This window comes from Emydura macquarii, unplaced genomic scaffold, assembly GCF_026122565.2.
Source record: "Emydura macquarii macquarii isolate MOO-44397 ecotype Brisbane River unplaced genomic scaffold, CSIRO-AGI_Emac_v2 contig_1451, whole genome shotgun sequence".
Lineage (NCBI taxonomy): Eukaryota > Metazoa > Chordata > Testudines > Chelidae > Emydura > Emydura macquarii.
In genome coordinates this window covers 18,534,812-18,606,900 of record NW_027131588.1, presented here as the reverse complement: position 1 = coordinate 18,606,900, position 72,089 = coordinate 18,534,812, and the positions used below count along the sequence as shown (strand labels likewise).

The following is a 72,089-nucleotide window of genomic DNA, read 5'->3' as shown; positions in this document are numbered from 1 at the left end:
CACCTAGCACAATGGAACCCTAATCTTGGTTGAGGCCTCTAGCTGCTATGATCATACAAATAGCAAACACTAATAAATGTTGGGAAAGAGAGCGAATGAAAAGCACTGTGGAAAATACAACAGTGTAGCATGTTTCCTGCAATGAAGTTTAACTATTATAATTACACCAGAAGGTAGTGCTAATGCTAAAACTTTGTCTTCAGTGTCAGAGTTCAGGGCAACGGTACCTGTGCTTCCCCTCAGAGATCCAGCACGGGCAGCTGCTGTCAGGCTTCCAGCTCTCCTGGCCAACACCTCTCTTGGGTGGAAACATGCATCTTGCACCCTTCTGACTGGGTATTTCCCAGCTGCACCACTTGCTGCCTTCACTGCGTTATTCCCCAGCAGAGGCGGGCTACCAAATGGAACTTGCTTGATTTCTCTGCAGAGATGGTTAGCAGGTGTAATTGCTACAGTTACAAGGTACCACACAGCACTTCCTGAGCAAGTCTATTTCTTCTTAAGGTAAAGCATAGAGAAAACATTAAAATAAATAAGAGTAAAAGAACTTACATGCCTGCTAATAAGCTTACGCCAACCCTAACATGGGTTCTGGCAGGAGCGGGTCCTTCAAACCATCCACCCAAGGGGGATTCCTTGTAGTTAAAAGCTCATCATTACTTCAGCTCAGCATAAGCACGCAGTCTTACGAGCCCTGAGTAGGCCCCATCCTTCCAACCCAAAGCTCAGAACGGGGTGCCCACCATGCACCAGAGGTCCTGTGTGTTTGCTGGATCAGGAAGAAGGCCCTGAACCAGTTTAAAACCAGGCTATTTATTCAAAAGCCCTTTCTTTGACTTGTGGCTCCTGGAGATACCAGTTTGGGCTAGTGTATGTAAACGTCTGGAGTGGTGGGGTGGCTTGAGGGCTGATTACAGAACAACTACATTAGCATCTCCCTCCCTACTAGAAAAGGTACCTGCAATGCCACAACAACACATACACAATTGCACTGTTAATATAATGTCCCATAAAGGTATTATCTCTAACTCAGTAGGAGTTTGGAATGATCTTAATGCCATAAGGTTTGTTCAGGATATTGCCAGTCTGTCACATTCAGGTTTTTGCCTGAAAGCGTTTTTCTCCTAAACTTTCTCTTAAATTGGATTGCTAGCCTGTCAACGTGCCTCGCTCTGTATTTATTCAGTGCCTAGCACCACAGAGCCCTATGCTGATTGGGGTCTTCAGGCATATCTGGAATATGAAGAATAATAATTAACAATCAGTCCATAACAAACAAAATCCATCCTTTTAGAAGTCAGAAAAACAATATACTGCAGAATATAGTTCTGATACTCATTTATTTATGTGTGTTTCACTGTAATTTTTACGTGATTTGAGACCAATGCTACCAAGATAATCTAATAAATAATAAGAATACCTATGTCTTATAACTAGTGTTGTCTATCCTTAGATCTCACAGCATTTTACAAAGGAGCAATGTATCATTATTCCCATTTTACAGATGGAGAAACTGAGGCACAAGGCAGTGAAGTGACTTACCCAAGGCGGAGCAGTATTAAACTATAGTTGCCAGGCACTTGGGGTCAGATTCAGCGATGAAGGAGGGTATACTACAGCAGGTGAAATGTAAGCTGAAAATTCAGTGAGCTGAGAGGGGATATGGCCCACTGAAGGCAGGTCTGCTAGACCACCACAGAGTACAAGGAGTTTGTAATGGGGTTGGCACCTGCCTCTCACAAGCACCCCCCTTTGGCCAACTGCATGTCTGCACACTCTTTGCTTTAGAATAGGATGGCACCCACATCTCATGAGCACCCCCTGCTGGTCAGGTGTGAGCCTGCTGTTTTTTCTGTTTGGAAGGGGGGTGGGCACACTCACCTCTCATAGGCACTCCCCATTCTCAGCTGATGGTTTCACTGGTGGGTCTTCAGCAACTCAGCCCTCTGTCCAAGTCACGCTGTTTGCAGGTAGAACAAAACCAAACCCCCTTCTGGGGTACACAGTCTCTAGTTCTGTCTCACAGCCCTGGTATGGGGCCATAGCACCAAGGCTTCCTTCCCGAAGGCAAGGGCCCATCTCAGTAAACTTAGCTGCTCTATCATTTCAGTAGCCCTCCCTACTACACCTCCAGGCCATCAGTTCTCCCTCTTCAAGCTCCAGATAGCAATTGAGTGCTCTGCCTCTGCTACTTCCTTTTATATGGCTCTTCTAGCCCCTGATTGGTCACTCCAGCAGCTCCTCTGATTCGCTGCTCCCCTGCAGCCACTCTAGGCTGCTTGGAGGACAGCTCCTCTGTCCTTTTCTGGGGCAGGATGACTTAGAGCCACAAGGCCTCCAGCAGGGGGCCTCCAGACCTAGTCCACCCCATCACAGAGCTATTAAGGTGGCTAAAGGCTGTTGCTGAGAGCTAAGTGGTTTTTTGGCGTCGCTTTCTTTATTCTGTTCAAGACAGTAAAGATCAGGCAATGTTCTCCAGACAGGCAGTGCTGGACCAAAGTGATAAATGAAAGATCACTACATCCCTTAGATGGTTGGTGCCCCTTACAGCCAAGTGCTATAGAGTCCAATGAAAATGTTTCCATCAGAAAATGTCCGCTCTCTCTTTCCCCTGACCCCTCTCCATTTAGTTCTGTTTTCTGGCCCCCTCAGCTATAAAGTTCATGTGAGGCCTGGATGAGAACTGAGGCTGGACCAACCCCATCCCACAAAAATCCTATGGGTTGGGGCTCAGGAGAAGGAATGGTCCTTGAGGATTTTCTCACAGAATTCATTCCTCTAGAAGGTGTGGTGTGTTCTCCCACCTCTTGAAACAGGCCGTGGGCCCTGCCCTCCCAAACCCCATATGTTTCCAGAGATTCCTGGGACACCAGGCCTAGATGGAGGCTCGGTGTCTTGGCAGTGGCCTTGCTCTTTGTGTTCCCCTCAGTCCAGCACATCCCCACTGGCGGCAGCAGCTCCTGGAATCTGCTGGGAGAAATGAGCACAGTGGAAAAGATAATAAAGGCCCAGGCCTGCACTTCATGGGGACAGAGGAGGAACAATATGCATCCTCCTTTCTCCCCCTGGCCCTTCAAATCGCCTCCACCCACATGGCCTCTGGATCTGCAGAGCATCCTCCATGGAGCTTGGAGAGGGTTTCCCTCCACATGTGAACCTGGGGGTGGGAGGTGGATGGATGAGCCCAGCCTGCAGACCTCAGGATTTGATCCAATTAAACAAAACAAAAAAAAAAAACCCCAGTAGTAAAGAATACAATTAATGGTTCCTCTCCTCAAGCTGCCTTATTCAAACATGGTTCAGAGGCAAAGTGGGGTCTGATTAGTAAAAAGATTAAAGCAATTAATAGAATTTCAATACAGTTTATTGCCTTATATTTAAAATTCTGTGCACAGTGATTTATACAGGCTAGTAATTAATCAGTATGTGAATTGTAATAGACTAGAGACAAATAAAGGATAGCAAATTTGCACTGCTCATTGTTTACTACTTGATATTCATCTGCCTGTGTTTAGTTATATCCATACACACACACACACACACACACACACACACACACACACACACACAGTTGTGTCTGGATGTCTATTATCCTCCACCTCATGCTGATTAAACAACAGTCTGTCAGCCTCTACATTATTATGATAATAATAGTAGACCAAGCTCTCATGAATGTGTGCAGTATTTAATCACGGATCACAGCAGTTTTTCACATTTATACATGCTAATTACCAAGTTCAGCTAAGTGTTAGACGACACCTTATCTGTGTTTTTTCATATATTAAATACCATATTGAGCTCTGTTATGACTCAGCTGCCTACGCTAAATGAACCAAGGGGAAGGGATTTGGAGCCAACTCAAATATGGACCCTGTCTGAGTTAAAAATGAGGCAATCTGATTTATAACGGATCCCCGAAGGCAGTTTGGATCCATTTTAGATCCAAAGACTGACTCAAAATCTTGCAGAATAGATGGCTAACAAATACAAAAGGGTAATGACTGAAGCAAATTCATTTATGAATGCAAGAGCATATTCAGAGCGCGTGTTTTGCTTGATTTCTCTGGTTCTAGGAAGTCAGCATGGTCTAGAGAAGAAGGTACTGGACTGGGCTCTGGTGAGCAGGCTTCACTGCAACAGACCTGCTGTGTGACCTCAGGCACGTCACTTAACCTCTGTTTGTCCTCCCACCCTCTGGCTGCCTTGTCTATTTAATTTGGAAGCTGTCTGAAGCGGGGATTTCCAGCTGTGGCTAGCACACGGGAGCCCCACTCTAAGTTGAGGCTTCTAGGTGCTACTGTAACTATTATAAGTGTGCCGCACTAAACCAAGCTAATATTCCTGGATGTAACACTAGTGCACCAATTCTGCGTACCAACTGGTATGCAACGACTCCAGCATCCAGACAGTGAATGTATCCACGGGTAACGTCCAACGTTCTGTGAACATGCCGGTTGGCCTGTATGCCCAGTTTGTGTCTACTCTTGTGGACCTACCTTCTTAAAACACCAACTAGCAGGACCGAGGAGGGAACCCGCAGAACACTGGGATTTCAATCCTGAGCTCAGACCACAACCAATCCAGCTGTTTAATACCGAAGCAACCAAGCGGCTCCCTCCTGGCACTGAACGACTTTCTGACAGCCCAGTCGACACTGTTCTGAAGCACTTACCTCTGCTTGCCAAGGCCCAGATTTGGGACACAGCATACTCAAAGGTCTCTCAAGCAGGGACTGTTGCAGATGCACAGGCTCTGTGCTATGCCCCGTCTTTTAACAGGCCTTTGGAGATATCCCTTCAGTGTCCCACACCCGCCAACGGATCCTCCTGTTCCACAAGCTCAAGCTACACAACCTCGGCGCCTCCAAGACTGGGCTGCAGCATTCCGATTTCTCACCATGAGCGCTGCCAGGCGACGCTGACCGAGGCTGACTCCTGTTCAAACGTTCACCCTCGCCAGGGATCAACGCACCTCAGCAAGTAGCTGCAGTGACACCAACCAACTTCTTCAAATCAGAGTAGGATTTCTGAGTCAAGCGAAACACAGCTTCGGGACATCTTTACCCTCTGCTTCTCCATGTTAACTGAAGACATAGTCCATAGGGGCCACGCCTGGGCTCCCTTGAGCCATGCCGCTGTGGGAACCAGCTTGTTTTTTCTGCCTCTGTCCCTTTGTCCGTCTCAGGTGAGAGCTTCCTGTGAGCTCAGCTCTTAACACAGACACCGGACAGCTTCTGGTCCATTTTCCTCCTCCTGCAGTGCCCTGCTGAGTTCACATGTTCTGCCTGCTGGAGCTTCCCCCTGTTAGCTGTCAGTCATTGGGGTGCCCAGTGTCTTGCTGGATCTGCCATTGATATGGGTTGGTTCTACTCAGTCCTGAACGACCCATTGATATGGCCCCAGGCACTTATTGGCACAAATCCCTCATGTCTCCTGCACTGTCCCAAGAGCATTTTAACCCTTCTGCACCCACTGGGCAGTAACCACATCAAATAAGTCACTGGCATGCATATCAGTCATAAATAATTACAGAACATTCCCATTTTTGTCCCACAGGGAGGTTAAAATGCAGTGGGATCCTCCCCAGTGTAACCAGCTTTTCTTCTAGCCTCTATTGACATCAAAAATAAAGAATCATTAGACAGTAAAAACACCAAGTTTGTGTGGAGCAGAGGGAACTTTGACCCAGAAGCTCAAAGGTATTTAGACACCTAACTCCCATTGATTTCAATGGGAATTATGCGCTTATATCCCTATGAGGAGCCGGGCTTTTGGGATTAAATCAGGTGACATCCCTTGCCAGGCGCTACAGTGGAGAGGGGTGATCTGAAATGTAGCGCCCATGTCAGACGTGCTCAGAGACATTCAATCGTCCTCTCTGCTTCTTAAGCAGAGCACAGCTGTGACCCAGCCAGCCCTTAACACGCCCGATCATAACTGTTTTTTAATGGACTGCATTTGTTTTGGCATCGGAGGCCATATGGGCTGAGCAGCGCCCCATTAAACACACATTGACTTGCTTTCATCAGCTTGTGTCACAGCTTCAGCAGTGGTTTAATGTCTGTTTCTGTGTGTGACCAAAGGTTTACAACGTGCATTAAAATATGTTACGTACAGCACAAGACAAAAATTTCATCATAAATTTGGGGGACATAAAAGCTAATGATACCTTTAGTCAGGGCAGTAACGCTGCTCTTTGTTCTCTGTTTGGCTGCAGTCTAGAGAGACTGAATTCTCTTTCAACTTTAAGTGGTGTGTTCTGCACATTTCCAAGAGGAAAATGTATTTCATTTTAAGAAGTGTGTGGGGTGGGGGGAGGCAGACTTTCCAGTCAGGGGCTAGTCTGTGGATGCATGTGTGTGAGAGAGAACAAGGGAAAGCAAACGCAGCAGGGACCACTTGTTGCAAGGAATGCTGCAAGAATAGGAGCTGATGTGCAGTAGTAATTGCTTGCTGCAGGCTTGCTTCTCATCTCCCCAGAGCATGGACATAGGGAACGGGCAGACCGTAGGCCCCACCTCTACTTGCTGGTCCAAATGACTGCCCATGAGGGGCAAGCAGGGAGGGAACTGCACCTCGGCAGGGCTGCTCCAAAACTAACATTTCTGTTTATTGAGATATACAGGAACTTTTTGCGGCATGTCTTTGAGGTCAAGTTGGGTTTGCGGTGACAGCCCATAGGCTGGACCAAGGTGAATGGTGGAAAGCCACAGGGTCTCTCTCCAGGGTCTCTGATTGATTGGCTCTAGCCCACGTGACCAGGCAGGTTAGCTCAGCTGCTCTATTTTGATTTCATTCCTCAGAGACATTGCTGAGCCTGCTTGGGGGAAAAGTCATTTTCTCCTAGCTTATGTCTCTGCCTAATTCTGCCAGGCAGTGGTCTAGTCCTTTACATTACTGCCATCTCTGATCCCCCCGTGAATAGGCACTGGGATATTATTCTTTTATGATAAGTTCTTCCTATTTTCCAAGGAGGACTGTTTTGTTTAGATCCAAGTTCTGCTTGAGCCCTAGTCCCAGATCTGGTTCTGGAGACCCCTTGGGCATGTGCAAGCCCCTGTCAATAGACATGGCCCCATTCAGAGTGACTCTTGCCTGGGCATTCACAATGGCGTTAGACCAGCTGACGCTAGACAGGAGACACAATGGCGTTCGACCAGGGGACAAACAGCTTCACTGAACTGAAATCTTTTAAAATCTGCCAGGCCTGTAAACCAGCTGGCATGTAGATGACTAAAGCAGAGGAGTGACCCACATTCTGGAAGGCAAAGCAGAGTAGTTTAATGACAGGGGAATGCCAAATCTCATAACTATTGCAACAGGGCTCAGAGACAGCCGGTATGTGCCCATACACGGCTCCAGCCAGCATCATTCTGAAACTATCATCTTATTCTCCGCTTTCTTAAAAAAAAAAAAAAAAAAAAAAAAAAAGGAAATCACTCGCTGTTACTGGCGTGAAGAAAGCCTCTGACATCGGAAGGTGTGTAACTGAATGCAGGAGAGGAGAACAATAGCTCAGAGAGTGGGAACTGCCCCATTCATCTGAGGGCGAGGCCAGTGCAGAGGCCCAGCAATGTAAACATCAACTATTTCATCCTTCCTGGGAGAAAAAAGGGGGACGCTCTCGGAGCTGCACAGGTCACCACGAGCAATGCCTCAGGTTGGTGCCACAAGGTGTCAATGTGTAGGACTGACCAGCATTTATAGCTTTCCCCCAAGCAAGAAAGAGCCAGACCCTAGGAGTGCAAAATCCCCAGGGAATGTCCAAAGCCCGGCGAGGGGGAGCCCAGAGGCACCATGCGCAGACTTTGAACATCTGCACAACATCCTGTGAGCAGTATCTCGTTTTGGCAACTCAAGTGGGTCGAGCTCATGTTGTGGGTGGGGGCAGGAAAAGTAGCACCACTTGCCACCCCACCTCCCCCCCCAACATCTGTACTGCAATGTACTTCAAGTTAAGTGACTCTTGATAAGAGTAGCGGAGCTGATCTGCCTTTCATTCTTAACATGTTATTTTCAATGACTTTGGCATCAGTGCATCCTGAGATCCGAAAGCACTGTCCTTCAGGACTCCCGAGCACAGCATTATTTAGCTCTGATGTTACCTTGGGGACAAATATGTTACCCATCCCAGGTCTATTACTCTTCTAATCTTTAATACGTTTTTTGAGGCTTGTATCTTAATAAGTGCTCAGAGAATTTAATAGATTTTTAAGACCATTATGATAATCTAATGTGACCTCCTGCATAACAGTAAAATGAGGGGTGCAGTAGAAAAACCTGGATAAATAAATAGTGTTCTTTAAGCCACCAGGAAAGGACAGAAAAGCAGAATTGGGATTTATCTTTACTATACTGACACTAAGACCCAGAGCCTCAAAGGTATTTAGGCTCCTAAATTCTACTGAAATCAATGGAAGTTAGGTGCCTCAATACCTTTGAAGATCTGGCCCTAAATAGTAGATAATATGAAGATTATGTTCTTGGACTGACCAGAACAATAATCTAAATCATGGAAGTTTTTTCCAGCTGTGATTTCAAAGAATATGAGAATCTGTTATTTCACAGGGCCCCTCCCCTCAGTTTTACTGACTAAGCAATGCTTTATTTGGCTTTAAACCCACTGCTGGCCCCTTATGTTTTATTAAGAAGAATCTCTCTGAGAAGAGTCCTATATACCATATGGGTTAATATTAATCAGTTTTTTAAAACTTCACCTATCTTTGATTTTTCAGTGAAAAAAACCCTCTCTCTTTAAGTCCCACAGAGATAATACATGTGTTACTATGTACCTTACTATAATTCTTTCTACCACATGTTTCATGTGGATCAATGACTAAACAACAAAAATAACACACGGTTAGCTCAGCTTTACCAGCAGAATTCTTATTCCTCTAGGGGGCATTGCAGTACAGATTTTAAAGTAATCGAAATAAATGATCCACTTTATTTACTTACATGTGAGTGCTAGACGTTTTCTATATTAACATACAATTAGGCTGGAAAAGCAAAGACATTTGGCAATACTGCATCACTACATGTCCTTTACTGGCCTACAGACATTAAGTTCTAGAAGGCTGAGAGAGGTAGTCATTGGAGAGGGAGGGGGGGGAAGTAGGTGGCTCCCAAAACGTCTCACTGTTGGTGCTCACATGGGCACTATCAGCATAGCCTGATTAACACAATTTGGTAGGTGCCTAATGGGGCAACTGGCTGTAAATCAACAGCTATCTTTTCAGGATACACCGATTGAAAAAAGTAGGACATCTAATTCTGCTTCCACCTGAACCGATTATGAAATGATTTTTTTTCAATTCTTGGATGCTAGTCTTGAGACCCGGGACGCGGGGGGAGGGCCAATTTTCAGAAAGTGCCAAGCGCCTACCCTTTGAAAATCAGGTTCCTTGAAAGTCTCTCAAGTTGAGCAGCAAATATTGAAGCTCCGCAAAACCATTAGTCACTTTTGAAAATCTTGGCCGACGATAAATTGAAATTTGGTATCTAATTTGCAAAGATGTTCATTAATATTTTACTAGTATTTTCCAAGCACTCAAAAGGCATCAATACATGGATAACTTAATATCTGTTTGTCAAAGTGATAAAAGAAAAACACACACAACCCAGCACCCACACAATAGGAAAAAAAGTTTGTTAAGCTAAGCTTTCCAGACACACTGGAAATAAAACTTACTAGCACCAACATGTTGGCAAGCTAATACATTGATACAATATGAAAACAAATCTGATGTTGACATAGCCAGATCCTCAAAGGTATTTAGACGCTGCGCTCCCATAGAAATCAATAGGCGTTAGACATCTCAGTGCATTTTAGGATGTAACATAGCCAGATTTTATAACTAAGGAGAACTGGGGGTGGTGATGAGTCACTGGAGGTGGTGATGAGTCACTGGTGGCTACTTTTCATTGAAAAATATGCTTAAAAATGTGTCATACATATATTTAAAAGTCACTGGGAGCACGCCACCTCTGCCCCCCTATTGGCTTCACTGCTGCTGGCTCATTAAGTGTCCACCAAAGAAATAGATTCAGCGGGAGACAACAGTGACATTTAATCACATTCAAGAAGCAAAGAATTGGAAATATCATCAGTGCCATTTCAATGATCACTGGTGAGATCGGCCTTCCCAGAGTCTTAATAAGAGACGGATAAACTGGTTCCAAAAACCTGTGAAACTACCACACCCAAACTTTTGCCCATTCCTCCTAGAGCTGATCTCAAATTACATGTTTTCAAGGGCTCTGAAATGGTTGGTTTTTATTTCTGTTATGATAGTGCTTAGAGGCACCAACCAAGATCTGGGCCCTCCTCGTGCCCTGTACAAACACCACAGTAAGAGACAGTCTTTTCCCTGAAGAACTTACAACCTAAGTAGTTAGTGGCCTGATTTTTCAAACGTACGGAGCACTCAGTAGTTGCCTTTATAAAGGGAGTTGATGGTGCACTGCATTTCTGGAAACCAGGCCACTAATTTAGAAGGTTCAAGCTGGATCTAGGAGCCTAACTTTAGACATCCGGTGTGCGCTCCTAACCCTCTCTCCATCCCATTTATGTTGCCTCATATGTTAACGGGACCCTAAAGACCCCACATCCTGCCAGGCAAGGATTCCCTTGATACAGCCATGGCAGATGCCCGTTGTAAGGCTGTTTCCTGAGGACCCCCTCACAGTCCCAACATTGGGCAAGTCCAGGGGGTCTGGCAGCACCCATAGGGCAGCCTAGGGAGGCTGCTGTAGTTTAGACAGGCCCCTGGAACTATCTATGTTAGGGCCTCTCTAGCCCCTACAACAGTGCAGGGTTGTGTTGGTGTAAGGATGGCTTATACCAGTTTAGCCCCCTCCTTCCTCTGGGATGCAAGTTCTGTGTTCTGCCCCTTAGCAATCCAGCACAGTCTCACGCCTTGTCAGCTTACGTCTAAATTGGAGTGGGCTAATATTGCAAACTATTATTTGAAAATGAATTTCAGTTCACACGTAGCTGTGATCCATTTGCGTACGTTGTACACTAACATTTGAGCTTTCGTGCTTTACTAGCACAAATACTTGTGAAAAATTATTTTTTTCCCCCCACTTCCGCGCTTGAACATTAGCCAGTGAAATTTCAAATTGCACAACTAACCAAAAACTATGCAAATGTCGATTTGCAATTTTCAGATTTTACTCTCAGATATGCAATTCAAAAGCCGCAATCTTCTTGGTTAGTTACATAAGGTCTCCAATCAGGGAACAGAAGCAGTATTATGTGATTAATGTAACTCAGCAATACATCACACATTTCAAATCTGGATTCTCTGCAATTCACAAATGAGCTCCAGACCAAGGCTTTTTCAATGAAGAAATTCACAAAAAAATTTTAAATCATCAATACATACGAGAATTTGGCAGACAGTTTCTAGACATTTCATCAACAGACAAAGAGGTAAATTTGTTAAATAAATGATTAGTTTCAAATTATTCTCCCGGCTCCAGTTTTGGCCTGAAGTTACTTTACCACAGCTATTTATACTGTATGCGCTGTTACTTACAATTCAGTTTGCAGGATCTCATCATGTAAGTGAAACCAATTTGTTCTAATTGCCTAGAAATCCAACAATAATCACTTTACCAGTCAAACATCCAGAAATCTATGAACTGCTGACATCTCACTTGCCTTTCTAGTAAACATTCCCATCATGGAGGCTCGCTTAACTGAACTAGCTACTTGCTTGCTGCTTCCCCTGTGGGCATTTTCACTTCCTCCTCAGAAGAGCTACACAAACAGCTTCGAGTATTTAATGATGAAATGAGTAAGTTTCCTTGTTATGGTTTCCTTAGTACTGAGCGGTAACCAAACGGGCTGGCTAATGCCTATAGTTTTAATGTTTTTAAGGGCTGGTCTACAGTAGGTCTTTACACTGGTTTAGCTATGTTTCTCAGGGGGGCTGAAAAATTCACACCCTTGAGAGACATCGCTATACCAGTGTAGACAGAGATTAGGTTGATGGAAGACCTCTTCTGTCGACCTAGCTACTGCCATGCAGGGTGGTGGACTACCGATGTCAATGGGAGACCCTCTTCCATCAGTGTAGGTAGTGTCTACACTGAATCGCTACAGAAGTGCAGCAGGACAGCGGTAGCATTTTAAGTGTAGACATACACTTAGTGTAAGTGCATACACACTTTAGATTTAAAGGGTCTGATTTTCACTTACACTTTGGCTCCTTTGCCTTCGACTCTAAGCGTCAAGAGGACTTTAAATGTCATCGCCAGAGTGGTGTATGCAGGCTTAAGTATATATGAGAAACAGGCCATAATGTCAATCAGTTCAAACAATTCTCAAAAACTTGAAAGACAATTAAACGAAAAAGACAGAAAAATAGAGAGTGAAAATTTCTCATTGTGACAGATGGAAAGTAACTGATTGTGTTATAAATAAAACTGAGACAGAGTATTACAGACTTCTGGTTGTGTTGAAAAACAAGCGCATAATGCAACCAATCAAGACCTTGAAATATTGAAACATGCTTTTGTACAATGTATATAACTCAGAGATATCTGTGTAAATGCCAAGGTCTATCCTCCATATTTCCTATGAGATATAGATTCCCCACCTCCACCACTTCAGTTATCAGCATGTTTCCTTGTTTGTACTTGTCAAGGGTTGCAGAAACATACAACTGTTGTGTTAAGTAAATATGGCGTCTCTTTGCCAACAGGAATATCCTGTTTAGGAGAGCTTTCTTTCACAAGGTGCCAACTATATAAACACTGTGTTGCCATATCAGGAGATTCTACAGATAATCAAAAACTATTTCTAGTAATACCACATTTTAATACCAAAAGAGGCCCGTTTTCTAAACACACTTACGGGCCCAAATTCTCTAAACCTGGTTCTGATTTTTGTATTCCCTCTCTTAATGGCAGGGGCAAATTATTTTTTCTCTGTTTAGCACTGACAATATTAGATTTTCCAAATGCAAACAGCATTTGTGTACCACAGCAATGTGACCCCTTGCAAGTTCAAATGAGTGCAATATGAGTGGCTGCACTGCGAGATCTCTGAGAAGCTGGACTTCTGTTTATAAACCTGGGATGGTTTTGCAGGAAATCAGATCAGCTCACTCCCTAGAAAACGCAGTAGGGCCCTGATCCTTACACACAGTCCCTAGATGAAAGCTAACTGTCTAAATAGAGAAGTCAGACAAAGGCTGGGAAAATGGCAGGATCATTGTGCCCAGTTTACAGGTAGGGAACTGAGACTCAGAGAGATTATGGAGTGGATTCTGCAAGGTGCTTAGACATGTTTAACTTTCAGAATGTTAGTAGTCCCACTGAAATCAGTGGATGGAATCCTGGCCCCACTGAAGTCAATGGCAAAACTCCCATGGGCCATATGTGGCAGGTGAGTAGGGCTAGAGTGTGGCTGTGGTGGGCTTCCCCCAAGCAGTGACAGCCGACGGGCTGGTCCAGGGAGTTGGGCACAGGCCAATGCCCCAAGACAGTTGCCACAGCTGCTGGGAACGAGTGCTGGTCTGGTTGGGCTCACGGTGCAGCCCCTTGGCCCATCCCTCTGCCTGCAGGACAGGAGCCAGGGCCGCTCGGGATGAGTGCGGGGCCAGGCAGGCTCACCTCCCCTCTCCACTGGGCTGGGATGGAGCTGGGACCAGCCCTGAGGGACAGGAGTTGCTGCGGGTCCAACATGCCTTCTCCTTGAGCTCGGGGTGACAGCCTGTATCATGAGCCACGCAGTCTTTGGCCTCTCTGCTAAGAATGCCACTTAGTGCCTTTGAAATGCCCCTTCGCTCCTGCCGTGGAGTGGCAGGGCTTTGGAATAAAACTAAACATTGGTCTACGGCATGGACGTTGGCCCAGTAGGAAGGGAACTGAGCCCACCAAACTCATCACGCAGGCCTCCCTGGGAGAGGCGCTCTAACAATGCCATCGAGCGATTTGGCAGCCATCCGATAAGGCCACTATGTCGTGGGGCGCCCCATGGCTCCGCCCTGTAACCATGCCCCGGCCTACACTCTGACTCCACCATCCTTTTGGGGTGTTGGTGGGAAGGGCCCTCCGCCCCTCGAGGCTGGGAGAGTGGCATAGGGGCTCCTCATCCTCCCAGGGTGGTAGCAGGCGATCCGCTCTCCTCAAGCACAGAAGGGGGCCCCTCTCCAATGCTTACACTCTCCAAACCTCCCCCGGTTGATAGCCACGCCAAACAACATTTTCGCCTGCTGCCTGTGCCTGTCCCAGGATTTCACCCACCGTGATGTCCCATGTGCTTCGCCGGACAGGAGTCAAAAAATCACCAGTACGTTCACCCTCAGCAAGCAGGAGGCTCGGAGTCTGCCCCCCTCGTCTCTTTGGCGTTCTCTGTGCCTCGCCTCCGTTGATTTAGGGCAGAAACGAAAATGTGAAGCAATCATCCAGCCATCCTTGGTTGAGCTGAACGGTCCCGTGCATGGGTGACGCTCACTCGCTTCCCAAAGCTCGTGCCTGGCCAGTTACTTTGGTTTGCTTCAGAAAGCAAATTGTTGGCCTTCCATGTGCAGTGCGTGCAGGGAGTACATCGTCCTCCTGGGGGCACTACAAACCAATTAATCACTGGCTTGACAGGCTGTGCTACGCCTTTCAGACTGCAGCTGCCTACACACAGCCTGCTTCTCCTTTACACAAGGGGCACCGTTTAGTGCTGTCACGGCCTGAGACCTTAAAATGCAAGTGACACCCACTTTTTAAGTTCCCTTACACTGCCTTAGGCTGGGTCTGCAACTCAAACTTAGGTCGACCTAGCTACATTGCTCGGGGCGGTGAAAAATTTTGCACTTCTTAGCAAGGTGGATAAACGAGATTAATGGAACCCCCCCACCCCCAAAAACCCAGCCAAACCCCACTTCTATCCATGTAGAAGTATCTCCAGCACAGTGCTACAGTGGCATAGCTGCAGTTCCAGCCCTGTAACGCTGTAGCCGCTGTCGTGTGTATGCTTAGGAAAGGCGAGGAGTCAGGCGCAGTATCGTTCACACTGCTTTAATCAGAGAGCAGAACCCTGACAAGGATGGCCCCATTAGTGGAAGCGTCAACGTGGTTGTGCATAGATTTATCTGAGGGCAAAGATGTTAGCACATGTATGGATGGTAATCAATTGAAGTTAATGAAATGTGTGCTGCCAAAGAACATTCAAACACCCTGCTGACAAATATTGGTTCATATGCCTTCTAAACACAGGCAGATGTGAACACACGGGGCTCTCGACTCCGTTAATGTTTATTAAAGAGATTTGATGCAGTTCTGTTTAAAAGGGTGCCTCACGATAGTACCTTTTCGCCCATTCAAACAGCAATACTGAATATTCTTTTCCTTTAAGGCTGATGTAAAAAGGAGGGGAACCACCCCTCTCAAAACTCCATCATTTCTCACATTCAGTTCCTGTTTTGGTAGGTTGTGCTTATAAATCAACCAGCTGCTGTCCACACCTAGCGGGACGACAGAATGTTGTGTAGTCAGTTCAGACCAGTGCTCCTCAGACCTTGGTGATGCTGGAGCGAAATTAGTGAACAACGTGCCTGTGAATTCATTGTTTCATTTACTATTTATATCTATTATTCTCACTGCAAAATGACTGACCAAGTATTCTTTTATCAGCTACAATTGGTTAATAACATATTAAAAGCCTCCTGATGGGTCAATCCCTAGCTTGGTTTATAATCGACTCACACCGCTTTTTAATAACATGTGCTGCAAAAAGCCAGAGGAGACACATTGAAGAGCCACTTGCAGCTCACGAGACTCAGTCTGAGTAGCCCTGGTTTAGATGCTGGACCTTATACTAAGCCAAATTCTCTTCCCGGTGTCTTTGGAAAACAGTGGGAGTGGTGTGCATGCTGGCCCTGATTCAGCAAGATATCTAAATACGTGACAAGCCCGCTGGCTTCATGAAGGTTTGTATGAACAACGCTTTGGTCACACAGACGCATGCCAAAAAAAGAATGCAAACATGAGTCGAGATTTTTTTTTTCCAAAGTGATTGATGATTTTGGCTGCTTCCATTTTTGGGGGCGCAGCTTAAGCCACTAAAAGGGGCCTGATTTTCAGAGGGGCCCTGATAAGGCAGGTCAAGCTGGGCGCCCGCACATCACAAAAAGCCTTAGCCTTCGCATCTGCAAGCATTTAGATATTGCAGGATTTCTTCTTTCTCCAATGCACATAACACACCGCCACTGAAAAATCAGGAGTTTGATTTGCCTCAGCATATGGGAGCATATAACACTTCTCGACTGCTTTAAATTCACCCCATGGCCTACACAGCACGGCACTGCTCACCCCTAAACCCCCACTGATGTGGTGCATAAGTCCTTGGCAAGCCAGCTGCACTAGGGTGAATTTCACCCAGGAATCTCTCTCTCACTTATTAAAAGGATTTCTGTTTTGTCTGTGTAACAACACAGTCACCTAGAAGTTCCCATACACCACTGGTCCACTTGTCCTGTGTCTGAGAGTGACCCGCTGCAGGATTGGCCCCCGCCACTGATACAAACCAAACGGAAGAGGAGGGGGGGGCCCACAAGGAAGCACAGTGGAACACTCTTACAGTGAGGTTGGGTGGAATTTTCAAAAATACCTCAGTGATTTAGGAGCGCAAGCCCCACCACCTTTCAAAGTGGAATTGTGCTCCTAAGTCACTTAGGCACTTTTGAAAATTCCACCCAGCAGCTTTCCCCCCCCCCCCCCACAGAACAACCTCACGCCAAGCAGACATTCATTATGAGCCTGAACATGCGTCACGGATGTCAATGGGTGTTTTGCAATGGATTTCAGGGAGTGCAGGATCTAGCCCAAGAAACTTGCAAAACCGCACGTGGAAGATGGGTTGAAACAACTGGGGCGTCTGTGTCTACACAGTGTTTCACAAGGTCAGTGGGAGTAAAAATCAGCGAGGGCTGAGCAAGAACAAGACGTAACCACCACGCAGCTCATTGCATTTCGAAGTGCGTCACTGCAGGCTGGCGATACGGCCCAGCAGGGGCATCACGACCCTTCCTCGGGCCCAGGCTCTGAGGAAGGCCACAGTGCCTTGCTATATGGGAAAAAGCTAGTGGTTTATGAGTCTTTAGCCCCAGCCCCCAGGCGGGGCGGGCTGGCCACACAGTCTGTAGCCCCCGGCTCACAGGTGGGCAGGGCAGGCAAAGTAGTCTATAGCCTCCAGCCTGGGTGGAGCTATGAAGGCAGTCTGTAGCCCCCAGCCCCAAAGCAGTCTATAGCCCCCAGCTCTCAGGCAGGCAGGGCTGTTAAAGCTGAGTATCCTCTGGCGGGCGGGTTCACAGGAGCCCAGCACTCCCAGGGTGGCTAGGGGGACACAAGCCTACCTGACTCCCCTGCATCCCAGCCCAGGGCCCTGTCAAAGAGACTCTGCCACTGGGTCGGGGGGCTCCGGCTGCAACCCGCTGACTGGTGCGACCACAGACTCAGCCAAACTATAGTCAGCTGCCCCTGGGCTACTTCCTCCCACCCTGAACCCGGGTACCTGGAGCCAGGGGCCTTCCTCCAAGTTGCTGAAGTAGACAGCGAGAGGCAGTCCCACGAGTCCCGCGCTGTCAGCCAGTGGCAGGTCCGGGAACTCCTCGGGGCCATCAGCGGATGGCAGCTCCTCCAGGTCCCAGGATCCCAGTGGGTCCTCCAGCACACAGGGCTCAGGCAGCTCCTCCAGGTCAGGGCTGGCCTCAGGGGGTTTCTCCCAGTCAGCCCCTTCCCAGATCCTATGGCCCAGTGGCCCTCTCCAGTCACAAGGGCCCAGCGGTCCGGGCAGGCCTCGGAGGCTCCGGTCAGTGGGGTGTTTGCTCTGCACAGCTGCAGGGCCTGGGTCAGGCCCAGACCACAGCCTCAGACCCAAACTACAGTCCTTCTCTGGCAGCAGCTTCCTCCTGACTGAGCTGCTAGGCCGGCCTTTTATACTTCCCCTTCTTGTCCTGGCCCCGCCCCTCTGCTCCGGGGGTATTTGGCCTGCAGGGCCCAGATCTGCCCAGCAGGGGCATCATGACCCTTCCTTGCGCTCAGGCTCTGAGGAAAGCCACAGCGCCTTGCTACGGTCACAAAGGAGACGAGTAGCATTAACTTCATTTTCCAGGTGACGAAGGGGCACGGCGAGCTGAGGTGACAACCAGGGCCATGCAGCCAGTAACACCAGGCCCTTGAAATCACAGCACTTAATCAGCACCAGTTAAATCACACGGATGGGCCCTTGTTAACAGTTTAGGGCTCAATCCCGCTGCCGCTGCAAACAGGGTGGGGGGCAAACTTCCATTGACTTCAATGATGGCAGGATTTCACCAGGAGAGGTTTGCCTTTGAGTTGAATGAGAGCAGGAGCAGGCTTCCTACGTTGGGGTTAATTGCTAAGTCAGCCTTACATGGCCCTTTGCACTGGGGGCAGGGACATCTGGTTCGAACCAGGCACGTGCAAACAGAGAACCCGCTTCAGGGGTCTACACACATTTGGGAGCTTCAGGGGGAGTTTTACCTGACTTGGGAGTTCAGTGATGATCATGATGGTCCCTTCTGGCTTTAAACTCTGTGAGATTAGACCCGTAAATAGCTACTGCAGATATGGTTTCACACAGCCCACCAGAATACAGAATTATGCATTTTTAAATAGCCATGGATCTAGCCTAGGGTCTGTGCACGTCCCTGTTTCACTTTTTGTTAACCTTTCAGTATGGGCAAATTAAAGTAGGATGCAGAATTTGGGAGGGCAATGAAGGCGGAGGAACTATTCATGGCACAAAACTCAGGGCCAAATCCCACAGCCACTGAAGTCAATTGAAAAACGCCCGTTGACCTCAGTAGCAGCAGAATTGGGCCACAAATCATAGGGGGAGGGGGAAGAGAGGGAAGTGTGCATGTGTGAGTGTGGGTGGGAAGGGAGAAATACTATCTAGACTAAAAGCTTTAAAAATATTTTCTCTCTCAAATTAACGTGAACTGAGCTGTGGTGTCATGATACAGCACAAGAAAGAAACACCAGTAAACAGTTAATTGCAGGACACAAATTCCTTGCAAAAGGAGCACTTGATTTTCTCTCTGCCAAGAATGTATGTATTTTACATAGATTTAATTACATGATATGAGGCAGGAAAAGGAGAGTTGCCCAGACACTATGGTGATGAGTGCCATAGAAATGCTGTTATATAAATAAATACACAGAACAAAACCAGACATTTTAAATGGAGTATGAAAAGCACTAATACTTGCTGCCTGGAGTTTTCTTCAGTGTCTCTCAACTTAGAGAAACACAAAAGCTCAGCACAGCCTTGTTTGTCCTGGAGTTTTAACCACTGGTAGAGTGTAGAATTGTCAACCTCACAGTTTACAAACCACACATCAGCCACTCTCTCTCCCCCGCCCCAATAACAAGATTGGTTTAAAAAAAATAATACATTTTCATCCTTTTTGTCAGCTGTCTGGTTTCTGAGCCTTTAGGGTGTGCTCACTAATGTTGTCAAGCTTCTTGCTACAGTCATGGAGGCTAGAAATGTACTTTTATAGTAAATGCAAGCTGAGAACTATCAGCTAATGACATGATCACAGGAGCTGGGATTTAAGAAAAACACTAACTGGCATGAGACTCGTGATAAAATTGTGAGTTGGTCGACAGTCCAGTGCAAAGCGATAGTGCAGACATTATTTACACCAGTGCATCGTATCATGATTTCACATTGTGCTGCACCTCTGTAAACTACAGCTGATTAGAGATTTGCACGGTGCCGCTACACCGGTGGCTGAAACCCCAGTTTAGCCAAGGCCAGATCAGAGAGTTTTTACTGATGCAAACTGCTTAACGCTGCACTGGTGTGGATTTGCATCAATGTGGCTTACCCCAGGATAAATATCTTGGTGTAAACAACGAGAGTTCTGTAGCACGTTAAAGACCAACAAATTTAATTTCTGCAGGCATAAGCTTTCGTGGGCTGTAACCCACAGCCCACAGCCCATGAAAGCTTATGCCTGCAGAAATTAAATTTGTTAGTCTTTAACGTGCTACAGAACTCTCGTTGTTTTTGCTGTATACAGACTAACACGGCTACCCCTCTGGAACTTTTTATCTTGGTGTAGTTACACTGATACAAACCCCTAGTCTAGACATACTCCACAAGTGCAAGAACAGGGGGTTGTTCCTGTGTAATTTACCTGGGCATATCGATGTAGTTACACCTCTGCAACTTTGCATAGTAGACAAAATAGACAAGCCTTTAGTTACGGTAAATACTTTGGGATGTCTCTCCTTTCCCCATACTGCAAGGAACAGCAGAAAACAAACGTTTTCCAGCATGTCTTCGAGTCAGTGCATGGTCCACACAATGCAGAGGAAAAAGGCTGGCATGGAAACAAAGGAACAAATACATGGAAAGATTCTATAATCTGATTTCACTCAGACCTACATAGTTTTGATTTCTTTATTTATTAAGAGGGATAAAATCAGAACAACTGTCACGGTGTTATTCCTCTCTAACATTTTTAATCAACTTTGACTGTGTGCAACCTTTGCTAAAGACATCTTCCCAGCTTTTTCAACCCCTGCCTTTGAAAAAGTTCACATTAACGTCATCCGAATGCCTCCACCATTCCTGCTAACTTGACAAAGTTGAATACACTATTTCAAATGTCTCTGGCAAGTAATCGTTCATTGTTACGCCTGTCTTGGAAAAGAAAGATGGCAGCCCACATGTAACTTCACTGCATTCAGCCTAGTAGACTTGACTTTTTAATGCCATTTGTTTAGTTCACAAAGCCAGACAAGGCACAAATGGATTAATGGTCTGTACCATCATTAAAGTGACGTTCTTGGCTTAGAACAGATATAGCTATCAAGTTATATAATTCACACCTCTGAAAACCAGAGATTTTTGTTTTCTGTTTCCTGTTGCTATTCTCCTCAAGGAGTTGCGTCCTTGGACAGTCACTAATTATTTTTAATAACTAACTATGGCAGAAAATTAAATGTAAACTCTAGCATCTTGTGTTTAGTAAAGGGAAAAATGTTGGGGAAAGCCAGTAAGAGAAAATTTCAGCTATGCCCAGTATTCCAGAGTTATAATAGTAAGCATTATCAAATAAACAAGCGTTTTGGAAGGGATATAAATCCACACACTTCAGAGCTTAAGTGAATCTCTAATTATTGGGGGGTTGGGAGGAAACTTTCCCTAGGGGGAGATTACCCAATAACTGCCTATTGCTGCCTGCCAGCTGTAGGCCTGATCCAATAGCCAATAAAGTCAACTGGAATCTTGCACCTTCCTCTGAAGCATCTGATACGTGCCACTGTCAAAAGCAGGATACTGGACTACTGGGCTGATCTGTATTCCTGTATTCCTAAACAAAAGAGTTAAAAAGAAGCCTAATTGTCTGAACCGTAGCAATCAATGAGACAGTTTCTTTGCATACAAAAGCTTCTTTGTTGGTTTTACGTTACCTACAGGGGAGTTTTGTCAAAGCAAATGTTAGTAAAAACTGTTTACCAAAGGAAAGGTAGTTAAACATCTTGTGCCGATGACAGTATCGTTATAGCAATCAATAAAATAAGGAAATACATGTGTGGCAAGGCAGCTGTAAATACTCAGGCATGACCAATTTTTGAGCAGGATAACATTTTTGCTATATACGTGGGCAAACGTTCTGATATTCCACTTTTAAAAGATGTATTTCTTAGCAGACTCTCCCAGCTACTCTTTACTGAACAGTGGACACCTGCTGTTAAAATACACCAATGCGGGAACTTAGAGCTGATTTAGCTCAGTTCACTCCAGTGCAGGAAAATATGGGAATGTTTTTTTTCTACTTTTGGTAGCCAACGAGATTACTGACTCAATATGTTTGGAGTCTAAGTATGGCATAAAACCTTGACAGAGTTTAGAAACTAAATCCAGTTAGACTTCCTTAATCAATGCAAACATTCAGCACAGTAGTTTATCAATTTATTAACATACAATATCAATTCTATCAGACCAAGAACGTAAAGGTGATGAACTATATAAGCCTTGATGAGGTCATGCATTTTACAAGATGCAAATTGAGACCCAGACAGCAGACAAGCGAGATCTGCTAATCCTGTCACAAAGACCCAAATTGCAAATCAGACTCCCCTGTCAGGGTGGCTTTGACTAGCAAATACTATAATATAGGGCTTACTGGGGCAAAACCCCTCCTCAGTGTTTCTACAGGCTGCAACACTTGGGGTAAAATCCTAGCCCCATTTAAGTCAATGGCAAAACTCCCTTGGACATTAGGATTTTACCCTGGGTAGCAATGGGCCTGATCTGAAGGCCAGGGAAGTCAATGGGAGTATTTCCATTGATTTCAATGAGCTTTAGCTCAGATCTTTTATTAGGACCTACTCCTGCTAGCTCTGAAGACAATGGCAGAACTCCTGTTGACTGCAATGGGTGCAGGATAACCCATTAAGTGACACAATTATTTTCAAGCAGACAACATCATGCTTTGGTGATATAGAGTTAAATGTTGGCCCAATCAGTAGCACATTTTGACAAGGGGAGCTGAGGAGCTCGTTGAGGAGCTGCTTGATCCCCATTGCTATCATTGTTTAGGGATCTTTAATCATCCAATAAGGAGAAGCTGTATCATTTTTGTTGAATAAGGCTGAAACCTTAATAGCGCAGAACTTGAATTACAAGATTTAGCAAGCCAGGGCTTGTGCCACATAAACAAGCCTACTGTACTCAAAACAAAATTATGCAAAAATAGTTCGAGTTGCAGCTAGATAGCTGTGTTGATAAGACATTTATAATCCTCTTCTGAATCTGATGCAAGTTCCTAGGTGAAATGAGCTTGGCATTTGCACTTTAATTAATTAATAACCATTCATATTGCCAAATCTCCCCGCACAGATTCACTTAAAAATTCCACTCTCTGCTACGGAGCGAGTCAGAGCTGCAAAAGCCAGGGCAACATCACCTAAGGAAATCCAACTCATGTGGGAGACACCTGCTGTGGTCAGCTGCTGGTGCCATTAGCGCCACTGTCCAGACCAGCGGTGCTCAAACTTTTTTTTCTGGGACCCTGTTTGAAAATATTCCAAGCTGTGACCCCCCCAAAAAAGTGACACCCCCCCCATGCCATGCCACCCTTACTTCTGTGCTGCTGCTGGGGGCGGCGCTGCCTTCAGTGGACCCGGCCACTGCTCTCCAGCCACCCAGCTATGAAGGGCTCCGGCCGTCAGCCGTACACTGGGCATGTGCGGGGGCTGACAACGCGTGACCCCCCCCCGTAATAACCTCATGACCCCTTGAGGGGTCCCGACCCCCAGTTTGAGAACCACTGGTCTAGACCACTTACAACACTCACACTCGAAACATAGAGGCGAGGCTAGTAAAACAGGACTTTTTTTTTCCCCTTTGCATTAGCAAGCGTGGTTCATACATCGAGTTTCCATTATGAGAGTTCCTATGCAAGTCTGTAAGGGTGAAATGCACCCTGGACAATGCTTAGCTGAAGTATAACAAGAACAAAAGCAGCGGAGACACCACCACCCTCAGGCATGCCCCAGAGAATACCTCCGCAGCTAGTCTCTAGGGCCTGGTCTACAATACATTTCACAGTTATACTTCGCCACCAGAGCTAATGACAGTGGAAGCTGGGCTCTGGGCAGTCACAGAACTCAAGTCACCAAAGGGCACTGGGGTGGGGGAAACGTTCCCGCAGGTAGCCAATCTGTGCAGGTTCCCTGAGAGTTAAGGGGCAGGGTTCCGTCAGTCAGTTTTGGGGCAGTTTGCCACACCCCTAGGCACTGTCTCCGAACACTTACTGTTCCTAGTCTCTCTAGCCTTCTGTGGTGGAACAGTCCATCATTACAAGTTATGATTTTATGATGCATCCAAGTGCCCCTGTTGTGCAAAACCAGCTGAATTTATGCATAACAAGAAGAGGAGGCAAGGCGCCTAATGCATGCAGTTTACAGTTATTTGACTATTTTAGCCTCTTTATTTGAAATGTCTAATCAATGCATACATGCTAAAGTACATGAGCTTCGCCCCATTGCTGCCAATGGGAGTTTTGTCCAGTGGAAGCAGGAGGGACCTAAGGTCTAGGATATACTTATAGGAATACATGGGAAACATAGTCAATGGAGCCTTTACATTCTAAGGGGTGATCATTTACACTTCTTTCTAACCTCACCTTATTAAAACGAAGGGGAAGAGATTTCCTGATTTATAGCAGCTTAATTGAAATCAATGTGCGGCTCTGCGTTGACTTCAATGGAAACAGGATTCGGTCCCGAGGGGAGTAGTAAACCCACTAAAATTGAAACTCTTATTAGAGTAAGAATGTCTGCCAGGGAAGAGCTGGAAGCATTTGCACTAAATTACAAGTAATGAAATAGTTTGAAGTAGACAAGTTTCCACTCTAAACTCCACAACAGAGGAGACAAAGGACTAATGAGAACTAATCCCATCTATTGCCTTGAGTATATTTGTATGCAAATGCCACTTCTGAAAACTTGGCACCTTTCAGACAGACATGTGTCGTCTTGTAAACTGCTCACCTTCACACACCAAACCTGCTTACAAGGGATGTTTAGGGCTATGGATGAAAGGGTTGATAGTGGTCGTAGTTTGTATTGGACTAGGCACAGCCTTTTCTAACTTGGATGCTTTCTGCAGGCATCTGCAAGAGTGTCCTGGAGAGAATGGTAGCTATTGGGTACTCAGCACCCTTTGGAAATGAGGCAATTTTTAAGATGCCTACTTTTAAGGTGCTAAATACACTAATGTTTGCAGCCTTGGGTACCTATGTATGTACATCACTTTATGAACCCTGGCAGCTAAGGTAAACTGAATATGATTTTTCAAGATACTATCCAACAAAATTGTTTGGTGTTTTTTGCATGCCATGGCTGAGAGGCATTTATCATAGCATATATTGTTCTTCCAGATCCATTTGTGTTCTCTCAGCTAAATGCACCTCCGGGAGGCAAGACATAATGGAACAGCTGGCGAACTCAGCATGCTATTTTTAGCTCTACCTGCCTGTCAAAGTACAACTGATAGAACTACTTATTTCAGTATTTCCCTGGCCGCCGCCTAAAGAACAAGGATTACCTCTCAGGGGCTGTGTTACATACATACAGTGAAGAAATGTGAGCCAGCACATTCCCCCAAAATATAGGCAGTACCATTTTGGAGCTGTGTAAAAGTATTTTTTTAAAACACTTCACAGAGCTGCTTCAATCTGTATTTAGTTTTTGAAAGAAAGTCATAATATAAGTGAGAGGCAGCCTTTAGTAGGAAAGATTCTGGGGGAGGGGAGGAGGAGAACAAAGCCCAGTTTTCAGAGGGTTATTGTTTGCACAACTATAAAGCTCAGGCCTTTGAAAGCATCAAAGGCAAAATAAGTTCTCTTTAATAACCATATATCTTCAACTGTTAGGGCATCTTTATTATTTTTAAAAAGTGCTTAGACATAACAGTCATAACAGTGCTCTGGACGCACAAAAGCGGTGCAAGACTTATCCAGTTATGTTTTTCTTGAGTTAGATTTTCATAAAGACTGGATGAGGATATACTTGATTCTGGAGATGAACAGGTTCTCTGATTCACAGTCGAGTTATCTGCACGTACTTGTTATCTGCAGTTTTGCAAGTATGCTTCAGCAACATTGGTAAGTGCATGAAAGAAATACAGGAGAGCTAGCCAGGTTCACACAACATGTCAAACAATTTCCCACTTTTTGACATTTGATATTCCCTGCAGGGCAGCATCAATATTTGAGGCAATATAACACAAGATAAATAACAATTACTATAAATATTTTAACTTTAAAAATCCTGCCTATCAAAAAGTGACTCCTAACTTTAATTTAGCTTTGTCTATTTAGCAATTTGCAAATCAAACAGGACAGCCGTTCTGCTTCACGCCTTTGCTCTGTTACCTACAAACCAAACAAATCAAGACACTTTTCAATTGAACAAAAATGCATATAATCGATCAGGCGTGGAACTAGTAAGAGATGTGACCAGTCATCACCCAAAAAAAAAAAAAAAAAAGAGAACACATCAAAATGTGAAATCCAATAGCGTTCTTGAGACAAATTTGAAAAATATCAAGTTGATATTACCACTTGTTTTGACAGTAACTGCAAAATATAAATTGACCTTATCAGTAATTCTTACTTTCTATGTTGTACTTTATTCATTTTGATATTCATATATAGACATAACATCCAGACATTTTTAAACCAGTGCAAGACAATGTTTCTTCTTTTTTACAATAAGTTAAAAAAAACAACCTGTTTTGGGCCTCATCTTACAACCACTAATCACAAGTATGTCTTTTTGTTATGTATTTATACAGCACCAACCACAATGGGGCCTTGAGCCATCCTGGGCCCTTACACACTACTGAAATAAAAAGAGTTCCATTTACTTCAGTAAAGTGAGAAAGTTACAAGTGTATGTTGAAGTGTTTGCAGGATCAAGCACTTTAGTTGTAACCACGGACTTTGTAGATCCTAAAGACGAGTTTAATATTAATGCATAGCATTCACAACTTGTTGAATTCAGTGCAGAAGAATCAATACAGTTTAACTGGGCTTTTTGTAAGTCTGCAAGTCTGCATTCCCTGAACACCCAAAATTCCCAAGCCATGGGTCGTTTTCAGTGCGCGTGAAATTATACTATTCCACGTAGTGCCAAGAAATTACATACACAATGCCCCGAGCTCACTACTAGCATCTAGTTGATTTTTCAAAGATATGATGCTAATTTCTCAGCAGTATGAACAGGTAAACAGTGTAAACATGCCAGCTTATTTATGTAACTTTACAGGAACAGAAGCTAAAATAACTCAAACTGTAAAAAGTTCACATCGGGTATTCACATGGGTGTTGCACTCAACACACACAAACACTTAAGTTTTCTCAGTACACAAACACAGAAAGACTTCCAGTTTCCAAAGATTAAGGGTTTTTTTTTTATTTTAATGCACCTATGCCTCAGACAGACATTTTAGTGGGTTACACTCCTCTGACCATGAGTAATTCAAAAAACATGAGCTTAAAACTGAAAAGTATGCTTCCCTGGTGCAGAGGAGAAAGGTGAGCAAGGACTCAGGATTCAGGACAAGCAGTTTTCAGTGCATTTTTTCCTGAAGACAAAGTTTTATAGCAGTATTGGAAACGTATGAGCCTAATCTTGTGGTCTTTGTCCTATGAACTTTGTCTGAGTAAGAGACTACAGTACTGAGCCATTCACGAGTATTTAAAAATAAAGTTTCTTTAGACACAAATTCATAGAAGAAAAAAGTGGAAAAGCCATTCAGATAAAATATTATAGGTTTATTTAAAATTTATTTTCGACTTGAATATGCAAAATACAAACTCCGACAATGTTCATTTTTACTTCGTAGTTTACAAATATACAAAATATTTGCTTAAATTTATATTACATATTTATTATGTAAAGAACTATATAGAAAACATTTGTTCTGCTTAAGGCATATTTGGGAATAAACCATTGTACAAATTATTGCACATTGAAACCACAGTGCATTACAGACTGTCTGCATAAAGTTTTTTTCTTAAGAAAAAGAAAAGAAATAAATCAGGTTTATTTACCTGACTTAGGTCATAATTGTAGATCGGAAGACAAAAATATTTCCTTGTCAGATATGCAGCAGTTTGAGAACTTTGGCTTCCTGTTTTTGGTACCTTTAGAACCAACAGTCACTAAGCACCATGAAATAGGTTTTTAAACATAATTCTGTACCCGAATTTTTTCCTCCTCTTTAACATAACAATGGCTTTTAGAAGGAAAAAAAATACAAGATGACATTTACATCTCATATTGCATTGACACAAGATTTAAGGGAATGTAATCTCCCTGTGTAATCTCCCCTCCCCACCCAACAAGCAGTCCATTTAACCCTGATATCCTTGACTTCCAGTCACTTCTTGGCATTTTGTAGTCCAGAAATATTCAAGTTGGATTTAGAAATGGAATGATAGAAGATCCAGTCATTGACCCCAAAGTTTTTCTTTAATTTAGAATATAAAAAGAATTCCAACATTTGCATTTGATTATCTATTTATTTCCACTCTTTGGAAGACTTCACCATGATTCCTTGTAGTGCTTTAGCTGGGCTCCTCCCTCTTGTGGAAGACAGTCTGTGCTGTAAATACTGAATCTCTTATGGCAGTATGGAAAAGATCCACTGCTTCCGATTAAAAATGCCTCTTCATATGTAAGGCTAGGTGGTCTGACCTGGAAAACGCTCTGTCACATCTCTGACACTGGAAAGGGCGGTGGCCGGTGTGTTTCCTGTAGTGACGGGTAAGTTCATCAGAACGGGCAAATTTCCATCCACAGCCCTCCCAGTCACAGTGGTATGGTTTTTCTCCTTCAAAAATAAATAAAAATATCACGTCAATTAAATCCATATGTCTGCGGATGTGCACATGCTTTTGTATGTCCCAGTAAGAATAATATTCCAGCCTTCTATTAACATCTTCACTCAAGAAGTTTAATGGTTGGTAACATACAGGAAAAGTAATATTTTTTATTAAAGAAAATAAGATCAGTACAGTTTCATAGTAAATTATATATCTACACCTACAAAGAAGCTAAAATCAGAGAAAGGGCAAAAACACCTATTCTTTGCATGACAGTATGATTAAATGTCTTATAAAATGTTCATTTTACTGAAACCTTAACTATAACACTTATTTCCAGACTTTATCTTGTATGCAAGAATTTAGAATACAAAACCCAGTTAATAGTATCAGTACATATATGCATTTTGCTCACTGAGAACAGTGTTAAACAAGTATCCACCTGAAACAGCTCAGAGGTAATGGATTTACATTGTTGTAGATTTCAGGAATAAAGAACCTGCTGGAAACTTCATTAGATCAACTTTGTTAAGAAATTAGAGAACTCAATCTCACTGTCTTTTAAGCAAAACTCCTACTGACATCGAGAACTTTACACAGACTCAGGACATTAGCACTCTGACAAAATGTCCATCAGATCTGAAAATACCAGGAAAAACTGTTAGCCATTTATCTCCGGAGAAATTCCAAATCCAGTCCTGCTCCCACTGACATTAGCTGGGATACAAGTGCCATAGTTTGCATTCCAAATCCTGAGATATACCTTAAACTCTTCCCTATCTCCCCTGCTCACAGAATACATTTTGATTTCAATTCCTGCAACTTTACTCGGGGATCCTAAATAATTAAAATCTAAGTTATACTGGGCTTTTAGAGAATGTCAAAAGTAGTGAATATTTAACAGAAGTGCTTTCATCAACTTCATTACTGCAGTAAGTGTTCTTCAGTGGCAAAGTTAAACCACAAAGTTAATGTATTAGTTCACTTGTATTCCAATATTAGTTGAGGAACCTTAAACTAGGTTTCTTGCAGTGATAATTAAGCAGAAGAATAACTTTTAAAAGCAGACTACAATTTTTCATCAGTGTCATGAATATAGAATCAGGAAGGAATGTTCTGGGTATCTTGAATCCCCTGTAAGCAACAGCATTATCTCACACCGATTTGAGGAGAACTGTGATGGCTGGGGCATGTCAGTAACAGAATCTCTCCACTTAGAAGAGCAAACCAGGACAAAAGAAAAGTTCTAAACTGTGAGCAAAGAAAGTAAAATCTAAAGAGATACCTGCAACATAGGCTCTTGTCACACAGCTGAGCCAGTGCTATCTAGATCAACAAATTCAGCTTGACTTCTAACTACCTGCCAATTAACTAGCCACATAGCAATAGACATGCAAACAAACCTTGTGCCTGCAAAAACACCCTGCAACTCCTGAGTCACTCGGAGACATGAAGTAACCTCCAACTGAGTAGGTAAAGCCATAAATGGCGTGGCTTTTTTTTTTTTAATCCAGTGAGCCAAAAAGCGGGATTATTTTTTCCACAACAACGCATCCTTTTATCTGACCAAAAATGCTGGCGAGTCAACTTTTGGGGATCAGCTGTAGTTCGTTACCTGAGCAGGCCATACCCACCTCTAAGAAAGCCCGGAAAAAGGGGTCGGTCTCTTTCATAGGCTTTGGTAACACCGGTCTAGCCTTGTCCGGCCAATAAAGCCTGACTGAATGGACCTTACCTGTGTGGGTCCTAAGATGGGCCTTGAGATGAGAGCTCTTGGTGTAGGTTTTGCCGCAACCCGCATAGTCGCAGGTGTGGGTGGCCGTCCTTTTCCTGGGCCAGGACCGCCGGCCCCTCTTGGGCTTGGTTTCTTCTGGCAGGCAGCTCCCAGGGGGCATCAGCTCTAAAGGTGAAGAGGGGGGAGTCAGCACCATCAGCCCTGGTGCCAAGGGAGGCCCCCGGAAAGGCTCCCCGGGAAAGAGTGAGGGGGGTTAGACTGACCTTGGTACGGTAGTGCGCTGGGGGGGAGCTGCTCAGGGAGGAAGTGAGGGTAGCCCGGGGCCGGGTGGTAGCCGGGGGGCAGTGGCAGGTGGCCCAGCCCTTGGGAGGCAGGGTGGCAGTCTCTGCTGTTCAGCATCTCCTCGGCCGCCAAGGAGGGGTTAGTCCTGCCGCCCAGCGGCCTGCCCAAGGGGAACTCGTGCGGCGGGGCGACGGTGCAAGACGGGGCGGCCTCCTGCTTGATTTTGGGGCCCCCGCGGGGCAGGGGGCCGTAGGGCGCGTCGGGGCCGGAGCCGCCCTTGCCGCTAACACTGCTGTGGTTGCATTCCCCCACGTTCAGCGTGGCTTTGACCACAAATTTCCCCTGCAGGCCGCCCAGCGACGGCAGCTGGGGCTGTGGCATGTAAACCGGGTCCAGATCCGGCCGCATCAGCTCGGCCACAAATCCACCGGAGGGCGAGACGTCGTCGATGTCGGCCAGGTTGAAGGGGGCGGCGGGGGCCGGCTCCCGGCCGCTGTAGAGGAGGCCACCGCCGCTGCCCGCCGCGCCGGGCTCGCCCCGCTGCAGGGCCGGGTAGGGGAAGTGGCAGGCGGCGGCGGCGGAGCAGGCGCTGGCCGGGGGCGAGGCGGCGGCGGCGGCGGAGACCACCACGGCGGCGGCGGCGGCCGGCTGCTGCTCCTGGTGGATGAGCGAGTTGGAGAGGATGAAGTCGAAGTCCAGCAGCTCGTGCAGCTCGTCCGCCTCGCGCCGGGCCAGCAGCGCCGGGCTGGCCCCAGCTGCACCGCCGCCGCGGGGCTCCAGCTCGGCCGGCAGCTCGTAGGGCCGGCCGGTCAGCACGGGCGGCAGCCGCTTGAGGTGGGACAGCTCCTCTCGCCAGCGCTGCGGGCAGGAAGAGAGACGGGCGCCGGTCACCACCGGCCTGGCCAGGCGGGTCCCCCCCCCCCACCCTCCACGCAGGAGAAGGGGGGGACCGGAGCCGCTGCAAGCCGGGCCGGTCCCGGGGTGGCGGCAGCTCCCTCCCCGCCGCCCGCCGCCTTCCCACTTGCAGAGCAGCCGAGGGGCCCCGGGACGCATCGCCCCCTCCCCCCCCCCCGCGTTTGAAGCTGCACCGCGCACCCGAAAGGGGAACTGGCGCACCCGCCTGAGCCCGGCTCACTTTCGCCCCCGGGGGGGAGCCGTGCAGCGCCGTGCCCGGGGCACTCCCTCGTCCCCAGCAGCGCGGCCCGGCGCACGCACACACACACACAGAGCACTGGGTAGGGGGGGAGCCATACTCACATTGCTGGCACCTGCCTGCCGCAGGGATTTCTCCCTGCCCGCCGGGCCGGCTGCGAAGGTGGCGATGGAGGGGAGCAGGGTGCCGCTGAGAGCCATGTCAAACTCGCCGGGTGGCTGCCTGCACAGACGACACACGAGGGGGGCGGGGGAGAGAAAGGGAGAGAAAATAACTCAGCAGCGGCTCGCAGGCTCGGCTGCACCTCGCCGGACGGCCACCGCGCCCAGATGCAGCAGCAATGCAAGCGGGCGAAGAGACAGCACCCACCTCATTAATGTGGCAGGGGCTGCTGCTGGGTCTGGGAGCCCGACGGCGGTCCCAGCTCGGGGAGAGACTCAGACTGGAGGGGGGAGTAAAAAAAAAAAAAATTGCAACCCCCCCCTCTCCAAAAAAAAAAAAAAAAATTGCAAGAAAAATATCCTTTAATTGCACGATCAAACGGGGCCGGGCTGCCCCCTCCTCCGCCAAAGTGCCCCCCCCGTGGGCTCCTGCCGCTCCGGAGCAGGCGGTGGCTTGGTGTTAGCAGCGGTCCGGCCGCGGCGCAGGAGCGGCGCCCGCCGCTTGGTAGCAGCAGCAGCGAGGCAGCAGCCGGGCGAGGAGGGGGGCGGCGCGCGACGGTTCCCGGGGATTCCCTGCTCGCGCCGCTGCCATGGGGGAGCCGCTGCCGCTGCCGCGAGCTGGAGTGGAGTGCGGCGCGGCGCGGCGGCGGGAGGGGGGGCAGGTGGCGGGAGCCGCCGCCGTGTCCTCGCGGGCGGGGCTCGCGCGCCGAGCGAGCTGACACAGAGTCCGTTCGGAACTGTCACACCGCGCGCCCGGGCCGCCTCCCTTATAACTTTCATCCCCTCCCGCCCCGCGCTCCACCAGCGTGGTCACCCTGGCCCCGCCCACCGTCGCCACGGCAACCGAGAAAACAAATTTACTAGGAACACGTGGGGGAGGGAAAAGCGGGAGGGCGGGGGGGGGGGAGGAGGAGGAGGAGGAAGGGATGGGCCGTGACGCAGGCAGAGCAGCTGGCTGGCAGCTCGCCGCGTTGACGCCAGCGAGGAGGAGTCCGCGAGCGCCGCCCCGGCGCCGCGCGCACCTGGGGCCGGGGGGGGGGCGGGGCTGCAGGCAGGATGGATGGAAGGGGACAGGGATGAAGGAAGGATGGAGGGAGGGAGGCTGCCCCCTCGCCCCCCACTCCGCAGGGCAAGGCCTCCCGGCTCCACAGTCAGCAGCAGGGGTAGGCGGGATGGACAGCTCGGTCCGGGCTGGGTTCTCCTTCCGATGATGAAGGGACGTTTTGCATTTGGAGGAAAGAGGGAGGGGTGTTTTTGGACCACTGACCCCACGAAGGGGAACCAGCAGAGCACAGGGACAGCTGGTGCAGCCTCTTCCCTGTCCCGACTCTGAGCCCTGACTGAAAGTAGCCAGACCTGGGTGACATTGTCCAAAGTTTGAGGGTTTTTTTCCCCATGAAAAATTTCACCAACATTTTGACCGGAAAAAGGGGGAAAGAATTGCAACAATTGCGTTGTGAGTTATCACCCCCCCTGCCCATTTCAGTGTTGATGCATGAAAAGGGGTGGGGAGTTTAATCACAATTTCACTTAAAACTACCTCCCCCCCTCCCCCCCATCAGTTTTTGATCCCCTGTAACTGGAAACAGGGCTTGAAATAATGGCTAGACACCAGCTGGACAGAAGTAGATCTGAAAGAGGAGGTGCTAGGATTTATACCAGGATGCTGTCTGGAGGACTTCTGATTCTCTTTCCTCTCAGTGAAGAGGTGTCTAATTTTAAGCTCTCTCCTTGCTCTAATGCTGAAAGGGAGAGAGAATTTCTTGGCTCTTGTCCCCACTTCACAGCTTCTTGGTTATTCCAAGGGGATGCAGTGTTCAACACTTCCTCAGCCCGTGGGTTATTTATTTATTGGGGAGTAGGAGGAAGCTGGGCTTCTCTATATCTATCTCCAGTGCCTGCTTCTGCTTGCACTTAGGGTTTTCCTGAGCAGCCTGAAAGTGGCACTATTTTTACCATCACCCCTGAGGTTCTGAATAGCAGCAATGAAACTGAAAATGGGTTTACACACCCATTGCTTGGCAGAACTGGGAGGAGGAATAGAGGCACTGGGACTTCGTGTTTGCAGACTCAGGAAGACAGCCCTGCATGAGTTTACAGTTGGAAGGTTATTTTTGGAGAATGAAAGCTTATGTGTTGTAGAAATGGCTGGCATAGGCCTTCACACTAACCAGGGACGATAACTGACTCTACCCTATGGGCATGTGCTTTTTTCAACCCCTGACACTGCATGGCAGAAAATAAGATTATTAAAGAAAGAAAAACAGTTCTAGTCCCTTTTTGCACTGTTACCTGTACTTTTATAGTCCCCAACCTTATATTCCTTGCACAATCTACAAGTTTGGGTGCATGAGGAATGCCCTAATTGTACTACCATTGCACCTTGATTTTGCTTGGTTCTTAACTAGGGCGAAGTATACCTACAGAACAGATGATGAGCCTCCATAAACATTTGGATTTATAGCAGTAAAATGTAAATACTAGGATATATTCAGAGCCCCTTGCTTTCCATGATTCTACAGTCATAGAAATGGCACTGGAATTTACTTTTGTCTTCAGAATTCTTCTCCCCTCCCCTGCAGATTACCACAAGAATTGCAGTAAGGGGATTTGAAACAACACAAAAAAGTGTGATTTCATGCACAAATATAGAATGTATTCTGTTTCTCTGGTATTTTTCAGTCTACAGTGCTTAATATGGGCATATGTTTGATTACTATAGACATTTTGCAGATCCTATAAAATGTCTGCCTTCACATAATCCTCTCATTTTTGGTACAGAAAGTAAAACAGAAGTCCTGCAGTATTCTAGGGGTTCTGGATTCATTCTTCTCCAGGAAACAATTTTGCTGCTTTTATTATGCCAGATACTTACAAAAAAAATGTACTGCCTTAAATATTGGTGATTGGCAGCACTAGCCATGGAAAAGAATATGCATGAGATTTTCAAAAGAGAGTAAGTCATTTAGGAACATAAGTCTCCTTAACTTTTAATGGGACTTGTGTGTCATGTAGTTTTCAATATCTCACCCAACATGTAAATTAGGTCTTAAACTTTCTATGATTTAGATGACCCATGGTATGTACTTTTAGTATTTTTAAAAAGCACATACCAAATGGTAAATATAGAGAATTCAGCAATAGCCATGCTGTAGTATTATCAGACATGTAGATTCAAAACTTCCAGTTTTTTTATGCAGTATGTAACTATTTATTTGTTCTAAAATCCATACTTTTACTGGCAGACAATTCTCATATCTTGTAACCTTGTATGGCTCTTACCTAAACAAAGTTGTAGCTTCTAGTAGAGACTTACTGAGTTGCTCTGCTCTTTGTGTTGTAGAGGAAAATCTTGTTCTGAGATGCACATTCTTGAAATGATGAGGGTTTGTCGATCCCATAAATCACTTTTTTTCAAGGCTGGTCAGATATTCAAACAAGGTTATGAACCTCCTTACTTGTACAGTCATAATTCCAAAACTGGTCGATCAAGAGGTGTTAAGTCCCTGCCCTGTATAATTTATAAACATGAAGCTGAGAAACCTTTGATGACTAAATTAAACTCTAAAATAATAATAAAAAGCTCAGCCATATTTTCGCAAACTGGTATTACAAGTTTCATGATATAAATGTTAATTATTAATATCTCTGGCGCTAGAAAATGGATTTTTTTCTGCACAAAGTCCATTTCTTGGCAGGGGATGTGTTGGGAACCATCAATATAAAAAGGATTAATGTGGAGACATGAAGGATAATAAAACATTAAGGATGTTATCTAAATATTTCACACACACAGAGAGGTACATGTCTACCTATAATACTAGTTTTAGGATCAGCGGGCTCAGTTGTTTATACACCCTGTAAGATGCTTTATTTAGATTCTTGTGAAATCTTCCTTAGTTTGTTTATGTTCATGGCCCAGGGTTCTTTCCTTTATTAGAAGTACAACACCAAGAACGTATCCAACATAGGAAATGACCCGCTCCCGCTCCCATTGAGGTCAGTGGCAAAACTCCATGGATTTCTGGAGCAGTAGGCTTGGATCCATGAATAGTACAGTTTGAAATAATATAGATTCTTTTACTAATTTTAAATTTGCCCCCAAATTTAAATTTTGTCAACTCTAAGAGTGGGAGTTTCAAAAGTGCTCATCAATGGCCTACATCGGCCATTAACATTAACATTAGAAAAGTTAGGTCAATGCTGAATGCTTTTGAAAATGCTGCCCATAAAGACCCAGAGCAGTTTTTCCACATATTAAACAAACCAATAAACAACGTTTTTGTTTTTGTTTTTTAAAAGAATGCCCTCCTGCAGTGTTTGCAACCCAATGAGAACATGAAATGAAATTGGCTTTAAACACAAGTGAAAATGATTTCATTGTCTAATGCAAAAAGAGAAATGCAAAAATTAAACAAATAGCGTGATTAGTGACAGGTAAGATGAACGTTTACAGTTCTTTTGCTTCTAATAATCTAAGTTGTTAGTCATTACATAGGGAAAGGAATTTGTTTGCAACTTACTGTTTAAGCTGACACTGATCCTTTTATCTCAGGGCATTTTAGCATTTCCCTAAAGCACTCCTTCCACTACTCAGCAAATCAGAGCACTATACGCGTTTGCATACCTTGATTCAGCTCAAAATTGACTTTGGGGTTGCTTAAATAAGACAGAAAATTACACAGAATTTGTGTCTCTGATGCCTCAGAAGATGTAATGATGACATCTTTCCAGATTCTACAGTACCCAGTTAGAATCCTGTTATATCACAAAGGGATGTGGGAACATTGGGGCAAGCACGTTCATCTTTCTGGGACAGAAACAGAGTGCCTGTTGTCAGTCACTGTGTGGCTCTCTCCCTAAGTCATTTTAAAAGCAACATCGGTGGACTCGGAAGTTAGCGTTTCTCACCCATCTTAGGCCTACACTATCCTAGAACAATTACTCGTTGCCGATAGCTGAGATCAGGAATGCGTTCAGCAGTGGTTCAGCTGCTCATGTTTTTTAACTGCAGGCGTAGAGCAGGATAAAACAGCTTTCAGAAAACAGTGGCCTAGGCTGCGGTTAAAACAGGTTTCTGAAAAGATTCTGAACCCAGTTTATCCCCGGGTTCACTTGCAGTTAAACCGTGTGAATCTGATTTGGTGCTGAGCCCACTGTCAGCAGTGGGTCATTTTTCCAGTGTAGACCAAGCCCTCGCTTGTAGAAACGGGCATAACTCTGTGGCTTGGTCTACCCTTACCCCGGCGATTCGGCGGCAGTCGACGGGAGTTACGCAAACTACGCAGAGTAGCTTGCGTAACTCCTGTTGACTGCTGTGCTTCTCTTCTGTGTGCCATCTTCACTGCACTGCGCCGACGGGAGCCGTGTTCCCGTTGACGCAGCGCTTCGCCAGTTGAGGGGGTGGTTTTACAGCGTCGACTTCTGGATCGATTGAGAGGGTCTTCACTGACCACTCAATCGATCCAGAAACGTCGATCTGACGGCGCCGTCAGTGTGGACGTACCCTGTGAAGGCAAAAAGGGAAAGGGGATGGGATGGAAATGGAAAAAGTGCAGGCATCTGAAGGGAGATTTCGTTGGAGAGAGGATGAGGCATGGAGATAGTAACACACTTTAAAAGAAAAAAATCACGTTCTTGTGTTTCAGGCCAAGACCATACATTTATTTACATTTAAAATACATTTTTAACTGGATTTTCAAGGGATGAAAGCCCCCTTAATTTGATTGTCTGTGATAGTAATGGATAGAATTAGAAACCGCAGACATTAGGAAAGATTACATGAGGGGTTAACAAAGTAATTCACTGGGCTGCATTTCTGGCATCTTTTGGATTATGCGGCTGAATCTTTGGGGTGGGAGCCATCGTTTTGTTCTACAGGGCCGAGAATAATGAGGCCCTGAACCCTGATTGGTACAAATCATAATAGAAATTGCTGGAGGGCCCAGGCTTGCTTTAATTGAAGTCAATGGCAAAAATTCCATTGATTTCAGTGGTGTAGAATCGAGCCCCAAATGAGGCCGTTGGTGAGGCATACAGCTGGGGTTAGGTTTACCAGAAGGACAAGTGGCATTTGGGACTTCATAAACCTCACAGAACCAAAATGAAGTGACATTCTTGGAAGCAAAGACAGAAGGGAGGTTTGAGAAGCTGTTGGTTGACAGCTGGAGTTCCAGATATGAGAGTCACACTCAAGAGCGGGAACGTGTGAAGCGCTGGAACCAGAATTGATTGTCTTCTGAATACCTTACAGAGGATCATTACGTGTTGAAGTAGCTGAGAGTATTGCTAGTCATAAATGTAAAATTGTCCTGTTAGATTGCACTTGAGGAAAGCTGGGTATTGACTTATCTGTTGGTTTTATGGTTACTGTATATTTTGTTCTTTTCTTTATAAAGTGCTGCTGAGTTTTTATATTGTTCCTTATCCATTTGATACCAGGGCTTTATTATATCCCATTTTGTTTTTAGGCTTCTCTTGTGGAGCACTAAAGATAATGCAAAGGTCACATTTTCAAAGGATCCTCCACTATTCGTGCATGTAGAAGTTTTCATGCAAATGGCAGCATGTGCAGGTTTCAGGCAATAGGTGATAGATTCAGACTTACATACAAGCATGTGCTAGTATTCAAAGTGTGCACGCAGATATTTGCATGTGTTTAAATAGAGGCCACTTTTAGAAAATGTGGCCAAAAGTTAGCAATAGCCTAAGTTAGTCCACCTTCAAACCAGGTTACATTTAAATAAAGTACATAAGCAGGATCAGGGAGATCTACTTTGTCCTGAACTGTTGCAACTGAAGAGTGCTGGGTCATTTTAATAATTTAAATCCCGATAAAGAACCCCTTATTATGGCAGGAGTCTTGTATGTGATTTATGTGATGAGTATGCCAGAAAAATTCCAAGATCTCATATGTAATTGAGCAAAACCCCGAGTTTAATGGAATTGTACTGAAGACTATTTGTGTCATCGCTCTAGGCAATTACTGTTCTTAAAGGGGCACCCTCAACTTAAAAATCATTTCAATCAGAAATGCTGTATCTACTATTCTTAGAATAAGCCAGGAAGGTTGCTGTCACTGAAAGGGATTAAAAGAAAAAATAATATTTTCATCTCTTGTTTTTATTTGTTTGCTGTGTGCATTTGACAGCACTCTGTGTAATAGTATGTGTCTGATGTGCCTGCCTTTCCTATGTAACTGAAGAATGTGCTGATCAGTACAGTGGTAGAAGAACAAACTGAAAAGGTAGCAGGAAGAAGTATGCGCAAAGAGAAAAGGGATGTGGACCTGCCCTTTGAACCCTGCAATGCCTGTGGTCACAGGCCTTTTCTAATTTGGAAAGTGGGGGAACGTAGGAATATAAAAGGTAATCTCGAAAATGGAACCAATGTTGTCTGATTGCTAACACTGGAATCTTGACACTGATTTTTCTTAATGATTCTGAGTTATTTACAGTCACCTGGCTGGCCTGGGAGGACTGACAAATCACAGCCAGAAGCTCTTTGATTTTTGGGAAGGCCCCAGAGCATTTTGCAGTGGGATAGGGCAGCACCACTCAGGGTACCACTGATGGCACTAGGACCATCACAGGTTCCTCTGCTGAGCATCCAGTATGATGTTTGACCACAAAAGTGGGTGGATTAATAGAGAGGCAACTTGGTATGTAGTGGACTTGGATGAGAACAAGGTACTAATCCTAGCACTGACATTGGCTCCCATTGTGGCCCTGGTCAAGTCACATAAGCCAAAATTTCCATACTTGATTGCCTATAGTTAGGTACCTAAATCATTGACTTTAATGTGTTGTTAAAGTAGTGGAGGCTACTCCAAACATTGGTCTTTTGCTATTTTGCAAACTGAGGAAGGAGGGTGCTTCCTTGTGTCCCCTCTGCAAGGATTCCCAGCACCCATGAGTTACTCATCTGGGTACTGAACAGAAGATTTTCCCCATGCAAAAATACCTTTAGCTTTCAAACAATCCAAGGAGTTAGTTTACGCAGCGAATTTAAAAAAAAAAAAAGGGGTAACATAGCTTGACATTGCCTTTTCAAAATCACTATATAATTTTCTTTATAGTTCAAACGTTATTTTAAAGCATTACCCCTGCCTTTGAACTCAGATGTTCCTGGGCTTTAACAAAGACTTATATAAGTAGCTCCCAGAATGAAACCTGTGCAAACAAAAAATAAACAATAATAATCTCTTTTAAATTCAAACTGTATTTTTTAAAGACATACAGGGGGAGGATGAGTCCTTTTTTGCTAGGCTGATTCATTATACTTTCCTTGCGCTGATGGAGGAATTAGAGGAAATCACAGAGCTTGAAAAATTTACCAGCCACTAAGCCAGCTGGAGGGTTAAACCCATCGGCAGTAAATATGAAAACAAGGGGCTGGGATCAGAGCAGTGCCATGGTGAGAAGTTCAGAGAACCTCCCTATCTCCACTGTTGGAAAAAGAGGAGTGCTGGGATTTCTACCAGACTGCTCTCCCTGGGTCCTCTTAGGAGACTCAGATTCTTTAACTGTTAGGTGTTTGAACCATTTAAAACATTGCCCTCTTATAGCTGCTGGAAGAAAAAGGAGCTGTCTCTTCTCCCCCTGCAGAACCTGCTGTGGGAGGGGGTTTCCACTACTCTATTACTCTCCGAAGCTCCTTGGTTGCCATGAAGGTCTCTCTTCCCTTCAGCCTCTCCTTTTTCAGTCTGTCTCCCCTTTTCAGAACTCTGGTGGCTGCTTTTGAGGCCTCTCATAGCTTTCCCTAGCACTAGCATGAAATCCAAATGTTTCACTGTTATCCACAAGGTTCTGAATAGGAGCTATGAAACTGACCAATCTTGTTAATTTCCTTTTTCTGGCATAATTGTGAGCAGCAGAAACTGAGTCACTGGAGCTGCCTGCAGACTCAGGACAACATCACTCTACCTTTAGGTCACAGTTTGAAGGTTCTTTGCATATGTAAGATTTAAAGACATTTTTTAAATATAATTTTAAGTTCTGCAGAAATTGTTGCTTTAAGTCCCCACACTCAGCATGGAAAGCTTCCCACTCACTGGTCAGGAATGGCTGCGCACTTTGTCTGTCTGGATCAGGCAGGCTGTTTTTATTTTTTAAATGACAGTGATGTTTTTAAGTAATAGTTTGTATTGATTAAATTATTTTAAAAAAGACAAACAACAAGATAGCTGCACCAAGTATGCATAGCGAAGTGCTTGAATTTACATCCAGGGAAAGTAAAGAGTAAGCAGTAAAGTTCTTCCAATTTTAAACCAGATGTATACTAAAGAACATCTGTGCTAATTAGTCAGATTCATAAAGAATACTTCAGACAACAGACCAGCTCCATTCACCCACTCCTTCCCCATCACCATCACCACCTTTCCCTGCACATGCTTTTATGAATTAACTGATCTGACAGGCTCAAAAATCACAAAATATGTTGTGCTAAACTAATCACGATGCTGCAGGTCAACAACTGTTTGGGGAAACATCTGTTACTTTACTGCACCAACATCCAGCAGAGAAAATTGTTAGCTATATATTCTGATCCTTTGAACAGAAACAAAGTCATTGTAATTGAACACTGAGAGAGGATCAATACATTCTGCTTTGAAAATAAATATTGTACTTCAACATTTTTTTCCATAAATGCCAGCAGCTCTGCCTCAACATTTATGTGGCAGCGGGAGACCATTATCCTAAAATAACATTCTCTAGCACAGGCATGATCTCTTAATTAGAGCAAGATGAAACTAGGATGCTTGACATAGATCCTGCATACTGATTCATTGATACTATTACTAAAGATGAATTTTGACATCATAGGGTGAAATCCTGGCCCTATTGAAGTCTATGGGATTTTTGCCATTGACTGTAATGGAGCCAAGATTTCTCCCATGATGTCTGGTAGGCAGGGCACTCAAGAATGCAAATCCCCTTAACCAGAAATGCTCCCTGAAAAGGCAGGCCTTAGCTATTTTAAATTTGCAATCAGAATTTGTGCACACCTTTGACTGTCATTTCTGCACACCTCACCTCACAGAGGCATTATGATAATAAATCTATTAAAGTTTGTATAACACTCAGATCTGTAGCAATGAGTGTCACAGAAACAGTCGCGAGGGAATTAATAATTTTGTCTTCAGAGTAGGTTTGAATAGTCTGTAATAAATAAGACCTAGGGTCACACATTGAACAATAGGAGAAAACAGAACATTGAATCACTGCTCATTGAGTGAACCCTGTCCATCATGTGCACTAAAAGAGGCAGGAATCTTGTAGAAACAATTGTGATCATGTAATTAACAACTATAGTACCATGCATATGCACGAGGAGACCAAATTAAGATTGCACCAGCTTGATTTTTGCAATGGAACACTTGAGAAAGGATCAACTTTTGTGTACTTGACTTTTCAACTATCATTTTTAACATAGGTTTTTGTAATACACAGATACTGGGTTGTATAGATGAACTTTAAAACATGTATTAATCTGTTACTAAATAATGTGAAAACAGTCCTGTATAAATTACCTTGCACATCTCTGTAGCACATATAGTTGCAAGAACCTATCCAATCAAGGCTTTAAAAAAATAGTGGGACATTCACATCAGTTAATAATTTCAGAAGCCAATCAGACTCCCACGAGCAAACAAACACTCATTGTCAGCTGAATCTGTGACTTTATCCTCAGACTGAAATCCTGATTGCCAAAGAATGCCTCCATCCGTAGATAAATTCTTCTGCATTATGTGACAATCTATTGTGTTGCACAATGTGTCAACTTGTCAATACGCCACAACATGTCACAAAATTGTCAGCTCTTGTATTTTGGTCAAGAAGTCTGTTTAAATGATTAAAGTTTTACTAGGACTGAAAACTTCAAAGTGTATTTATCATCCGAAAATGGCACCTTTTTACACCACAGATCTGCTCCTGTATTCAGAGTTGTATATGCTAACTTCTTTGACAAAAATAAGTTTGTATTACTTTACTTTTGTTAGCACTGCAGAGACAACACAGCTATGGGAGAATGAGAGCCTTCTTTTCAGTCTCCTGCATCATCAGGAATTGTTTAAGTTTCTGTCATGGCAACTTTATTATTGGTGATGCACAATCCAAAAAGATAAAGCTAATAATTTGAGGTCTAGAAAACCGGTCTAAGACCTGGTCTTACACCTAAAAATTAGACCTAGACACAGCTATCTGTGCTGTTGTAGCATCTGTAGACATACACTTAATGAAGACTAAAGTTATTCAATCTATTTAGTTTATTAACAAAGAGGATGTTAAGAGGTGACTTGGTCGCAGTCTCTAAATACCTACGAAAGAAGATTTCTGATAGTAGAAGATTCTTTAACCTGGCAGACAAAGGCCTAACGACATCCAACGGCTGAAACCTAAAGTTAGGCAAATTCATGCTAGAAATAAGACACACATTTTTAATAGTGAGGGTAATGAATCACTGGAACAACTTACTGGGGGGCGTGGTGGATTCTCCATTCCTAAATCTTTAAATCAAGACTGGGTGTCTTTCTAAAAGAGATGCCATAGGTGAACCAGAAGTTATGGGTTTAAGGCAAGAGCCACTTGGTTCAAGTTTATGGCCAGTGTTTTGCAGGAGGTCAGGCTAGATGATCATAATAGTCTCTTCTGTCCTTACTGTCAGGTTGCAGCACTAATAGATAGGAACCATATTTTTATATTTGTACACTGATCTTATCTGATAGGGAAATCATTGCGAGACAATAAGCACAGCACTCTCAATATCACCTTAGAGCTCCTCCCTTTAAATAAGGGTACTGCTTAATCTGTGTAACCTCATCAAGGGAAATCTCTCTGTTTCAAACAATGGCTTTTCTTTGGACCGCATCTCAAATCTCCTTTTCTCTCTCTCTCTACCAGTTCTACTCAGCCTTTCTTCTTCTCTGGCTGGCCCAGTTTCCTTTTCACTCATTCTTTTCTTTTTATTACTAAATATTTATTTTGGAGAGAACTTTTCCTCTCTTATCTTTTAGCTCCCATTCTTTGGGCCTGAGCAGCCATCTTTGTTGATTGATTGAGCTGGGACTCAAGCAGGGTCTCTGATAAACTGTCTCTGAGAGGGGATGTTGATAGGATTTGCCAATATCAGGGGGCCAGTCCCTTCTACCATTGTGAAATGATTGGCTAGTGGCCAGCTCATCACAAGGAAGGTTAAGCAGAGCACACAGTAATGTCACAGCATCAAAAACTGTGTCCATCATCAGTGTCATGGGGCAACGCTTGAATGGCCTCTGGATAACTAGGACCAATCTGTTCTGTTTCAGCCTCCCACCAAGACACCTATGTAACCTATTATGTCATACAATCTTAAGAACCAGTCATGAGTTCCAGTACTTGGGCAAATTTCCCATTGCATGCAATGGAAGTTTTACCTAAGGACTATAGGATGAAATCCATAAAAACGTTAAATTAAAAAGACCCATTTGGTGAGCATGTCCATCGTCCTGCCAGTATTGGATTGTTCCCAAAAGCATATTTCCATCTAGCTTTAAAGGACTCAAAGGATGGGGAGGTTCCATTGAGAGCTGGAAAAAAAAAATTTTTTTTTGGTTTGTGGTAATTTCAAAAAGTTAAAAACAAATTTCAGGTTGGACCAAAACCAATTTTATTTTTAAAGTTTTGGCCAATTGAAAAGTCAAAAGAATGTTGTTTCAAGCTGAACAAAATGTTTTGCTTCAACGTCAAGCATTGAAATGGTTTTAAGTTTTTAAAAAATAAAATTAAAGGACATTTTGAAATGAAAAGCTGTTTCAAAACAGAAAAATCAAGGTGTTTGGCTTTGAAATGGTCCAAATTAGCAAGTTTTGATTCTTTTTTCCAGAAATTTTTGAGTTGTTTTTTTTTTAAACAAAAAAATGTGTGAAATCAATATTAAAAAATGTTTTGGTGTCACCAAATCTCCATTTTATGCTGAAAAAAAATGTTTTGTGCAAAAAGCTTCACCCAGTTCTATTTCTAGCACTTGGGAGACTTGCACAGTCTAGTAAACCTTAGTGTAAGGAGACATTTCCAGACATCCATTCTAAAGTTTCCTTCACTCAGTTTCTGTTCATTACAGCAATTACACTCCATGGATCACTCTAATAAAATCCTTTCCCTCCTTGCTATTTACATCTTTCACACTACTGTGGATAGCTTTCCTATCCTCCTCTTTCCTGTTATTTAGCAAGTACGGCTGCTCTGTATTCAGTCAAAACCTTCGTCTCCAACATAGCAGGTCATTTTTACAGGTGAGATTTTCAAAGTGCCTAAGGGAGTTAGGCGCTCAACTCTTCCAAACTTCCTTAAGCATTTTTGAAAATCTTACTCCAAAGCACAAAGATTCCACAAGGTTTGATGCATCCGACAATGCTAACGTGGCTCTTTTCTGCAGTACACAGATGTCCTAGGTAGAGCTGCTGGCTCCCCCAACTTCATTCGAACCTTGTGAAGACCCAGTTTTAGTGACGGTATTTCCTTTGCCTGCCACAATAGTGAGACCAGTTCCTTGACACCACTGGAAATAGGAAGTTGCAGTAAAGGAGATCACTGAGCAAAAAAATAAGGATTCTCTTGTGTAGCACACCCCCCATTCCAAGACCAGACGAACTCTGTGAGTATTGACTGAAGACAGTTATCAAGGGAGGAACACGTAGTTTCTGGCCAGATGTTTGCTACTCTCAGAGCCCGGCTGTGGCAAAAGTGCCTGAAACTTATAGCCTTGATGGTTTGTAAATGTCAAATAAGAAATGTAAATGCTCAGTCCAAGCTTACAGAAATGTTTGCCAGTGTAGCAATGTTGGTAAGGGGTGTGATTTTCTGGTGCCAGTTTCATACTGGCCAAAGCCCCAGTGTTGATGTCGTTATACCGCCAGAACATTCTTTTGCAGGTTTAGCTGATTTTGCTCAGGGAACCAGTCGCAGGGTTTGCTGGAGTGGCTATACTGGTATAGCGAATTGCTTAAAACAGTGGTATAGATATACCAGCAAAGCTCTCCTAGTGTAGATGTCACTTATATTAGCAGAAAAGTGCTTTTGCTTGTAGAACTTGCACTGGGTCCCTTAGCAAAATATACCCAGAAACCTTTTCTGGTGCAGACCTAAAATCTAAGCAATTATTCTGGGACCCTGTTTGTTAGATGTACCATAAGAACAACCATACGGGGTCAGACCATCTAGCCCAGTATCCTGTCTTCATTCAGAGGGACAATGCCAGGTGCTTCATTCAGAGGGAATGAACAGAACAGGTAATCATCGAGTAATCCATCCCCTGTCATCCATTTCCAGTTCAGAGCCTAGGGACACCCGGAGCATGGATTACATCCCTGATCATCTTGGCTAATAACCATTGAGGGAACTACCAGTATGAGAGATGGAAGAAAATCTTTTGTTTTATAGGTAAGTAGTTATTTGGTGCACACAGTAGGAATGACTTGTGCAGTGGGGCTCTGGTATATGAGCAGGCTCAGGGACGCTTTGGTAATGTAATAAATATATACTAATGTGATAAACCTTTAGCAGATTTAAATGCAGCACATACAAAAATGAAATAAGTCAAGAGGTACTGGCAGCACTATGTGTTATACGAGCATTAAACATCTTTTCATGAGACTTGGGGGGGGAAAAGAAAACTTTGCAGCATACCACATTGCAGTCAAGTCACCACGTTGACCTGTGACTCACAAGCATCTCCATGTCAATAGACAGATGGAGTAAGCCCAGCACTATGACTTCATTGCTGTTTCGAGCAGTAAGGGAGAGAGCAACCTTACTCAGACACTACTCTCCGGCAAAAGCTGAGGAAAGACTGAGAAATGACTGCAAAAACGCTTTGTACAAGTGTTTTCTTTGGGCACCCACGTTCATCCTGCTGTGAAAGTCCCTCTGGACGTCATACGTCAGGGCCTCAGCCTGCAATCTTTTGATGGGACTCTGACTGAAGCCATTGGGAATTCTGTACACTGTAAAATGACACAGCCCCCGTTTCAGTTAGTAGAGCGGCACTGATTTGCCTTAGTTGAACACCCGGCCCATTGTTTGCCATTGACATCTATGACACTATTATTTTTTTGCTGGGGAAAAAACAGAGGGGAAAGGGAAGAGCTGTTGCTTTTCTTCTATGTCCCTATCCCCAGTTGCATTGGCTTTTGCGTCTCTCCACAGACCCACTGCAGCTCCGCCCTCTCTTTGGACTGTATGTGAAGCCACCTGGTTATCTTTTGTTTGCACAGCAACCTTTTCAGGGAAGTGAGCGGTGTAAAAGCACGCCTGGCTTTACTGATGGGTAAGTTCATTGCTGCCTCTGATTGCCTGGAGTAGTATAGAAACAATTTCTTATCATTTATTGGCCACAATGTTTAGAATTAAAAAAAAAAAAAAAAAAAAAAAAAAAAAGACTTTACCCCTTAATTTTCAAAGAATTCCATGGATTTTAACAATATAAAGTCCATTGAAGACCCTGGGCCAGATCCTCATCTGGTGGAAAGCATTTCAGAGTTGGCTTTGAGAGATGGTATGGTCTGGAAGAATGGATATTGGGATAGTAGTCAGGAGGACCTGAGCACGAGACCTAACCACCAATGACTCAGTATGTGGCAAGCTACTTCCCTCTGTCTCAGTGTCCTCATCTGTAAAATGAGGCTATTAATACTTCCCCATCTACCTCCCAGGCAACCTCTAAATAAAAGTAGTTACTTTCTGTACTAGTGCTCTATAAATGCTGATGTTACCATTATGAGGATTTTCTCCACTACGGTGTAACAAGAGGTAAGTTGGAGATACAGTGCTTTGATTCAAAGCCAAAGTTCAGGCATGTGCAAATCTTGCGTGTGTCTCACCTGTTATAGAGAGAAGCAAACACTGAAAATGTGGATCTGGACTTCCCCAGAGTAGAGAAGTGTCTTGATCAGGGGTTTCTGCTCAGTTCTGTATCTAATATTAACTTTTTGATAATCAGATCACATATTTAAATTACTTGGAAGCGCCCTTTTATAATTACTGTAGTTCAGTTGGAATTTCCAGTCCATTAGAGAGCAATGGGTGAAATGCAGGACCTATGCTTTCCATCTCCCAGACTTCTGTTTAAAAGTACTTCCCTTGTTATCTGAATGTCACGCATCTGAAATGTTCATGTCTGATCCCCACTATCTCAGATAGAGGGGTCATCTATCTTTCTTGGGCTAAGGTTGTCCTAATCTGTTTTTATCTATCTACTGCTTCCATGCTGTGCTCATCCCTGTGGGACCGGAGAACTCTAAAAGCTTTTAAAAGCTATTTAATAACTATACATTTCTTTTCTTTTCTCTTCCCATCACATAATTTTTTACTTATTATATTATGATGACGACGACTGGAAAGGTAAGTAAAATAGAGCAGGAAGGATGGTTCATGGGATGCAGACATTAAACTGGGACTCAGGAGATCTGGAATCAGTTCCTGGCTCTGCCAAAAATCTCTTATGTCATCCTGGGCAAGTCACTGAATTTCTCCAGGTGCAGTTCCCCACCTGTAAAATGAGGATAATAATCCTTCCGATGTCTGTCTGCTTTATTTAGGGCTAAATTATGGCTCATCTTGCATGGCTGCCCAAGGACTATGGGGATGAAAGACCCCCTTATTCTTCGCTATGGGCTGTCTATCCCACACGTAACTGTACTTGGGCTGGAGAAGAACAACCTCCATTGAGCTGCGACATCTCACCCACCGTGCAGGGGTCAGAATGGAAAAAATGCATGGTGCTACTCTTCCCCGCCTCCCACAAAACAAGCTTTGTCCATGTGAATCGCCAGAATGAGAAACCATGCACAGGAGCTCATCCAGATGTTCCAAATATACATGTGATGCCACTTGGCTCCCCTGGGTTTCCCCTCTCTGGGGCTTGAATATGTCCACGGGCTTTGGAGTTCATCTCCTTCTTGACTGGGGGGAAATACAAGTGGTGGTATCTCCCAAACGCTACCCCCTGTGGTGCCAAGTGAGGCATCTCTCACCGTGACCTGTGCAGATCTGTGACCCCTCTCTTTTCTCCCCAGAGGGATGGAATAGTTAACAGCGTTTGACATCTAAATGATCATCACCAGGCACCTGAGGTGATCAGGGCAGTTCACACCTCTCTGAGCTATTGTGCCAGGCTCCTTATAGCCTCATTTCTGCACTGGTTACATTCGGTCCACGTTTTTGAGGTCTTTTTCCCAACCCGAACAGCTAGAGCCTTACTTTTTAAAAAACCTGAAAGTTGGTATGCACCCATATGGGAGTGGGATGACATATGGGTGCATACCAGCTGTTTCCTGCCCCCGTGTATGTGGGCGGGACGTTTCAGCCCTATGTTCTAGCCCTACAATGTACTGGCCATCAGACCTGTGCGCGCGTGCTGGGGGACAGCGTACTTCCTACCTGGAGAAAGAGGGAACCGACAAGGCAGATCGTCACTTTCAGAGTTTATCGGGAGTTATTGAACGTAATGGGACTGCTTACCTGCGTAAAACGACATGCAATACCAAGTAGTGCTAGAACATCGTTTGCTGGATCAGGGCCTATGACTTTATGAAAACAACAAACTGTTCATGCCTAGGTTGCAATTTTCAATGCTAGTTCAGCCATTGCAAAATATCCATGTTATAACCTGGCAAAGCATGTGGAGCCCTTACTGAAGATTAATAAGCACGTCTAGTTTCAGTTATTAAAAGCTGGTTTGGGGTTTTTAAAAATTATTTATTATTTTTTACTGAGACAAGTAAAATAACCCCTCTTTTTGCAAGGGAAATTTTTTGTTTATGACCCCCCTCCTCTTTCACATGACTGAAAAATTACATGCAGCCTAGAGTCTTTAAACAGCCTAGATCCTCGCACAAATCCCAGACTTGCTTGTGGATAACAGGCCATCCCTTCAAGCCTTACCTTGCATCTGGAGGCCCTGGATTTCCTTGTTGGCTGGGCATCCTGGTAAGCATTCACTTAATAGTTAGCCAAAGCGCTAGCTGCAATCTCAACAACAAGCAGGCAGGCTTCAGCCACAACAACCCTATGACGAATCCTGCAAAACCTTTATCACACGAGTGTAGCCCTACCGGACTCCTGTGAATGTGGTTTTGTAGACTCAGGCTCCATGACACTTAAATTATGCTGGATGCTGAGGTTAGCCTCAGATTGCAACTCCCTCCCTTCCAGGGAGTCAACAGTCAGGAACGCTGTGCCTCCAGGGAAATTAAAGGGTTCTCCAGGTGCCAGAGGTACAGTGCATAGGTGCTAGAACTAGGCATGCTTCCGCACTCCCTGGCTTGAAGTGGTTTCCAGCATCTATAGGGTTCAATGACTCTCAGCACCCCTACTAGACAAATTGTTCCAGCACCCCTGGTACACTGGGATATCGGGATAAGGGGTGTGACTTGAGATGTCCACAAAAGGTTTTTTTTCACATCCAACTTTGGAAGGGATCTTTAGGAGCTCAGGAATGGGGGCTCTGAGTGCAACACATTCTGGATTTTGTTTTTAAGGGGGAAAAATGTCTTGCAAGTAGTATTTGGCCTGTAGGTTTGATTCATTTAATAATTAGACCCACATACAAAATGGCCCCAATGTAGATTTCAATAAATGTTGGCAAATACAAAGTTCAAATTAGGAGTGATTATCTTTTGACCCAGATAAGAAGGTTATACCCTAACAAAAACACAGAGGACCTATTCTATTGCTACATTTCTCCAGTTACATCCTGGCTGAACATTAATCATTCCAATGAAGTTACGCTAGTATAAAACTGGATTAACACAATGATGAATAAGGCTCTTAGCTGTGTGTTTTACATTCAGGCCTTGTCTACACTGGGAATTTGTCCTGGTTGCAGCCACGGGCATATTTGCGCCAGTACAATCCTCATCACGGAGGACGGCAAGGCTACTATTTTCAATGGTGCAGCTCACCCCAGTTTCAGTTTGCCAATTGCAGCCTGTAGTGATTTTGCCTGTCTGCACTTGCGTTGATACGTCTACACTTGTGGCTGTTCACCGAGGGCTGAAATCCCCAGTGTAGACAAGGTCTCACCATGTGATGTCAGGACAGTAAGTGAACGAACAGGTCATTGCTGAATGCAGAGCTCACCAGCACAGAGTTGTTTATTTGCACAGCGTGATCCTATTTACTAACTGACTATGGAAGTTGCTTAGGGTACCATAAAAATACGGGCTAGGATTTTCAAAAGTGTCTAAGGGAATGAAGTGCCCAAATGCCATAAAAATATAGGGGCACCTACATCCCTTAAGGGCTTTTGAAATACCCAGCCATAGACTCTTCTGATATCTCTGCACTCCTCCAGCTGGAGCAGAGCATTTAGCAGTTTGATACAAAAACATTACTGTGTGCTGTGTCACTAAAGCTGTGAACCACCCTCTAAAGAACCTAAGAGAAATGGCTTGGCTTCAAGTGAAGATAAACACCCAAATGATGGATATAAGCAGGGTCTTTGCAGATTGGTATCTGAATTATGAGAGCAAATAGGATTATGTGGGACTAGAAGAAAGAGAGTTAACTTCCTGGCTAAAGTTATGCAATCTGGGGAAAAGAAAAACCACCCTAACTAATGAAGCCTGGGGGACTAAATGTCCTAGAAGAAATTCTATGCAATGCAGAAGAATGCAACACACTAACTAGGAAGAACAGCATAGATTCAAGAGTTCTTTAATGCCTACATGCATCAATTTTTCAATTAGTGTTGAGGACCTACATGTCAAATAGACATCAAATGCCATGAGACTTGACTGGCTGCCTCAATAGCATTTATTCAAATAGGATACTAAGGATTTTTTTTTTTAATTAACATTCTATCTTGAGATACAACCAAACTCAAGCTATGGATTGAAACAGTCTGTGGGACTGTTTACCGCTGGAGCCAAAGGTCACTTTTGGCCGCTGGTTTGTTCTAGGCTGTGTTAAATCCTGAAGCTGAACATCCCCGAACATCTGGGACAATTTAGGTCTAGATTTGGATCAAAATGTTGTGATTCAGGCTCACTGCTGGTTATTCCAGAAACAGGCTTAAAAAGGAACGTTGCTACCATAAAGTGAATGGGTTTATTGAGATAAGCAATGGTTGGACTTAAAAATGAACCATTTCCACTTGTAGATCATTGCATTCAGTAGCTCATAGTACAAATGATGTTTGCTATGTTTAATTACAGGGCTCTGTAAATTCAGTCTTATCAAGCACAAAGCATAAACTATTGGTGTCTGACCACACTATATACCCCTCTCAAGAGAATTTCAAAAGAAAAAATTGCCATACATTGCAAGATTAATGAGATAATTCTGCTTTCTACAGGTCTGTCCCATGTCCTTTAAACCTACAGTGGTTTGACAGACAATTCAAATGTCTTGTATTTACTTTAGGAATAATGATGGAGCTTCACAATATGTTAACACTGCAGCTTTGTTTTGTGATATTGCTTCATGACTTAATGACACAGCATCATCATGCATAGTTACAATGTTATGATGTAAAGTTCATGAATATTGCTAATGTTGCTATGGGATTATTTTGTACCACAGAACAAAACACTGGTAGGAAACCTATTTCCAAGAGCATATTTCATCACTGGGAAGGGTATAAGAGAAGCTATGCAATAGGTTAACTAGAATGCTTTTCCACTGCTCTTTTGAGAACATATGGCCTCCACCAACTATGATTTCTAAATGCCTAGCAGTGTCTGTAGCCTCTTGTTCTGCCGGTGTCTTTTATGTCATGTGACAACACCTTTCTAATAGTACCCCGTTTCCCTAGTATTTTTACTAAAGAGTGTACTGTAACTTTGGTTATCTTAAACCATTCAAATTCCTCAAAAAGCTTTTGCCTTTCTTTATCAAAGCCTTTACATGCCCATCAGAGGCAATCCATTGTTTCTTCTACCTCGCAGAAGGGACATAGTCCATATTTGTGTTTGTTTATTCAAAAAAAGGTTTTTGTTTAAACCACAATGGCCAGTTAGTGCTCAAAACAAAATCGCTTCCCCCCCCCCCATCCAGGTCCTGTCATTATCCTTGACGTTAGGGCACTATTCAAAAAAACCCTCTTTTTCCGGTGATCCAAATTTTGTGCCATTCCTCTTTCAATTTTTTCTGTAGAAGGCTTGTGAGTTCCTGTTTATTGAAGAGTATTTCTTTGTCAGTCCTTTTATTTCTTACAGTATTTTTAGCTGCTTCGTCCGCCATTTAGTTCCTCGTTATTCTGATATGTGCGGGGATCCAGGCTAACGCTACAGGCATCCTCCTCTGTGCTAACTCTGCATCTGACGAAGTGGGTTTCTGCCCACGAAAGCTTATGGCCAAATAAATTCATTAGTCTTTAAGGTGCCACAGAACTCTCGTTGTTTGCTGAAAACAGACTAACACGGCTACCCCTCTGGAACTGTACTAACTCCGTTACTAGAAGTATAATGTCATTGATTGAATCACTTCTACAGATGGCAGCCCTCAACTGCTGGGCTTTCTTCCTTTTAAGGCCCATACCCTGCACAGGGGTAGGGGTAATTGAATAGGGTTTATTGGCCCCAGACCCTTAAAGGGATAGAGGTCCCCTACAACCTGGTTTTAGATTTCTTAAAAAACATCAACAATAATAATAATAATCCACTTTTACTGACTGTACATAGAAAACAATAAACCAGCATCAAATACCTAACTTGCTTTGAAACATTATTTTATCAACTTCTTTCTTGGAGCAAATATTATTAATATTACAGAAGGATCTAGAAGCCCCAAACAATATCAGGACCCCAGCGTGCTGGGTGCTGTACAAACACACAGTTCCTGCTCTGTTTGGATTGTTACTCTTCAGTGGTGATAGCTAAAGGGTGGGAGGGGACTAGGGAAGCACAAGGCGGTGAAGTGACTTGCCAAAGGTCACGCAGCAGGTCGGCGTGAAATCTAGATCTGTCAAATCCCTGTCCACTAAGGCACACTGAGTCTCCCAGACATCTGCTCGAAAATGTCCCTGTACCACTGATTAAACTCACTAGATGATTCCGAAATGGAGGAAGAAGGGGAAGATGAAACAAATTTGAGAATTAGTTTGAAGAAGACACTAGACGGTAACTGGGGCAAAAGGCGAAATAATTTGCTCGTCTGTAACCGGAAGTAAGTCTCAGACTGAGAAAAACCGTGATGGCTGAATGAAATTCTAGACCCAGCGTTACAGAGGAAAGGGTTTGCAATACAGAAGATGATGTAGTGCAGGATAAAGAAAAACAGCAAGAAATAGCTCTTTGAAGAAACTTTACCACCTGGGAAATTACCATAGAAAGTCAAACAAGAGAGTAATTGCCATTCCACAATGTTCAAGAACTCCAGTGCTGCAGAATTTATTCAAGCACTGCCAACATTTTTGACTACTGGGGGAACTCTTCTTTTTCCTAGACTGCCAATTATAGAAACGGAGCTACCCACTGATGATGCCAAACCTAAAATCAGAGCTGCCTGGGTAGACCTTTGTGCTTCCAGGAAATCCCATTAACGGCGCTCCACCAGTGGACAAAGGATCACAGGTTCAGGGCTGCTTTATCTATCATTGAGTTCCCACTTGGCAGCCATAAATGATGAGAAACAGACCAATTTTGGTGAAATCGTTGAATTTTATAGCTTAAAAATTGCTTTAAAAATGGCCAGAAAAGGGTAAAAATAAATTCTGCCTGAAAAATAAAAAATATTTTTTCCCCAAGATTCCTTTGCAAGATTGAGAGTTTCTTGGATAGGGACTGACACATTTCTTTGACAAACCTAGTGAAGTTTTGATTTAAATCAAAGCTAAAGGTCTCCAGATGGATAATAATTATGAAAGAGAATAGGTTCCATGAAATTAAGGGTTCTTCTGCAAATAAAAGATAAATATCACTGGGTGTTTTAATAATTACAAAAGTGTACAAAAGGTTCGGTTATACAAACCTAAGCTTTTTTCATACTAGAAGGCTTCAGTGCTGAACTATTCTATAACCTGCTTAGCTAATGTTAGCACTTATGTTAGTGGGTGGCATAGAAAATTATTACAATTCTCTCAATGACCACAACATTTTGTCCTAGATTTCTCATCAAATTTCCTTTAGTTTCCTTCCTATCTGTCAAAGTACTTATATCATCCTCCACCACCCCCCTCACCCAGTATCTGAGCGCCTCCCAAGTAGTTATGGATTCATCTTTGCAACATCCCTGTGAAATAGGGAAGTATTATTTTGTCCTATTCTTTATAGAGGGGGAACTGAGGCACAGATAAATTAAATGACTTGTCGTGAGGGTACGCAAAAAGTGTGTGGGAGAGCCAGAAATTGAACCCAAACCTTCTGAGTCTCTCTTCAGTACCATAACCACAATGGTCGCCTACTTGTCTGTTTTCTCCCCAAACAGCCGTTTAGCTATTTCTTTCACACATATTTTCTCCTCTACCATTCTTATTTGACTTCCTCTGGCAGGGCCGTATGATCCATTAGGCACAATAAGCGCAGTGCCTAGGGCCTACGAAACTTTCAGGGCCTACGAAAAAATGTTATATATATAATTTTTTATTTTTATTTAAAAAACTATTTATTAATAGCTTAAAATCAAATTAGTTATCTCGGTCGGGGGGCCTACGAAGGCAAGTGTGCCTAGGGCCTACGAAGGTCTTAAAATGGCCCCGGCCTCTGGCTATTGTCTTATTATTCCCATTTCTCTTTGTCACACAGTGGCTGGCCCCTGTGATTAAAATAGGCCCAATGCCCCTGTACCAGGGCAGAGCTCCAGTTGAGACAATTGATGGGGCAGGGCTGCACCGGGGCTATAAAGGGCCAGAAGGCAATTCAGTGAAGGCAGAGAGGGTCTCCCATAGTGGTCTCTGAGGAAGGGAGTTGGGGCTGGGTAAGGAAATACAGCTGAAAAGTTAGTTTTTCTTTGGGAGAAGGCAACCCAGGCCTTGTAACTGCTCAAAAGGCAACGGACCCCGTGACACTCTTCCATCTCTCTCTTTTTGCTTCTTTCCCCTTTTCTTCTTCAGCTGTCTGAATTCTCTTTTACACGGGTCAGGCCAGACTGCTTCCCCCAAATAAGGTTCTTAGATGCCTGCAAAATCTTCCAGTGTGATTGGAGTGACAGGCTTTGTGCTGGGCCTCTTTATAAGAGGAGTTATTTTTAAACTGCTTTTGGATTCATTTTTTTGGACTCCAAATGTAACTGTTCTGCAAATGTAATGCAATGTTTTTGTTTTAACTTATTCAGATTCAGAAAATCAGAAATTAAACAGATTCAGAAAAATCACTTAATCACGTGTCGTCTACCTGGATTCAAAAAAGCCTATAAGCAAGTTCTTAACATGAAGTATGTTTGTAAGTCCTGTTGACGTCACTGGGGCTTAAATACGTACTTGACACTCTGAATACTTTCCCCAAACTTGAAGAAGAGCTCTGTGTAGCTCAAAAGTTTGTCCGCTGGTGAAAACCAACTGAAGTTGGTCCAGTAAAACATGTTACTTCACTTCTCTTGTCTTCTTAACAGTAAGCACACATGTAAGTGATTTGCTGAAGGGGGATGCTTAAAAAAAAAAAAAAAAATCAGGTATTTTTAAGAAGGCTCTTAAGCCATACATTTAACTGCTATTTCTCCACAGTGTCATGGATTCCTTCATAGTTTTTAAGGCCAGAAGGGACCATTATCAACATCTAGTCTGACCTCCTCTGTAACACAGGCCAGAGAATTTCAATTCATCATTACTGGACGGGCAGCAGTTACTCGAGGCGAAGTTGACTTTATCGTTGCTGTTATCTTATAGAACAAAAACCGCAACAAAAATCCTAACAGACATATTTCTGTGAACATATGCCAGGCTCATGGATCGTATGTTGTAAGGTTATGTTTGGGGTCAAGATAGCAGTTGGGTTAAATCCATGGCTCGGTTTTTAATAAGAGCAATAATTAGTTCTTGGGTAATACTTTTCATCTGTGGTCCATAAACAACTTTACAAAGGTGAGTAGGTGCCATTATCCTCTTTTTATAGTGGGGGAAACTGAGGCACAGAGACGTGGAATGTCCAAGGTCGCCCAACAGACTGGCCACAAAGTCAGGGACAGGACCCAGGTCTCCTGACTCCCAGTCCCAGCTTTGTGCCTCCCTGTAAACATGCTGTTGGGATTATAAAAGGGTTCTTCTAAAAAGGTGAGATGTGTTATGCAGAATTAATGTCTGCATAAGCATTGGAAGAGCTAATACTGCCTCATGCCCTGTAGGTTTTCAGTGTAGACCAGCCCTGAGCAAGAAGATTAGACCTGAGAGAGGCTAAAAAGAGGCCGATTGAAGTTTAGTTACATATCAGAAGTTGTCAACTTTTTCAAATCTCAAAGACAGGTTTGGCATGGGATTTAAAGGCGTCTAAAGGGGTTAGGTGCCAGGCTCCCAGACGCCAAACTCCCTTAGGCTCATTTGAAAATCCTGGCCTAGTTCTTCTCTTGCTGATTCACTTTTTCCTATTACCACGCATTAAAAGTTCTTGTTTTGCAGATAAACCATGTCCAGCGAGGTGTCTAGCCTCCGACTAATGAAGCAGTCACTTTGTATAATAAGTCCCATTCTGCAAACCCTTATTAACATGGGGCCTCATCCAAAGCCCCCTAAAGTCAACAAAAAACGCCCATCGTCTTCAGTGGAAAGATTCCCGTTGACTTCAGTGGGCTTTGGATCAGGCCCTGGGTTGAAATGGGACTACTCCCGTTAGTGCTACGCACATCAGCACGGGACGGCACAATCAGGCCCTTCCATTTCTGAAAGCGTATCCAAGTTTTCTGAGCAGAGTGCAGCAGAGGCTGGCAGAAGAGAGGCAAACCCATCACCCTTCCCTGCTGCTGACTGCGTGAGAGGAAAAACAAAATAGCATGAGCCAGGAGATGGCTTGTAAGCTAACAGCAAAGAAACGTCCCACACTGGACTGGCATCCACAAACACTGGCAAAGCTAAAGCACAACCAGCCAATACAAATCAGGCAAGAAGGGAAAGTGGCTGAGGCTTTTGAGCACAATGCAAAGTGGGCTGGATTGGGGCAAGGCTTAGCATGGCTGTGCAGGAGAGTAGGGGGAGGAAAGCTTTTTACCCCCCATCCAGGGAGGATCATCCATATCTTGAGTACAGGCTCAGTGGCCACTGTTACTCCTGACCCTGGCAAGTGCATGTGGAGGCAGGGAGTTAGCAGAGTCATAGCTCCGCTCCGATAGGCACCAGAGCTGACTGAGTTTGTGGGAGGATGAAGACTGCACCTCTTTCAGTAAAGAATCTCTCTCTCCCCCAGGCCGGTGCAAGCAGGGGGTGTGGGTGAATTGTGGCTGCACAATTTAGCCTTTTGATTGTTGCATTCTGTCGCCTATGCCAGGAATATATTCTTAACATGTAGGGCTAGTTCCTCAGCGGGTTAAAATAGCCACAAGGCGTTCAATACAGAATCTGGCCCATGTCTAGCTATATATCCGTGCTTCTGGGTCTCTTTGGTATGGAAAAGTGTTTCTTTGTAGGTATTCCAAGGGTGTAGGGACTCTGGAGCGGTGAGAAAACAGATCTTTCATTTGATACGGTGCCAATTTTTCTCTGGTGTTTCGTGTTTAGAAAACCCCTGACCACCTTGTTTTGCAAGCGCTGGGAAGCAGCCGAACATGTGTACTTGCCCTTCTTGATCCTTTGCAGAAAGCTTGCTACTGACAGAGGCTATACCGCCTGCCTTTTCGACTCTTGGCTGTGAAGCGCTCACTGAGCAACTGCTGACTGCTTGGCAGGAGGATGCATGCTCTTTCCAGAAGCTGGTGACACACGGTCTTCAGTGTATTGGTTATAAAGTGGTGGTGTGTTAGGATGATGGATGGGCAAACTTCAAAATGCTTGGTGGTTTGGATGTTTATTTGAACCCCTTGGGCCTACACAGATTTTTGGGCAAAGAACAATTTACAAACTAACATTTGACAATGAGAAAACCACAAGCCTGTAAGGGCGTTCCAGGGAGGATGGAGCTAGGCTGCTCTCAGTGGTGGCAGATGACAGAACAAGGAGCAATGGTCTCAACTTGCAATGGGGGAGGTCTAGGTTGGATTTAGGAAAAACTGTTTCATTAGAAGGGTGGTGAAGCTCTGGAATGGGTTACCTAGGGAGGTCATGGAATCTCCATCCTTAGAGGTTTTTAAGGCCCAGCTTGACAAAGCCCTGGCTGGGATGATTTAGTTGGGGTTGGTCCTGCTTTGAGCAGGGGGTGGGACTAGATGACCTCCCTAATCTTCTATGATTCTATGTGGGACAGGAGAAAAAGAGACTGTAACGTTACTGTAGAATCCAGAAGCCACCGTTGAGCTTCGGACCCCATTGTGCTGGGCACTGCACAACCACATAGGAGGAGACAGTTCCTGCCCTAAAGAACTAACAATCTGAATAGACAACACAGGCAGAAGGTGGGAGGGGAAATGACTTGCTTAAGGTCATCCAGCAGATCAGTGGAAAGACTGGGAGTAAAACCTGGCTCTTCAGAGACTCTGTCCAGCACTAGGACTGAGCTGCCCCCTAGATAATACTTATCAATTTCCCACGTAAGTCAAGGCCTGGCTGAGCTGTGAGATTTCCCTAATTTAGTCCATCTTGTCCCCCTTAAAGCTTGTGCCTAGATCCTCAGAGGTATTTAGGCACCTAACTCCCATTGATTTCAATGGGAATAAGGCACCTAACTCCCTTTTGAGGATGTGGGTCTTGGTGAGTCCATAACACCAGTTTCAGCTAGTATACATTCATTGATTTCGGTGGAGTCGCAGTAGTGGATATCTAATGCTACAGAGTGGAGAATGCAGCCCGTTATTCTTATCATGTACAAAGAAATGGGTTTTTCATCCGAGGACAACCATAGCTCCGACCTACATTAAGCATGATTCTTTTACTGTTTGTCTCAAAATATAAACCCAACACAAAACCCTTCTGAAAAAGATACATAAAAAGCATGGGCTGGATCTTCAGCAGGGGGAGTGTTGCTCCACTGACATCTCTGGTCTTATTTATACATACATGTCGTACATTGATGGGATGTATTGATCAGCCCCAGTGGTAGGACACCACACATACATGATTTCGCCATAGATGGGTAGGTTTCTATAATTAACTTCTCTATTAAACTAAATGGACAGTATTAAATACAAATGCAAAGTACCACACTCAGGAAAACTCCAACGCCCAACTACAGAATGGGGAATGATGGCAAGGTGACAGAGTGCTGAAAAAGATCTGAAGGTTATAGTGGGATCGCAAATTGAATACGAGTCAACAAGGAGATGCAGCTGCAAAAAAGGCAAATGTCACTCGGGGGGTATATTTACAGAAGTGCTATAGATGTAAGACATGGGAGGTAATTGTCCTGCTCTGTTCTACTACTGAGGTCCAGAGGAGAGAAATAACGACAGAAGGTTTAGAAATCTGACCAATAAGGAAAGGTTAAAAAAGCTAGGCAAGTTCAGGCTTGAGAAAAGTAGACGGAGAGGGGACCGAAAAACAATCTTCAAATAGGTTAAAGGCTGTTATAAATAGGATGGTAATCAATTGTCCTCCATGCTCACTGACAGTAGGCCAAGAAGTCATGGGCTTTATCTGCAGCCAGGGAGATTTAGATTGGGTATTAGGAAAGACTTTCTAATGCCAAGGATAGTTAAGCTCTGAAATAGGCTTCCAAGGAGGTTGTAGAATCCCCATGATTGGCCAAATCCCGTCAGGGATGGTCTAGGTTTACTCGGTCGTGCCTCAGCACGGGAGGATGGAGTTGATGACTTCTTGAGATCCTTTCCAACCCTAAATTTCTATGATTATTTTCCACAATGATATATTCCTTACCAAAAAATTCTCCTGACAATTAATGGATATATTAATTGATATTTCCCACTTTACAAAAGTCAAAATAACCAGAATGTATTAAAATACAATTCATGGGTCAGACTTAAGGTTGTTTGTTAAGTGATCTGTGATAAATACAACCAAAAATGAGTCTCCTAAATCTGTAATTAGACTCCTAACTAAATAAAGCCAGATTTTAAAAAGAGCAGATCACCCAGCAGCTCCCAGAGAGTCCAATTTGATTTTGACACATATGGCTATTTAAATAGAGACCTAGGATTTAAAGCTTGGTGAATAACAAGTTTTTTGGTTTTCTGGCAGCTCCAAATAACATTAAACAGCTGCAAGGTGAACGAAATGTTTTGCTCAACCCAAAGTTAAATGTTGAATTTAGATTTTGAGAATTTTTCAATTTTTTAAAATAAAATGAAAGGAAATTTCAAATGGAAAGTTGTTCTTGAATCAAAAAATTGAAACATTTTGTTTGAAAAATGTTAATGAAAAGTTTTGATTAAAACCTTTTTTTTTTTTTAAAACCAAAACAACTGAGTGAAAGCGACATGAATTCGCAAAATGGTTTGATGTTGATGAATCCACATATTTTTTGGTGAAAAAGGTTGCAGATGGAAAATTCTGCCTACCTCTATTAAAGCTTAACTTTAGGCTCCTGCTTTTGGAATTCTTGCCCAATGTCTTCATGTTTATTATGTGAGCAACACAGGATTTATGATGTCCTTAACTGTTCATGCCCTTGCTTTTAAGTTAAGCACGTGGGCTATTTTTTTAAATGGCGCTTTTGGGAAACAGCCCATTGTCACTCAACAACAGTAAACTTTTTTAAGTAACTTTGACTGATGTCTGAAACAGAGTTGCTTGGACAGGAAAATCAACTAGTCTTTAGGTGAATAGACGCTCTGCGTGGGTATTCAGACACATGTACATGCTCTTTCTCTGTCTCTCTCTCTCTCATGCACACATGCCATCAAACCCTTGAAATGTCTTCCTTCAGCATAGACACTTGCCAAGCCCATCAGCTCCATTTCCCAAGAGAAGGGTGGGGTGCTAATGTGAGATGCAGCAGTGGATGGTGCTTCTCTTTCCCAGGTCTGGTGTCTGATGACGCATCTACTAAAATGTATCAGATGGTCAGAGAGAGCTCGAAAGAGAGAGGAATCTGGGTGAGGGGGGGAAGGAAGACGCAAGGCTTGGCCATATTCGCATGGACAGGGTTGTTTTGAATTAAAACAAGTTGAAAAATAGCATTTTTAAGGGCTAAATTGTCAACGAGTCCTGTGAAAGCTGCTGAGCGAACGTGATTTTTTTAAGGTCGCTTGGAGGCATACCATGGCATACTGTCCCCTTGAACCCTTTGGATCAGAAGCCACCTGGGAATCTTTATGCCCTGGGTGTCAGGACTCTGGTGGGAGTAGATCTCTGTGTGGTTTGAGGGCAAATGCAAGCAACAGGCACAGGCTCAGAGTCTGAATGTCTCCTAATTTAAGGAGCAGAGATCATAGGAGCCTAGAAATGTAGGGCTGGAAGGGATGGTGTTTTCCTGACGGTTTCTCACTCCCCTGGCCATAGGATGAACACATCTCTCTCTCTTTCTATCCACTCCAGCCCCTTGGACTAGTATGCAGGAGAGCTGGCTCTGCCATTGGCCTGCCGCGTGATCATGGGAAGCCACTTCCCCACTCTGTACCTTGGTTTCCTCTCCTACTCTGTTTAGACTGCAAGCTCTTTGGGGCAGGGACCACTTCTTACTATCTAGCACAAGGGGCCCCTGCGCTCACTTGGGGCCTTTGCATGCTACCATCATAAAATAATATGAATAATACATAACAGAAGTTACAAAGATCTCCTACGATCTCTTAACAGCTTTTTTCAGACAACAATGCATGCGTTTTTACAACGTTGCTTGTGATCGCTACAAGAGCATGCCAAGAGGATTGGTTCGAGGATGTAAATCGTGTATTAGAGGCTAAACACACAGATGGAAAAGCCGTTCTTTATACCCACGGCAACGTGTTTTATTTAGGAATGGAATCCTTGCAGAACACAATGGGCCCAGTCCTCAAGCGTGCTTGATCTGAGCCGGGCCTTTACAGTTCTGGGACTTGCCTGGGTTTGATGATGCCACAAATTCATCCCTATAAACATGCGGTCAGCTAAGGATTGGCCAAAATGCCATGCACTCCAACCCCCTCACTGTCCCCTATGCCAAGGACCGGGGAGTGGTTAGCACTAAGCCAGTTATATTAGCAAGTTCCTCTGCATTGGTGGCGACCTCAGATGCTCCTTTGGAGCAGCTTCAAGATCATTTTGTGCTGCAAAATGACCTCACAGGTTATTGATACCCTGTTTAAGCCAACATTTTCTTTCATGGCAAAACAGTGCACGGGTATTGCACAATACCAATAACTGCACAGACGTACCCTTTCTGTCAGAAGCTACGATGCACATAGAAGTGTTAGTGATGAGCGTCAGACCCACTTTGCTGTTGTTACAGGGAGGCAACCCTCAGGAGATTTTTTTAAAAGACATTGGAGGCTAGAAAGCGTCAGTTCTGATTAGTTCTTTGCTCAGCGTAAGTGCTAAATTGAGCAGAAATGCAATGGCATGACATGACAGCAGCTGAAAAAACAGCCCAATTAAAAGACATTCTGAAAATCTGAGTGCTTGCCAAGGGAGACGACAGATCGAGGGCTGGATCCAAAAGCCCAGTGAAGTCAATGGGAAACTTTCCATTGACTTCAGTGATTTTTAGATCAAGCCTTAATTTGAGAAATTGTTTGACCCAAACACAGCGCATTAATGTTATGGTACCGAGTTCCTGATATGCACAACAATATTTCACATGGTAGCCAGAACCACACGTAAAGGAGCCCAGCAACGTCTGTTTATACTTAACTCAAATTGGGACAAATCAGCTGGGCTCAGTTTCTTTTGGTTTAGGTTGGATATTAGGAAAATCTTTTTCACTAGGAGGGTGGTGAAGCACTGGAATGGGTTACCTAGGGAGGTGGTGGAATCTCCATCCTTAGAAGTTTTTAAGGTGTGGCTTGACAAAGCCCTGGCTGGGATGATTTAGTTGGGGTTGGTCCTGCTTTGAGCAGGGGGTGGGACTAGATGACCTCCTGAGTTTCTTTCCAACCCTCATCTTTTATGATTCTTTTCATGGACTTGCTTTTAGAAGTGGGATTCTAATGGATAACACAACCCCAGAATACAACAGAAAAAAAAATTCATTTCTACAGTTTAGAAAAAATCGCTTTTAGCAATGTCTCTCTTCTTTCAAAGGTGAATCTGTAAAAAGGCAGCCATATGAGGGGAAGGATACATCTTTATTGTGTCCCATTGGATCCATATACAATATGCTCACCTTATGCAATTTTCTACCTGCCAATTCAATTTAGGCCCGGAAAGTCAAGCCGGCTTCTTTTTTTCTTATGCCTCATCACCCATAAGAGAGATTCTGCTTCTCAAATGATGTCCTCTGTCACACCCCGTTAACCTGGAGGCTACTAGCCACGGGCTTGTACAGGTGAAAGTGAGGACATCATCTGAAGCCAGCTGGATTGCTCGGTGTCAGTGCGGGAATTCTTTAGCCCATCAACTCTTTATTCCTGATGATGGGCCATGAGAAGGAAAGAACCCAGCTTGAGTTTCAGAGCCCAGTGTGAGCTGGCAGTCAGCAGAGAGCATATTTTTACTCAGAAAGTGAGCACATGTGATCTGAAATCAGTGAGACACAAACACGGAACCCAGGGTGCCATTGCTACAAAGACGCTTGGGAATGAACTGAGTGTTTGCGAAAGGTGCTGCTTTAAGAGCCCTAGAGAGAGGGCTCCTCTGTCTCCCCCAGAAGAGCTAAAGCGCAGGCAGTGACGGTGCAATTTTCCCCACGTTGCCCTTGCACTGTGCCATATTCCTGACTCGGCGGGACAAGGAGAGGGGAGAGAGAATATTTCAGTCTGGACGTCCTTTCATTCCTGGGCTTCATGGCTGGGACTGCTAATAAGGGTGGCAATTACTGCCAGTTATACTGGTGGTTTCTGAGAGCCAGGCGAGGGCCTTAGCTGGGAATTCAGGTGGCCTAGATTCAGTTCTTTGCTCAGCCACAGACTCTGTGTGATCTCTTAGGCAAATCCGTTGGGGCCGGATTTTTCAAGCATTTCAGCACCTAAAGCTGCAGATAAGTGCCTGGAGGATTTTCCAAAGGACCTAGGCACCTCACTCCCATGGAAATCAACTCAAAGTGCCTAGGAGCTTTGGAAAATCTGCCTCTGAGTGTCTGGCCCTTTGGTGCTTTTGAAAAATGTTACCCTATGTGAGTTAGGATCCTCAGTCCTATTTTCAAAAGAGAGGAGCCTGAATCTCATAGACTTACTGTCCTGTGTGGTTGCTTAGCTAGGGACAACATTGTGCTCCAAATCATTATTTAGAAATGATCCCTTTAATCTGTGTGCGTGCCTCAGTCCTCCATCTGTGGAACAGGCATAATAGTACTTGTGTGTCTCCCAGGGGTGTGGTGAGGATAAAGACATTAAGGATACATAATGGTGAGGTGGTCATAAGTATCTTAGATAGATAGATAGATTTCTGCATGTTGGGACAATTATCCCCTAGGAATTGAAGTGAGCCCACCCACTCAGAGGTATTGATAGCTTACATTTAATGGCATTCCATTTTATCAGAAGGAAAACCCAGCCCTATGTAAAGTGCACATACGTTTTTGTTTTCTTTTATTTGAACGTGTGCTTGGCCTTAAAATATGGTTTCCCCCACTCACAATGATCTTTAATGCACAGTTTTAACCAGATGATGGAGAACAGTATTTCTCTCTGGCAAGCCAAGCCAAATACGTTTATTTAAACAAAAGGCCAGATTTCAAGGGGGGGCTTATGATCCGTTCTAATGGAAAGCTCACAGCTGGAGATCTAACCAAACAAGGGCCTAGCTGTGGCTTTCCCGCAGGCCCTGTGTAAGGGACAGTGCATTTCCCCAGTAGCAGACCAGCGGCCTGATTGTCACTCAAAGTCATAGTCCCCGCCCCCATTTCCAGAGGGTAGGTAATATGGCCCAGATTTATACCTGGGATAAACAGCTTCACCCTTCCCCGGCCCTGCCACATGCGCAAGAGGTAGAGTAATGGCTCTGCAGAGGAGGATCTCTTGTGCTACTACAGACGCTGTGGGTGGCCCGTGCCGTGGAGGCCGTAAGGCGTGTTATTCCCACCTTCTGTCCTGTGAGGATGCCAAGCCAGGGACAAGACTGTGCCCTAAGTTAGACGGAAGAGAACTCCTGCAGGGAGGCCCTTTTGGGGTACCAAAGCAATGAAAGTGCTCGTCCAGTGACCAGCTGGTGGGCTTGTTTATCACCAGCCATTTAAAATGTACTAGTGGGAGCGCTAGCGCTCATCTGCCGGCTCCAGACTTCTTGACACAGAACTCTGTTTGGCATAATCACAGCAAGGGAACTCCTTCATTAGCTCGCCAAAGCCTGGAGGGAAACTCCCTGCCTCTTTAAAAACAGCACGCCCTCTTTACCACATGCAAATATATGCATGTGTGTTCACAAGCCAGTTACTAGTAGCGAACTCCTGTCTCTTGCTGCACTAGCTGCTGGTTTGTTTATCAAAATGTTCATTGAGAATGGTGCTTCTGGGGTCCTAAATCATCCCTCATTTGACCAGGACTCCGCAGCTGCCCCTATTCACACAAGCGGAGGATCTTGGTCACATGCGAGTGTGTGTGTGTAATACTTCTCGCCAACCTTCCCAAGAGGAAAAGCAGGAAGATTCTGGTACAATTTCCAGGCCATGGTAGCCAGAGCCTGGTTCTTCAGTTCTGTGCACCTTGTGCAGTCCCTGCCATCTGTGTAAAGCGAGTGCAAAGCGGCTGTGAACACGTGGACACACTGTGAACAGATGGTGTAGAGCACCGTTTGCACAAGGTACAAGGAGGGTGGGGAAGGGGGGAAGATATCTGAGCCAGCAGACACACTGAAAACCCATACAAACCTATGTGAGAGTGTTGGAAATCCAGCCCTACTTGGGCATCAAAGGTGGATATGCTAAAAGCACATGGTTTCCCTTTGATGGGGAATAGTTATGTGGTTAAAAGGTGGGATACAATCTAATTCAGTTCCGCACATTAAAGGTTTGATCCTGGACTGATGAGCTGAGTGGGAGTTTCACAATGGATTCCAAGGTGAGAAGGATCACACCCTAACGTAACAACCTTGGTCTCCTCAAGGACTCGGAGCTCAAGCTGCTGCATTGTCCTTAAATTGCCTCACTGCTGCTGGCTATGGCAGAAGACTCAGAGCTGAAGTCAAAACCTGAACAATTGTTAAAGGTACAGCCTGTAATTATAAATACAAGAAAATATGGCAAAGCAGCCGTACAAGCCTGTTCCTGCAGCCCTTCCTCGCACAAACATCCTATTCAAGCCAACGCGAGTTTCGTGACAGCGAAGTCTTCAGAATCACACTCTGAGAGTCTAATTTACTCCCTTGGAATTCATAATAAAAATGACTTTAAGCAACTATGCAGAATACATTTTCCTTTGTAGACTGGTTAAAACCAAGATGGTTGATCTGAAATATATTTTTTTAAACTATTTTCTTTATATTATGAATAAACTAGTTTGTTATTAGAAGGCTGCAGATGATTACTGGACAGCTGATATTGACCTGGAAGAGAAATACATTCATTTTTTAAATCTCCCACTCCCGAAACACATCAATGAATTTACAAACAAATAAGATAAGACGTCAGTCAAAATTTTGGGCCTAAACCCCATTTCAAGGCTTTTATCATACTCTCCTTAATTTGAGTCACATTTTATATTAAGGGTACATTTATCAGTAGTTCATAATGGCTTAGTAAACGATAAATAGATGTTATAAGTATGATACAGATGTTAGTAGCATGTATTATAGATGGTTATAAAGTCATCAGGAAAAAAGTATTATAGTTGGTTATAAGCCATAGTAATAAAATTACTGACCTGTTGGACTGTGTAACATATAGAATGATTGATTAACTATTGAGTAAAAAGCTATTAATAACTTATTATCCTTTTATAAAACCCTAATATTAAGTGTGACCAATGTATGCCAGGGTGTACTGGTATTATGGTATTACAGGATTGATGGCATATGGAGTCATGCAATGTTCATAAATCTTTGTAATACAGTTCCATTTGTATCAAGACAAAGAGAAGGAACTGCTACGAAATGAGAGAGGCTCAAAGCTACATTCAGATCTGGATCCCAATTTCAAATGTTCCTAAGTCCAGGCTTGTTGAGGTCCCCAGTTTTGGTTCAGCCCTTTATAAAGTTAGTTGTCTTTTTCAAAATGTGGGTTTGGATTTATATCAGCTCTCCAGATTTGGGTGTTTTTGGATGTGGGATTTTGTGTTAAATCCATCTCTCATATGAATCTCTGTATGAATATTTTTGCTTGGTTCATGAGGACTCCTCTGCAGAAACAATGTTTGGGACATTCCCACACAGACTGATCAGGACCAAATTTGGTGATGCTTTTGTGGATTTTCTATTTTATACCATTTGATTCCATTGATTTTCAATGGAAGTTTGAACACATCAGTTGTCTGACAAATCATCACTCTGAATCTTTATAAGAGTCCCAGATGAATGGTTCACATGAGAACTGGAGTGTACCCAAACCCACCATCTGTGGCCACTTTGGTTTAACAGACATTTCAGACCTTATTTTCATATCGTCTATGGTCCCAATTAGCTTATGTAAGTCATTGTAGTTCCATCAGAGTCAATGAAATTAAGCCATTTTACACCAGCAGAGGCTCGGGGCCTAGGTGTGCAACTGCATGGATAGTTTGGATCTTAAAAAAGGTGTATTAGAAATGGAAAAGGTACAGAGAAGGGCAAGAAAAATGATTCATGGTATGGAACAGCTTCCGTATGAGAGATTAAAAAGAGTAGGACTGTTCAGCTTGGAAAAGAGATGAAATAGAGGGAATATACTAGAGCTCTATAAAATCTTGACTGGTATGGAGAAAGTGAATAAGGAAGTGTTATTCACTCCTTCACATAACACAAGAATGAGGGGTCACCCAATGCAATTAATAGGCAGCAGGTTTACGACAAACAAAAGGAAGTATTTCTTCACACAACCCACAGTCAACCTGTGGAACTTGTTGCCAGGGGATGGCATGAAGGCCAAAACTATAATAGGATTTAAAAAAGAACTAAATAAATTCCTGGAGGATGGGTCCATCAATGGCTATTAGCTAGGCTGGTCAGGGATGCAACATCATGCTCTGAGTATCCCTAGCCTCTGTAACATTAGCGGAGGAATGGAAGGGACTAGCTAGATCATACATCACTATGTGGTCCTATCATCACCAGTTCTCTCTTTTTGGGGAACAGTTTGAGTTAAAGTCAGGGGAGACAATTGTACGTGTATTGTAAAGGTGCTGACCTCACCCAAAACATCATAAAATAAGCAATAAAACCTGGGAGCAAAGTGTCCGTGTAAACAACACACATTGGAGTCTGCCTGAAAAATTAAGGCTGGGCGACATCATGACGGAAACGCTACCAAATATAGATTCCAAGTCTCTGATCTGGAAGGCAACATTTGGGATCAGGTTCACCTTGAGAGCTTCGCACAATTCTGCAGGGGCAGAAAGACGGGCAGAGAAAGAGATCACAGGGGCACAACGAAACGACATCCTCCCATACTGTTAGTGGAAGGAGAAGTTCAAAGAAGGCTGATATTGCACTAAAAGTGACAGACGGCAGTTCTGGCCGGGCAATGGGCGTAGCCAGGACTGCTGGGGAATGTGCTGGTTTGACACAACGCCAACAGATGCGTCCACTGACTTGGTTTCTACAGAGCCCTGGCCATTTTCAAAGGTAAACGTTAATAGAAATTAAAACTAAAGCAGAGTCTGGGGGAGGTCAACACACCTGATCTATTAACATCAGTGCTCTAGGTCTCAGGCAGATTCTGGCACGTTTAGCAGCACTATACTGCTCAGTGCCATGAGTCAGTGGATCAGTGGTAACGCTAATGAATCCCTAACACTGCTTCCTCATTTACAGCACCTTGGGCCTCCCATCCAACCACTGAGCAGACCTGCTCCCCCTTATTTTATGAACTGTGACAGTGTCACATTGCATCATGCCACAGCTGCATTTTTTTTTGTAGGTTAGCATCAATTTAGTCCAAAGGGTTTTGAAAATCAGGGCAAAGACATGTTATTTGCCGCAGCTCACATGCTGTATCGTGCAATAAAAGGAAGTCCCTATTAATTTCCCCAGACAAGAAATGAAAACCAGAACTGACATCTTTGTTGTTATTAGGGACAAGATGATACATTTCCCCAAGCAAGGTGCATTAGTGGATAATGCCTAGCTATACACAGCCATAAACCTGATACATCACAGGGATCTGGTACATTTCAAATCAGGATACACAGGCAGATCCATTTAGTGAGGGAGTTGGAGGACTCTTGCCAAGAGTCGTTAAACTTTGTCCTCTTCTCAACAGCAGTGGTATCAGCTAGTCCGTACTGGACTAATTGCTTCTGGTTGCAATAAACTGTTATGAGGAGCTAAAATTAGACTAAACAGGCTGGATTCTCCCCTACCTTCCATCTCATTTACACCAGGGCAAAGTAAAGGCAAACTGGGTGTAAAACACTATCATCCTGATCAACTAGTGCTTTACACCCTTGCTGCACTGGTGTAAACAATACCACAAGGTGAAAGATAATAGAGAAACAGACACCATATCGGTCAGTCATTTTACAACAATTAGCACATGACTCCTTGGAAATTAGAAATGGATCTGTTCCTGCCCCAGTAAATGTGTATAGATTGGTTACATTCCTAGCTTCTCCCTCTTCCCTGTTGTCTTTTCAGTTCTTCTCACTGGACCCATAATAAAATACTTTCTTCAGAGAGAATTCAGTTTAATAGCTCCAACGTTACAAGGGTTCATCCTGCTTATTATCTGTAATGGCCCCAACTGGGGATCGGGACTCCCATGGGTTAGGGGTTGGCTGGACCTCTAAACAAACAAAAAAATGACTCCTGCCCCCAAAGAGCTTATAATTCAACTACAAAATAGAAGACAATAGATGGATATGACAAACAGATGGGGGAAGCGCTAGGTAACAGCAAGACAATGTTGTCTATCTAAGCTTACTTGTATGGCTCCCTTGTCACAGCACATCAGCGTCTCATTAAATATAAATATTGACATTAAATATACTAGAAGATAGCGGGTCAAATCCAGCTCACTTTACACACGAGTCGGCCCTCTGATGCCAATAGGATTACACAGCGTATATGATAACACAGAGTTTGGCCCTAACTAAGATTGTTTCTTATTGCAGTCTAAGGATTGGATTCTGCTAGGTTGTTCTGTGAGTGTACAGGAAGTGCTGTGCGGGGGGCGGGGCATGTTGCACCTTCTGGATGGATGGATGAGTTAGTCAAGGGGTGACCAACCAGCCAGAGACGAAGAGCCAAAAAAAAAAAAAAACAAAAAAAAACTATAGATACCGCAAACAGCCACATTTACCTTACCCGCCACCGAAAATTCTCGCTGATCTGTAAATTTTGGCGGCAGCTTGTCAATTTCATTTTTCCCGTCCTCTCTTACCCTCCACCGAAAACTCATGCTGACCTGTCAATTATGGCGGCAGCTTGTTAATTTCACTTTGGCGCCCCATACAGTGCACAGAGCAAAGAGACGTAAAGAGCAAAGAGATGCATGCGGCTCACGAGCTGCGAGTTGGCCACCCCTGAGCTAGTGTATCTCCCTGAACATCAGGGGACAACGAGAAGGATTTCCTTTCCAATACGGGCCAGTGGCCTATGGGCATCATTCAGCCCTAAAGTAACTAGACTTATTCACAGTACATCTCTCAGGGCCAGATGATGAACCTCTTCTTCATATTGATAAGCGGTTACCCATATGAATAGTCCCAGTGAGGTAAATGGGACACTTCATGCTCACCTACTTGAATAAGATGTCCATAATCCAGCCCTTCTCTGTTATCAAGTGGATACACCAAGGCTCAGATTTTCAAAGCTGCCTCAGATTTTGATATCAGTTCCCATTAACTGGAATGGAGAATTTTACATCCACTTCAAAGCCCTTTTACACAGGCAGAGTTGGCCTTAGCATGAATGAGGATCAAGCCCTCTATCTTCCTCTGTATTGTAAAGAACCATGTCCCTTGGCGGAGGTGCCAGATATGGTTCCTGAGTGAAAACAGAGTTGAGTTTTGCACTGAAAGCTGGGATTCAATGACTTTGTTATATCAGAAGACTCCAGGGTATCTTCCCCAAAACGGCAGCTCTTACTCCGAGTATAGAATGGACTTTCTGAGCACTTACAGATAAATCAATTAATTAGTTTATGAGATAAAATTAAGTTAAAAATGGGTCCTGTAGGGTTTGGTTTCAGATATTTTGTTAAGAAACAACAAAAACTCTTCA

The 72,089-nt window shown here is 44.1% G+C and overlaps 1 protein-coding gene and 1 long non-coding RNA gene across 4 annotated transcripts in view; both read right to left on the bottom strand.

The window, feature by feature from the left end:
• LOC137156566 (uncharacterized) overlaps window positions 1–17,616 on the bottom strand; it is a 20,173-nt gene extending 2,557 nt beyond the window's left edge. Inside the window, exons 1-2 of one of the 2 annotated variants that reach the window (XR_010920824.1) lie at window positions 17,518–17,616; window positions 228–421 (exon numbers count right to left, since the gene is read on the bottom strand). This is a non-coding gene — a long non-coding RNA (uncharacterized lncRNA). Of the gene's footprint in view, window positions 1–227; window positions 422–1,881; window positions 2,151–17,517 lie in introns of those variants that run through there. The other variant, XR_010920823.1, reaches the window with a different exon arrangement.
• A 9,703-nt stretch (window positions 17,617–27,319) lies between these two features.
• Window positions 27,320–32,440, bottom strand: KLF4 (KLF transcription factor 4). Of its 2 annotated transcripts, XM_067553272.1 has the most exons (5): window positions 31,927–32,440; window positions 31,662–31,779; window positions 30,386–31,262; window positions 30,123–30,287; window positions 27,320–28,395 (listed from the first exon to the last, which is right to left on the bottom strand). In XM_067553272.1, the coding sequence occupies exons 1-5, from the start codon at window positions 31,929–31,931 to the stop codon at window positions 28,220–28,222; spliced, it is 1,341 nt and encodes a 446-aa protein (XP_067409373.1). In that variant the 5' UTR covers window positions 31,932–32,440; the 3' UTR covers window positions 27,320–28,219. The 2 variants fall into 2 exon arrangements, with proteins under 2 accessions (XP_067409373.1, XP_067409372.1); XM_067553271.1 differs by lacking the exons at window positions 31,662–31,779; window positions 31,927–32,440 and having other exon boundaries at window positions 30,386–31,458.
• Window positions 32,441–72,089: the final 39,649 nt, after the last annotated feature.

Coding starts and splice junctions, on each gene's coding strand:
- KLF4 (XM_067553271.1), bottom strand. CDS start 31,457: ATGCGTCCCGGGGCCCCTCGGCTGCTCTGCAAGTGGGAAGGCGGCGGG. Junction 30,288..30,385: donor CAGCGCACTACCGTACCAAG/GTCAGTCTAACC, acceptor CTTCACCTTTAG/AGCTGATGCCCCCTGGGAGC. Junction 28,396..30,122: donor CCATCTTAGGACCCACACAG/GTAAGGTCCATT, acceptor TTATTTTTGAAG/GAGAAAAACCATACCACTGT.